General features: G+C 33.9%; 1 protein-coding gene, 1 long non-coding RNA gene and 1 pseudogene across 15 annotated transcripts; 2 read left to right on the forward strand and 1 right to left on the reverse strand.

The window, feature by feature from the left end:
• Positions 1 to 11,235: 11,235 nt before the first annotated feature.
• On the reverse strand, positions 11,236 to 33,666 carry LOC148624665 (uncharacterized). Its single transcript, XR_015919732.1, has 3 exons — positions 33,529 to 33,666; positions 32,962 to 33,047; positions 11,236 to 11,723 (listed from the first exon to the last, which is right to left on the reverse strand). It is a non-coding gene; the product is annotated as an uncharacterized LOC148624665 (long non-coding RNA).
• LOC148624666 (uncharacterized) lies at positions 14,525 to 20,342 on the forward strand (annotated as a pseudogene).
• Positions 23,627 to 45,708, forward strand: LOC148624667 (uncharacterized). 14 transcript variants are annotated; one of them, XM_088567484.1, is made up of 15 exons: positions 23,627 to 23,918; positions 28,862 to 30,505; positions 31,048 to 31,158; positions 31,496 to 31,540; positions 33,585 to 33,710; positions 34,149 to 34,172; positions 35,066 to 35,134; positions 35,391 to 36,029; positions 37,236 to 37,562; positions 38,486 to 38,593; positions 39,076 to 39,120; positions 39,718 to 39,813; positions 39,945 to 39,971; positions 41,540 to 41,605; positions 43,312 to 45,708. In XM_088567484.1, the coding sequence occupies exons 2-15, from the start codon at positions 28,870 to 28,872 to the stop codon at positions 43,950 to 43,952; spliced, it is 3,960 nt and encodes a 1,319-aa protein (XP_088423610.1). In that variant the 5' UTR covers positions 23,627 to 23,918; positions 28,862 to 28,869; the 3' UTR covers positions 43,953 to 45,708. The 14 variants fall into 14 exon arrangements, with proteins under 14 accessions (XP_088423610.1, XP_088423603.1, XP_088423607.1 ...); XM_088567477.1 differs by lacking the exon at positions 23,627 to 23,918 and adding an exon at positions 24,193 to 24,249; XM_088567481.1 differs by lacking the exons at positions 23,627 to 23,918; positions 31,496 to 31,540 and adding an exon at positions 24,193 to 24,249.
• Positions 45,709 to 52,776: the final 7,068 nt, after the last annotated feature.

Raw genomic sequence — 52,776 nt, forward strand, 5'->3', positions numbered from 1 at the left:
AATTTGGTCAATACCCCGGTGTCATTACATTTTGTTGTTGCATGTCGACAATATTAACCGTCTTGAAAATATCATTTATGCTATCAATGAACTGTAATCCCTCCAGAGCCAAATCCCTAAAGGAATTACAATGAACAGAGACCAATACTAAAACACTGTGCTAGGTGTATTTTTTTTTTTTTTGCGTTTCTACAAGAAGTGGTCATGCAAAAAAAACATTTTTTCAATATTGAAGACATTTAAAATTATCTCAGAAATGTGTAGATTATATGGTCTCTGAGTAAGTATAAGAACTAGTATTAAAAGGAATTTTATTTTTGATGGCTGGGAAGTTTCTTTCATAATCAAATCTCAGGAATGCCATTTGGACCCTCAATTAAACAGAGTAAAAATCTGTTACTGCTACCTTCCATGGCCATGATCGGTAAGCAGTCTTACGACTGGTACTTTTATTATTCAGCAATCAATACAACAGCTACATACAGAGAAAGAGTTGGAAGACTCCCTTCTTGAGGGCGAAGCCTCTTGAACGTGAATCTTTATCTGTCTTAGTTGCTCATATTACTGTTATTTTACTCAGTGAAATTTTTAAAAAAATCTGCTATGTAATGAGTGGTCTATTACACGGATTTTTATTTAAATCTAGAGAATTCCTACCCAAATTATACTCTTAATGTCATATATAATTATTCTGTATTGACCCCCTAGGGGTCATACTGTTATCATGTTGGGTAAGCTTTCCATTCTATGATATATAGGGGAATGGGTGTGGATGAGGAGGATGGTGAAATAGTTTTGAAGTACTTCAAAATATTATATAATTTATTTAAACATAGAAAAATGTTTCGTACTTTCTACTAATATCTCATTGATACCTATGTATGATAAATCACACAAAGTTCAGGATTTTACGAATCATTTTTGTTAAATGCGGTTCAAAATATGGATTGTCATCATGTAGCATAAACAGGTCTGCAGAAGTATTGTGGAAGAATTATTATAATATAATTTCAGTGAATGATGTTATAATAAGATAACGGAAAATATCATGATGACTTTGAGTAGGAATTTTTCAATTGGAATGTGAAATTTTCAAAGGGGATTGTATATGACTTGAAGGTGAGGTTTATTCCATGTAAGATCTGCATTTAGACTGTGGCAAGCTTAATTTGCTCTCGATTACATCAAAAGTATACATGCTGCAAGTTTGGGTTTTTTTTGGGGGGGGGCGTAGAAAATGGGCTTTGCAGGGAAACATTCCTTTTGTACATTTTTATGGGAGTTCGATTAGTTTATTGCTACTTAAACGTACCTGGCTAATACTTACTATTTAACACCTAAATATAAAGTATAGCTAGTTTTTAAGTACGAAATAGTTGCAAAAGGGTGGTGCGCTTAGCGTTTGCATTAGTGGCCTATACATTCTTTGTTCTTTGGTTCATTGAACTTAAGTAGTTGAATAACTATACATCCTGTGAAATTAGGCTTTGTGTTTCTTTCTCAATGAAATCAGGTGACCATTAAAAGAAGTCGTAAGACGGGCAATATTTTCCATTTTTACATGCGTCAACAACGATTAAAACAGGTCTAGATCGTGGCAATTCGACTATGCCTGTCCTTTTGTCATGCCCATGGAGGGGTAATACCTTGTGTACTTAGTAACTCAAATTGTATCGAGTCAATATTTATTGCTTTATTATTGGTGCTCCAAGCGTTGTTCTGTCCGCTGATTTTCTGTTTTTTTTTTTGTAACTTTAGTATAACCACCACTTCTTGCAGACAAATATTAAAACACATTAATAAAACTAAACAAAGCGATGCCCCGTACTCCATTTTAACACAACTACCGTATAATGTTTGGTTGTCAAAATTCATTTACGAGAAGATTGTTGTGTCTGAGACACATTTGATGCCCCGCATGTATTTTCTGACATATATAAAAGTTAATTTATACTTACAAGCTTTACTTCTTTAGAATGGCGACAATTTTATGATCAGAGAAAGAAGTTGAAAATGACCCGATTTGATAGCATTGGTCTACAGGAACAAACACTTAATCTAATGTTGATCCACTCTAGTCAGTAGGATCTTCCACTAATTGTTGACAACCTTCGTGATTATTCAACTTTATTTACCACCTATCTTAAATACTGTAGGAGATATCCGAAATAGACATGTACCAGATTCCCTCAAAATGGTGTCAAAATGACTCAAATGCAACTATCCATGAAAATGTCAAATATTGAAAGAAATCAAAACCCTGATAATTTGCATATCTTCAATCCATATAATTATAATCATTCTGCAAAGTACCAACTTCCTAACCAAAATACTGTAGGAGGAGTTATCCGGAATAGACATGTACCCTATTCCCTCAAAATGGTGACGAAATGAGTAAGTGCAACTATCCATGAATATGTCAAATATTAATAGAAATCATAATCCTGAAAATATGCACATCTTCAATCCATATGTAATCATTTTGCTAAGTATCAACTTCGTACCCTAAACACTGTAGGAGGAATTAAGTGGAATAACTATATACTCAGAACGGGAAGGACGGACGGACAAAACAATATAACCCAACTAATCGTTGAGGTGGCATAATAAAATACGGAAAACAAAAACCCAGTAATATCATCACAGAAGATTGCATTGATATATTTCTTTTACAGAAAATGACCTTTGTTGTTAGGATTCTTGTTAGTTCATTCATAATTGAAGTAGAATCTTGTGGAAACCAAATAGTTCTATGTAACCACTCATTGAATCGCCCAGAAATATGTGAAAATACAATTTGTACCTGTGACACTCTTGGACATTTTTGTGCTCCACCACGTATTACATGTACGGGCGTGCTGACAGAAATACCGCTCGATCAACTTTACAAGAAAATATACTACATGTAAGTGAAGGTGTTTTTGTACGACCTCAAATTATATAATGGTACGGTGCTGTCGTCGTCGTCCCTAGACACATGGTCTTCGTGCTCAAACTGGTAAGCTGGTCTTCATAAAATTTACAAGGTTCTCAACTACTAAGAAAGGTTGTATATTTTGATTTTAAGAGTTTGGCCCCGACAGTTTTGGAACTGAGATAAAAAAAAAAGGACCAATAATAAGTATTTCAAAGAATTCCTGTAAAATCATTTGAATTTTCCTATATTGTTCGACACTGTTCTATACCACAAAGGTCAGACGGGTTGCTTTTGTTTTTCTATTTGAATCATAAAGGATTCAGGGCGCTAAAGGGACCCGAAACAAGCATTTTTCAACTGTCATGAAACAACTTGACTATAGGATAGTTTTGAAAGAGTAATCATGGGAACCAAGATTCGGGATAAATACCAGACAGGAAGAACAGACACACATAACAAAGAACAAAAAATAACCAAAATAACAAGTTCAAAGAAACAAGAGCAAATGAGTAACTTGGACTGAAAAAAAAACTTGGAGCATGGGGTAGACTAAAGGAAAACTATGATACGGGAAACGGATCGGTCCTCATGGTGCAGATGGATACCGTTATTAAAATTATAACACAAGACTGAGCTTAATTTTGGGGGTTGAGACTTGATGGGCCTTGATCCTATTCTGAATGAGGGGAAAGGCCTCTATAATAATAACAATAATTCTATTTACGCAACCTAACCTGAAATTCTGGTTCCGCTTTTCAAGAAAGATATTATTTTAAGTCAGTGACCTGTTATTATCTTGATATTGCAACAAATAATTCGGTTACAGTTCACGTTTTAAGTGTTAACATCCTAACACCTTTCTAAAAAGTAAGGATTCGTTTGTGATGTCAAAAGAATTATTTCGACTGCTGAAATGGTAACAATGGGGAAAAAAAATTTTAATCACTTGTAGAGATTTTTACAAGAATAATATCCCAGTTGTTAGAAGTGGAACCTAGTTCACGAACCTTCCTGACTTGTATTACATGTAAGTAAAAACTATAATCCGTACATTGTGTCACTTCAATTTTTGTTTTAAGGGATATTTAAGAAAACATTTTCAAGAAACTAGCTAAAGGCAATAAATATCATCGAAAAAGGGCCATTTGAAAATATAAAAGCCCCTTAAACAGGTAAGAATTCCAAACCCTTCATAACAGTATATAGTAGAAACGTTTAATTACGATATACTGTGCAGGGTCTTATATACAATTTATGAAACGTTTAAATTGATATTGAAAAAAAAGTTCATACCGATAAACACATTTTTGGCAATACAAAAATGTGTTTAGATCCACAGCTGGTCAAGAGCAAAGATGGTAGAAAATCATCCTTTCGTTATAATGCATGAAAATGTCTATTCACTTCGCTTTAATAAACAATGAACAAGGAGTACATGTACATGGGAAACTACATATAAGATATTTAAATCGAACACTGAAGGTTATAAAAATATGTTTGTTTTTGCTTGAAATATGCTTAACTGTACCAAGTTAAGAAGAATGAGCAACTCTGAAAGAACGAATGGTAGGGAATCTTTTTACTTCTTTAAAATTTCTGCACTTACTTTCATTTATATTTCCTCAGTATGTGTATGGGTATATATTTTTGTTATATTTCAGCATCCTTCAAGACAATTGAATAAAGAAAATAAGAAGTGAAACATTTGTTAATCTTCCGTCTTTGAAATATATGCAAGTTCTGTTAATAGCGAACGCAAAGTGAACGCAACAGCAACGAGTGAGTACGGGAAAATAGCATCTTGAGCTGGTCCCAATTGGTAGCTATCACGTTCGATAGTCAACAGAAACAGCCTTCAAATCGCGGTTCTGCAGCAAGAAAATCAGAAATTTTCACTCATCAGGATCAATAAACAAAAATAAATAAGTGTTTACTTATATCATTGAAAATATACATTCGTTTTCAATGCACTTTATAGACAATCTTCCAAATTTGCAGAAAATTCATTAATTTATACTTTTCACCCACTTCCGGTAAAGATTATTAAGGGTGAAATGGCAAATCACTCAATGAAGAGCAAGCGAGAAATTCACACGGCAAATAGTTGTTGATTGATTTTAAGTAGAAAATCGATTTCAAAGGCCAATTAGATAAGTGCTTTCTTTTAAAAAAAAGTTTGTAGATGCATTTTCTTGCTTTATTCATTCCAAATATTATTTTATATATTTTTTACTTTATTGATAAGGAAATGTGTATGATTATGCAGATGACAACACATTATCTTATCTTTCTAATAACTATAATGAACTTGGAAATACTTTAGAATTAGAGAGCAAAATTTTAATAGACCGGTTCCAATTTCGGTTTTAATTGTATGCAAGCATTAAAGTTCCAAGCGATAGCTGTAAGAAGAAAGACCGCCGATGGAGCACCAACTTTCATTGGTGATATTAATATATCCTGTGAAGATACTGTACAACTTTTAGGTGCAGATATTGATTTCATGTTAAATTTATCTGCAAGAAAGCTGTACAACAAATTAATATTTTTAAAAGAATTGGCAGAAACTTATGTAAATTAAGTAGATTAACTACTTTTCACACATTCATATTGTCAAATTTTTAATTTTTGACCTCTTTCTTGGCACTTTGGCTCATTGAACAATACAAAGAAAATAGAAAAAAAATACAAAAAAGAGCTTTACGATATATCTATTTTCTATGATGATCTTTTAGCCATGATTTCAAGCTGGGAGGAAAAAGATGTTCTAGTGTTGCTTGTAGCGACTGTTAGTCCATGCCTGGAGCAGCGACCCCGAAACCATATTTTGGTTGATTTTATTTATTTTGTTTGTTGACTGTCTGTTTTGCTTTTATTTCCATTGCTTAATTTGCTCTTTTGAAAATTGCTATTTATGTTGGTGTGCTTTATGTGTCTGTCTTATTATAACTGTTTGTATTATTGCTTTGTCAATGTATATTACATGACTTTTGTATGCATGCACTCTGTAGCTATTTATGTACCTTATGTCGGTTATAAAAGCTCTCGAACGCTTATGTTGTATTGTTCTAATGAACTTGCCGACTTAAAATAAAACTTATTTGATTTGATTTGAAATCAGATTTTATTTGCTGAATTGTGATACTGTGCTATGTTTCGATTTTTTTTTTAAATCATCTAGTTAATTGGTTCAACAAGTAAGCTATTTCCAATTATTCAATATATAAAAGATTATTTATAATTCAATATATTAAATGCCGGAAACAATGTCCCTAATGGAGCCTCGAACTTCACTGTTGCCATCACTTTTATCCAACGAAATGCGATGCTGTAAGCTCCGTCGGTTACGTTGCCATGATTAAGCATCATACGTGTCACATGATGTCAAAGTGAACTCAAAGTTCTATTCACCAGATGGCGCTAAAACATTTGAATAGTTATCACTAGAAATAAAGAACAATAACTGTGCCAAGAAATATGGAGCGAAGCGAGGAGCCGGGAAAAAGTAATGGTGAAAATTTGTAAAATTATAATTTTAAAATCAGATCGGTTATATTCCGGACATTTCTTCCGCCTAGAGCTTCCGTGGTTTTTCTTTTGTGTAACTGTAGACAGAATGAGGAGTTCCGATTTCACAGCTCCATGCAATGTTCATGGGAAATTTAGAGAAAAGTTGCGTGCACTAACACGTGTACTTACGCATCTCTCTTCGCTATTCCACTTGGTGCTCGAGAACCTACCCCACTTGGAAAAAAATATAGCTCGACCCGAAGCATAGCTTTTCTAAACGTTATGTGTAAAATATTCCCACCAGCCGCGGAGAATTGTTATATTTACGGACTTCTTACAAATACTGAATTAGACCCTCTAAATCTTAAAAGGATAAAAACTAGCTTGAGCTGCTCGTAAGGTTAAAAATGTTGATTCTCCCAATGCTCGCTTCTATGTGCAATATACGTGTGACCGAGCGTTTACATTAAAGCATAATGTTTCTGATTTCTAAATTTCTCGATGGATTCTTTCAGGGATCTTCATTCTTAAGTTAAATTGCCCTTCGGCGTCAGAACAGTAAAACTTATTTTTATTAAACACAATGATTTATCTATTCTATATATTAAAATCAATCTAACTCAATAGGTTTTATCTAAACCCTTGATAGAAATTTCTCACTGAATATGCTCAGTGAGTTACTCAACAGAACATTTATTAAGACTAAATGATTAAAGTATTGTACTAAATTCTATTTTACTAAATCCTTATAAAACACAATTAACTAAATGCTTTCTAGAAAGTGTCTATCGCTTAGCGTGAGTCTCTCGCCAAAAGATTACTAAATACTAAATACTACTTCTCTTTAGATGATGTCGATCGGTATGCTAACCCGGTTTTCGACTTACTACTACATAACACTTTTCGTAGAATACAAGCTAGAACCCGTTTATCGGTATGCGAGACTTTCGTCTAAGCTTTGAGACCACAAGATCAAAAAGAACGAATTAATATGATGATTGGGGTTTTTGAACGACCTTGAATACCAATACAGGTCTCTCATGGTGGATGTAAGTGGGTTATTAGCGGAGCCCAGTCTTCGGGATACATAAAGAACTCAGTCAGAGTATGTCCTACTAGCGACTAGAACAAATTAACGAGTGAGGGAGTTTTAACGTACGTCTTTGACAACCCTGCCGGGTCTCGCACGGACGGTAGAACGAATTGCTGGCTGAGGGTTTTTTAACGTCTTTGACTACCCTGTCGGGTCTCGCATGGACGGCCCAATTTGGTGGGCTTCGATAAATATTATGTTGATTTGAATTGTAGTTTTCACAAAATAAAAAAAATAGTAATAATTAAATAAATTAATTAATAATGACAAATGAAAAAAAATACTTAGTAGAAAATTGAAATTAAAATAAATAATAGACAAGGAAATATAATTAAGTGATTTATTGATAAGTGGATTAATAAATACAAAATGATTGAATAATTTAGAAAAGTAAAAATAACAATAAAATAGGACCTGGAAATGCAGGTAAAGGCCAAAATTGATGGAGAAGAGACAAGGACAGCCAGCCGGATCCAGAGGACGGAAGAACTGTATGATTTATATTGTCAAATAGTGTATACGTTTTAGAGTCAAATGGGTATGGTTTATTAAATATCCAAAGGTTAAGTGCAAATTTAGTGGTTCATTGTGTTAGAAATTTAGTTGCCAAAGATGTATGCTTATTTAGAGTCCAGAAAAGTTTATGCTGAGCCAAGAATGCATGTAAATTTGGACTGTTTCGTCTAGCCGGGCGTAGTTTCTGCATTTTACCGTGCTCGCACACGACGTTAGTACGCAGTTTTACTAACGCCACACGAGACCGTTCCAGTCCATGCCTCTGGTGAATTGTGTTGACCAATGTTTTTTTTTAAGTTTGAAAACTCGCATAAATATGCACATATTAGTATATACGCAACACAGGATTCGGAAACAAGCATAGCTTATAGAAATCCGTCTCCTTCAAGTCAAGACAAAGTTCATGTACAAACATCACGCTGAAGATTACGCAAAAATACTTACGTTGAATTATGCAATATATGGTTTTACAGTAACTGAAAAGGAAGTAGTAAGTAGAAAAAAAACTAATACAATTTTAGAAAAGAAAAAAAACAATTATAACCGGTTTTGAAGTGCATATCAAGTGAACCGTTTGCTATCTATGATGTAGTTGTGTACTTGAAGAAATAGGTATTTGTTTTGCTCGTCAGAAAGATTTCTAGAACCAAACAGCAGAAAAACAACTGGGAATGGAACGGACAGAAAAGTATTGTGTCTCAAATTTATGTATCGGTTACAATGCAATAAGAAATGGATTGTAGTCTCGGTTTGTCCACATGAACAAAGGGGAGAATCGATCATTTTATGAGATCGAGTTTCGGAATTAGACTCTGTACGTTTAGATGAAGAAAAGATACTTGAGACGTCAACCTGTCGAAGAGACTAGACGCACCCGATACAGACGAAATGTCATCATCTGAGACTGGACCCGGATTTAAGTCAATGCCCGATATAATAAGCAAACTTTTTACAACAAATGTAACAAAAACAATGTCGACAACACGATCAGACAAAATACTATTTTGAGCTTTATACCCATATATATCATTTGACAAACCTTTTTTATGTGCATTTGTATGGTGTACAAGATCAGAAAACAACACAAACAATAAAGTGACAACAGATACTGCTCTTTGTTGGTCAATAGAAAAAAAATAGTATATAAATACACGCCAATTCTACAAAGTTAAGGGTCTTTTCACTATGAACAGTATGCTTTATGAAAGAGGCATACTCTCTTTCTATACTTATTTATCCCTACACCCATAATGTCACTCCTGAGTGGTACAGGAGCGATAGAGTGTGGCCTATGCATACATGTAAAAATGTTCTATAAAAATGATTCCTGAATAACATACATGTTTGCGTAACACTTGATCTGATTAATGATCTCATGTTATACGAGCAATGTAAGTAGATTACATAGTGGAAAGATACAAAATATGTAGAAGAAACATGCACTTCAATAAGAGTATAAAATAGAATGTATACACGAATAAATAAATTTAGGAAGGTTAGCAATGAAAAAATATAAATGAAAAAAAATCATTTCAAAAACTGGAATGAGTGAAAAAATCAAAATATAAGGGTCATTCAAGGTCCAAGTACAAACTACTATTATATTTATCATACAGTGGTCAGATTTTAAATGACAGCTGGTAGAATATTTTATACCAAATTATTGGTTATTATTGGTTAGATAAGTTAAATTTTAGAATTTAACAGTTATAAATATTAATACAAAGTTTAGACGTGCACTTAAAAACCAACATTATAACCAAAGAAGCAAAGTAACATAAAAAATAAATTATTTATTGATTTTATGGAAGTTTAGCGTTGAGACTTATTATAAACTGGATATTTTAAGAAGAACGTGTCTGACATTATACTACAACTGGCTGGAGCTATCGGCTCGGTAGATAGATTGAGAAGCATAGTGATAGGAACGTGGCATCTTTCCCAACATGGTGCACCACTATGGTTTGCGGTCAGGTTTTCCGTATTATAGCCTGACAACCCCAGCATGAAACACGTCAGGGTACCCCATTCCACCACCTGTTTGTTTTGCCCGACAGAAGATATGATATGGAAGCAGGTCAAAATATGTTTTAAAGTTGGCATTATTGTTCCTTAGGGTGTTCTGCACAAAATGACCGTTGGGATTGTTGATCCATGGAAAAAACATGGCCGTTGTTACTAAAAATAGAACATAGGGGGTCAGATGGCATTTTTTGCAAATAACTCAAAAACTGTTGCCTTTAGTAAATTTCTGGCATAGGGTATTATTGTTCAGCATCATGAGACGGACCAATGCAAACATTTTCAAAACGATTGGTGAACTGATATAAGAGTTACGGCCCCTGAAACAGTTTTTCTTTTTTTTTTGGGGGGGGGGGCATTTTTCGCATGTGCGACTTTGAAAATCTTCTAAAAATTCATTGCACAGAGTTCAATGAAAGTTGGCATTTATGTTCCCTAAGGTATCCCACACAAAATGACCGTTGGCATTGTTGATTCATGAAAACACATGGCCGCCGTTATTAAAAATAGAACATAGGGGTCAGATGGCAGTTTTTTGCAAAAACTCAAACATCGTTGCCTTTAGCAAATTTCTGGCATAGTGTAATATTATTCAGCATCATGAGACGGACCTTTGCCAAAATTTTCAAAATGATTGGTCAACTAATGTAGGAATTACGGTCCATGGAACAGTTTTTTTTTACACAAATTGACAGTTGGGATTGTTGATTCAAGAAAAAACATGGCCGCCGTTACTAAAAATAGAACATAGGGGTCAGATGGCAGTTTTTTGCAAAGAACTCAAAAACCGTTGCCTTTAGCAAAATTCTGGCATGGGTAAAATTGTTAAGCATCATGAGAAGGACCTATGCCGAAATTTTCAAAACCATTCATTGACTAATGGAGGAGTTACGACCCCTGAAACAGTTTTTTTTTCACATGTACAACTTTGAAAATCTTCTTCTCTAATACCATTTAAGATCATTGAATGAAAATACGCATAATAGTTCTTTAGTGTACTGTGCTCAAAATAACTGTTGTGATTTTTAATCTGTGAATAGATATGGCTGCCTATACTAAAAATGGAACTTAGGGGTCATAAGACAGGTTTTTGAAAAAAAATTAAAAATTGTTGCCTTCAGCAAAATTCTGATTCAGGTCATGAAAATGCTATGAAAAGCATTTCCTGCATTTGACAATTTAGATGATTTTAACTTAGCCTGTCTCATTCCTCAAGTTTTTCAAATAAGCAAATGGTTAACAAGGTGAGCGATTCAGGCTCTCTCGAGCCTCTAGTTTTATTTCATCATCATAATGTCATGTTCATTATGTCATCCCTTTCATGCTCATCGCATGAATATAGCTGAAATAATGCTGCTCGGGCGTTAAACCCCAACACTCAATCTTCTTTTGGTGGGCCAAGACGCTCACCAGATCGTCTCTTTCTTTTTAGATCCAGTAAGGTCAGGCAAAATACGTCACAAGCCTTGGGTCCTCTTCTGGGTAGGAGATCCAATAAGGCTCTCGCCCTTGCCGCTCTGATCGGTTGATTCACGATGTTTTCGCTTATCTCTTCGGATATGTTACCACTTTCTACGAGATACGGTATCGCTTTTTCGGTGGGTGTTTCTTTCACCAGTTTCACGTAGTTTTTATATCAGGCTGAGTCTGTTCTGGAAATTCATTCTACAACGAAAAAAAAACGTAAGTATTGAATCTTACCCACAAAGGCCCCTGGTTGCAAGTAAGCAAGCTTACTTCGAGGTTTGGGTTCAACACAAACAAACACTACAATGAACACAACTGTCGGAGAAAACCAGGCGCCAAGCAAGCAAATGTAACTTCGATGTTACGGTCATTACCTTTTCTCCTCCGGAAGTCCGCAAGAGAATGACGATTTCGAAAATGTCAGGAGTGGGAGAGGAAAGGGTAAGGGATCAGAAGTGTCAAAATGGTCATTGGTCAGTAGTCACTTCCGGTCACCCAAGGCCACTTCCGATCCATGACTATCTGTGTGACGTCATGCTCATGCGCATTGGGGGTGCACCACCCGAAAAATGATATTGTGTTTCTAAAATGACATCTTCATATCGTCAAACAGTATATGTCGGTTTACAATCCCACCTGTAGCACCTGCGCACTGTCTCTTCTTTCGCTGTCGCTTTGAGACAAAACACTCATTTAAAAAACTTTTGAGCGATGATTTAATGGCTTAGAGGTTAACTAATAATATAATGATACTGATAGTGATACTTATTCAATAGATGGTTTAATTGGATATGTGGTTTATTTCTTAATTAATCCAACATCCATACGGGGGAGGTTAAACGGAAAAGCCGTTACTTAGACTACGCCTAGGGAAATTTTTGTCACAAAAATTACTGTATTTGTCATTTTAAAAAGAAGTAATTCCTTTCGGGGGGTAGATTTGTATTTTAACATGGGTTTGGCATTTATATTCTCATGTAAAACACCTCGCTGTCGCCTGGTGTTAAATAATCGAATATAAAGGTCGTACCCATGTTAAAATTAGTACAAATCTACCTCCTCTATGAATTATTTCTAAAATATAACAATACGATCGAGAAATTTCATATATTTTATTTCTTATTGATCGAATATGACGCATTAAATTTACATATTTAGATATGCCTGATGTTTTTAAATGCTTGGAAACTGAAGCAGTCATCATCACTTGCACGTTCAGCTTTGTAAGAAGTGAATTCGTAGAATGGACACATTTCAGGAACAGACGGTTAATCCGAAAATTAAGGACATTGACAAACCTAATGTCTATACCATTCTGTAGCTTAGAAGACATCGGTAATTATGCCTGTGTTAGATCGACAACATATCCGTCTAATCCAACACATCTACTACATTACAAGTGCAAGGTGATTGTACAACCGCTTAAGACAAATTCGCTGATATACAAAAAATATTGAATGTACAAGTGAGGACCCTTAGGGAGATCCCCTGCGTATGCCCACTAAAATTCGAAAAAAAAATATTTTTAACTAGATTGTTCATCAATACCCACTCAGAAAATTAACTTGCTTCGCTTTGTTATTTACGCCCCTTAACTTGGAATATGGGATCTGCTTCTCTTGTATATGCATTAATTAACCATGCATACTACTTGTTAGCAAATTCTGCCTTTCGACTGTCGTAAAAATTATTTCAATGCAACTAGTAGACACACAGATAATATCGAAACAGACAGTTTAAAGTTAAACATTACAAAGTGTATTGCTATATATTAATGCTTAAATTTTAACATAATACTAATTTCTCAAATCTATTCCCGATTCGTTGGCCTATAAAATTTGCGTGTAGAAACTATAAACATAAGTTTCTCAATTTTTTGTAGGAAAACCTGTCGTTGTCAATCAATTTACTTATAAAATCGCATCAGTCTATGTGCTCTCTGTGATATTCATCACTACAAAACACTCTCAGTCTGCAGAATGGTTCCTGGAAGATAACAAACTGGCAAATGACGGCCAGTATACAATTTTATAGAAACAACTATGGTACCAGTTACAGTCACACAGTATGGCCGATAAGTGACAATTGATGGATGGCACACTAACCTAACTATACATAAATATGACTCATTGTCTTGTTTAGCTCTTAAATGCCAAATCTCAAATACTTTTGGATCAGTTGAAGAAATTATATGGTCAAAACCAAGTAAGAAAACTGTTTTAACAAATTTTTGAAAACACCATTCTTTTTTTCGATAACTTGGCGTCCGTCGTCTGTTAACATTATTTCAATCATCTTCTCATTTGAAACTACTGAACATAATCCTCTGAAAATAAGTTTGACTGTTCTCTCAAATTTGGTTAAAAATGTGTTTGCGATCTTTACTTAAAATAGGCAAAAGCTTTTGAGTTTGTTTTGCCCGACAGGAGATATGATATGGAAACAGGTCAAAATATGTTGCTACTTTATCTCTGTTTGATAAAGATACGATGTGAAAGTCTTCATATAGATGTTCATTTTACAATTAAATATTTATCAAATTCTATGGACCAGTTACTTTTCTTGTACAATAAGACGACTATTCTTTATTTTTTCCTTAATAATCTATAAAAGTACCAATTTACCCTTGCTTCATTTAAGTGGTTTTTAAATGTTAACAATCGAACAAACTCCATTAAAACAATCGAAAAGATGAGCGGAATTGCGGAATGTGATCTATCTTATGATTACAATCCAGTACAACATTATTGTCATTCGGTATATTGAAAGCGGACATTTTCTCATGTTATGTTTTCTGCCGTCGTCTTATGTAAGCGCTCCTAATAGAATCACAAATATTTACATAACAGAAATAACTGTCATAATGACATTTTATCCGGCAATTTTGTAATACAAAAAGATATATACTGTTTGCTCAAGAAATATATTTAAGGCTGACTCGATGTTATGGGACTCCGTACAATTTTTTGTAGATAGAAAAACAACACCTGGATCAACGCATGTCTGAAGTACACACTAATGATATTTCATTATAGTTAATATAAATCTACAACGAAATTCCCGATGAGACAAATTGTCAAGAATGGAAATTCAATGTAGTCTAGATGCAGTTGATGCGGTGCCTAAGTTTTGGAAACATTCGAAAGGTGGTAAAACTATTCGAACACTGACAGGGACCCACATCAACAAGACGTACATCTTGATAATACCTTTTTGTAGACTACACTTGTTCCTGGAGCTCGGATGCACAAAGGCTTGATACTATTAACAAAACAACTACACTCAGTGTTAAGGGTTTGTATATTAACATTAGTTTGAGGATTCCATAAACATATCTAATAGTTCATCGATTTGATAACAAAAAAAAAACAATTGACGATATAGGCTAAAAACCACTAATTCCACTTCCCATAGGCTTCTATGCTAATTTCACAATATTCAATGGCTTCTCTGGACTTTACCTTAACTTTAACCTGCAGAGGACTATATATCAGCATGATTCTACATATGTCAGCTCACAATCCTCAGAATGGCATGTGGGGTTAGCAGACTTGCAGTGCAGTACTGGTTACCGGAAGTGAAGTGTCTATAAATAGCATGGGAAATCCCAGTGTTTTCACAAGATAGGGGTATATTTAGAAATCATTATGGAGATTAGGCTTCACATCACAAGAAGAAGCAAAATGCACCTATAAAATGTACAGAAATGTTTTTCCTTTCAGAAACTGTTTAAATTTTTCAAATGAGATGAACACTTTTTTCACAGCACTATGAGGAACAGGGGTAATTTCTGCGTAGGACTATTTTTTGCGTACGTTCCAAATGCTCATTGGTTGAATTGGTGGTCTGTAACCTATAGGATGTTGCAATTTAATTAGGTTTTCAGTGGAATGCATTAAAGTAAACTGAAAACATTTTGAAATAAAAATCAATTTACATTCGTTCAATTTACATTCAATCAATTTAACAATTTATCAATTAACCTCATAAACAACCGAAGCGACTGTGTTTCTGTACAAGCCAAATACAAAAACAACCAAAGCGACTGTGTTTCTGTACAAGACAAATACAAAATTGTATTATACTGATATATGGCTACGTTTACCAATATTAATAAATAGTGACAGTGTCATAATATTAGCAATGTTGTATTATGCCAATTCTGTGAAAATATGCACAGAAAATACTTAAATTTCTACCACACTGAACCTTGCCAAACTTGTTTCTGCAAACATCTTGTACAGAAGCACAATCGCTTCAGTTGTTTTCGTATTTGTCTTCTACAGAAACACAGTCGCTTCAGTTGTTTTTGTAGTTGTCTTGTACATAAACACAGTCGCTTCATTTGTTTTTGCATTTCTCTTGTACAGAAACAAACAGTCGCTTCGGTTGTTTTTGCATTTGTCTTGTACAGAAACACAGTCGCTTTGGTTGTTTTTGTATTTGTCTTGTACAGAAACTCAGTCGCTTCAGTTGTTTTTGCATTTCTCTTGTACAGAAACACAGTCAGACGCTTCGGTTGTTTTTTGCATTTGTCTTGTGCAGAAACACAGTCGCTTCAGCTGTTTTTGTAGTTGTCTTGTACAGATACACAGTCGCTTCGGTTGTTTTTGTAGTTGTCTTGTACAAAAACACAGTCGCTTTGGTTTTTTTTGCAGTTGTCTTGAATGTACAGAAACACAGTCGACTCGGTTGTTTTTGTATTTGTCATCTACAGAAACACAGTCGTGATATCGAATTTTTCGTATATACAATGTTTATTGGCGTAATAAAACGTATTGCTGTTTACACTAAAAAGACTTGTTTTCACCTCAGTCTATGAAAATCAAAAACTTACGTCTTCAAACTTGCTAATCGTCAAATTTTCACTGTCACTGATTTTGGTTTACTTCCAAGATATGAAATGGTACAAATACGAGACGCTCTGAAATTGAGCGAGTTCTGCTAAGAACGCCTGTGGTTGAATCGGAAACTCCGTAATATTACATAAATTCAATGCTAACCGGTGATTTTATCTTTTAATGTTAACTTCCCGTTCTAATACAAGCAAAGGACACGCTTAGACATGCGTATGACATGTTTTAAAAAAGGTACGTTGTAGCGATCTTTGGGTCGCTTATGATATTGACCAGGGAACAAGTTTAGGAACCAGATAAAGCAGCTGACAAAGAATATTTAAAGATATCGGGGCGTGCTAATGTATATGACCTATATAGTTTTGTAACGAGCCTCATTGCCTGAATCGGGAACTGGGTAATGGTCAAAGCTAACTGATCATTTCATGTTCTCGTACAAGCAAGAAACACACGTAGAACACACACGTATGATACTTAAGAGGTACATTTTATTTCGTATTAAGCTAGAACTATAACGCTATTACGGTAAACACGGCGAGGATCTGCAGCATTATATAGCGTATAGCTACATATTCTATGCAAATCATATGCGATTATAAAGTACTGAAATTACTAGTGCAAGAAGTCGCTAACAATATTAAGGACTTAAAAATACTGCAATTTGAAACAGATAAGTTATATCATAGAATATTAATTACCGGAATTTTCAAATTTATCACAAAATTTTAAATCCCTAAAACTTTGAGGCTTCAATCATTGCAAATGATAGAACTTCCCGGAGATGGATTTGGCTTCTTATTTCGGGGGATTTAGAAATGCACTTCTTGTCTGCAATTTATTTGTTTGAAAATTAAAATTAAAAAGTGTAGAACAGTACAGAAAGAAACATATTTCCCTCACTCTAAATATTGTAGGATTTGTTTTTATTTCAGAATCTTTAGACTTCCGGTACATTCTTTCTATATTTGCGACATACGTACAAGTCGTTGCAAGAATTTGCAGTTTATTTCAACGAAACCTCATAATGAAAAGAGAAATATTAAAGTAAACGGATGTAGTATTTTAAAAATATGATTTCAGTCTTTTTTTAACTGTGACCGTTGATGAACTTTGAGCATATTTATTCAATTTGAAATAGCATTTCAGTGATTTCAGAACCATCCTTTCGATTTCTCGGCAAATAAGTTTGTCACCTATCCTTAGTCGGCTATTTTGACTCATGTAACATACAGTAACATACATAAACTCTGTTTAAAACTGAAATCAAGGGAGATCATATTTTAAAATAAATCGAAATGTTTGATTTTTCAGCATTATATCCGAAGCCAAATCAAGATTTTCTGAACGAAGGTAATAATGACTTTAAAGCTAGAAAACACGACTGTTGAATTAATTGGAATTAAAATTCGAAATATGCAAGAAAAAGTAGGTATACTGAGGAGCCAAAATACGGAATATCAGTGGACAATTTACAGTTGGAAACATATGACAGAGGAAGAACAAGTTACACACGATACAAAGGAACTGAAGAAACACACGATGACGCGTTCAAAATAGTTGGTCAACTGAAGTATTCGGAAAAGGTCTTGCCTGATATCTGCCGTGCTGTTTCCAAAGACGAATAAGTAAGACATTTGGAGTCCTTTTTCATATCAAATTGATATCTGGCACTTCATAGAGATCAGTAAGATCGTAGTGACGAATGTTTTAACCCTAGTCATTAATATAATTTAAGGTTTTTTTTTCTTTTTTATTGTACATTTTCATAGTCTTACTATCGCATGTGATTACAAGATCAGAAGATTTCACCATTTTATCGATGATTTCTACTCCCAACCATTTCCAGGGGAATCTAAATGGTATTTGATTCCAAACCAATTGTACATGATCCAGACATGCAACAGACCACTGTTTTCTATCGTGGAAACACACTTACACAGAGTTTACAACCTTCATCGATGGATTCGTCACCAACCTTACTATAAGGACAAGGAAAGAATGTTTGGCGAATATAATGTGCACAATAAAAAAAAGTTTTGGCACAGCAGAAGGATATTTCACCTTAAGCACAGTTATATCTTCATGTACATATTTTACGAATTAACGCTGTGTTCTTTCAAGTACATAGTCGGAATTTGTATCCGATAGTATATAGTTCTTCAATATTAGGAAAGCTAAATAATAATTTCACAAACCAATCATGCATCACCAGATTCCAAAAGTAAAATAAAATCAATTCTGGAACTGCTGTTAAAGTTGATAATGATGGAAAAAACTGATATGCTAAAACGCAACAAATGCGACAGGTTTTAACTTAAATCCACAACTTTAACAAATGTAAACACACCTTACATTTAGCCCTGAAAGGCCCTGACAACAAAATTGATGACTTTATGGCTACGATGATGAAAAGTTCAAAATGATCATAAAAAGTTCTTTGACGTAAATTTTATAATAAAATAATTAAAAAGACTATGATTCTAAAACACATCGAAACTTAATATGTGAAACTGGCAATTTTAAATTACCCCATTTTGCTGATTCATGAGATAGTACAATTTCTATTTAAGAGAAGACGACTAACAGCATTGTGGAGACTTCAAGTAATAACTAGGTTATGTTTGCGGCTATCATTGGTTCCATGGCTTTCTTCGTTCCGGTTGGACTTGCATCGGTAATAACTGTTCTTCTTAAACGAAGGACTATGACTCCACAAGGTAAATGGTTAAAATACGTAATAACACTTACATCGATATTCCTTATAATTTAATTTTAGTATCAAAGTTTAAGGAATAAATCAGCAAAAAGGGTTGATGACGTCACATTCACATTACAAAATTTGGTCTATGAGACGAAGGGCATTTATTTATCCAATCAGAAAGTGTTACATCTGAAATTCAATTGTATTACGTTTTGAACTGATCCTCTCATTAATCTTTCTTTTTCTGATCATGTATGTATATACGAATGTGCCTTAATCTCCTGGATTTGTAGCGAATATATCTTATAAATAAGTAAACTATGTATTATAAAGTAATCTAAAGAAAGATTTGTAATTTGAGATTCTTGCATGTTTGCATGTATCAAGTAGAAAAATTCTTATTTTATTTCAGAAACATACAACCAGTTTCCTGACAGAACGTTTGTATATACTTGACTATTTTTTTATATAGCAACCATTGTTATTTGAAGATTTCATTAGCAAGCCAAATGGAAGAACACTGTCATAAATATAAGAAAGCAAACGTGCATGTCCACCATGCATACTCATCCTGAGAGTCAGAATAATGACTGTGAGCAGAGTAACCAGCCTTTCGGATGGCTACTTTTTCGGTCTAAAGACATAGATAAAAAAAAAGCCGCTTTGTTGGGCGGGGTGGGGGGCGGTACCAAACAGTGTATTTTCGATTGGTCAACGATTGCATGAGACGTATCATTATAGTCAATTAATCATTCATGAGTTGATTCGAAAATAAACCAATCCATAAGAACTGACACAACAGCGATAAGAAAATCGGAATATGACTTTTTAACATACGATATAGCCGATGTTTAGAGAAATATCGACTACGATTAGAATTTGTATGATGTGGTACAATAGTAGTATTCACGAAAATATTCAAGATTAGCCATTATATATTATATTTTTCGACAATGACGTAATGACAAAATTTTATTTGCGGTATTGTGAAAATTCGATTAAAGGTTGTTGATGTGTGCTTTACAGAAAAAAAATGTACTTACTCTCATCTTATCAAAACTTTTCTTCAACACGTTAGTAAGACCTAATTAGTCACAGTTGTAAGAGAAATTTCGTATCTAGTAGAAACTTGTATAAGTTACAGTTGTAACAATTGGTATATATTTTATTTCTTTTTTTAGGAATACTGATAATAATTATGACAGTATTCGCATGTCAGCAATGCCTCCATCCCAACCTGACAATATTCAAGCTTGTTGAATAGGAATACATATAGTGTAACTTTGATAATTGCATATTCAATCATACATTCAGTACAAAAAAAACATATTTATACGGGTATTATTACGTCAAAAGTATGATTCCCAACAAAAAAGAAAGATGATGAAATCATTTGGTATTACTGAATGTGTATTCAAATTGCTAGTGTAGCATAGAGGGGAGACTTATTCTTAACTTCTGTTGTCAATCATCGATGTACGTTTAGTAATGGCCCCGTGCAGGTCCGGGTGTTAAAAGAATAGGCCTGCAGCAGCGCTAAGCTTGTCGTAAAAGGCGACTAAATAGTGCTCAGAAACCTAGCCGGGGGCTAGGCGCTCTGCCCACAGAGCAACTGGGATGTGTGCCCCAGGTGGTGGAATGGGGTACCCCTGGCGTGTTACATGCTGGGGTTGTCAGGCTATAATACGGAAAACCTGACCGCAAACCATAGTGGTGCACCGTGTTGGGAAAGATGCCACGTTCCTCGCACGTTAAAGAACCCTGCTGTGGTATTCGATAGGAGTAGGAACCTTTGCGCTCCGCCACAGGAGGCTAAATTGCCCGACCTTACCCATGCCCCTTTTTCCAGTGGCAATCAAAATTTGTCGACCCTATTATCCTTGTGACCCATCCTTTTTTTTTTCATTTCATGTTCATTTTATCATCCATTTCATGTTCATTGTCTGAATATAGCTGAAATATTGCTGCTCGGACGTTAAACCCCAACAAACAAACAAACAAACGTTTAGTAATGAAAAAAATTATATTACTCAAAACCTGAATTTTCTTTTAATAAAACCTATTGAATTGAAAAGAGATTGTACATTATCGCTATTTTGTTTAAAATCCCTTTGATTTTGCTATATGATAGTTTCAATCTCACGCCAGTCTAGAGAGAATGAAAATTATCGTATAGCTGCACAACATCGCTTTTCCTCGAAAAATAGTCTCGAAAGGAAACTTTGCAGCGCTTACACTTCAGCAAAACAACGATAAACAGATTATTTAACATTTTTTCATCTCGCGGGAGTTTCTCATGCTCAGCTCTTCTCGCGGTGAAGCCGCTCGACGAGATAAGGATGAGAAACTCCCGCGAGATGAAAAAATGTAATAAATAATCCAATAGTAGTGTACGTGTAAACGCTTGGAAAATAACCTCAGGATATTAGTACAAGATCAAGGCGTTTTCTACCCTTACCTGTCTCGAACACCTGGGGTTTAAGTAGACATGCGTCTAAAAGGCTTTCAAATGCTCTATAATTTCAAACCATATGCTTTATTTAAAGTTTACAGTGATACTAATGAAACAAGTTGGTGACTTTCAGATTATCTTTCTCTTTTCACTTAACAAAATGGCACTTTGAAATTCGCTTTTGAAATTTTTTTGTGAAAGAAATCTTCGAAGCTGGCTAGAATTTGAAAATACTTTCTACATGTATATAAATAATAATGACTGACTTACCAACTGAATTGTAAAAACAAAATGAAATAAAGGCTAAGACATGTCTCAAGACAGGAATATATTATGTCCATCTGCATGCTCATCATATGTAGCATAAACAGTTTATTAGATGCATATGGTCGTTTATTCTACTCACAATTTCCTTTAATTTTTTTGTAGAATGGCACTATTTGTATACGCATTTTTTTGCATATATTCCACTACAGGAAAATAACAGAAATATGTTATTTGGACAAGAAACTATTCAAATATTGTATAAGCATTCATATTACATAAATCTTAATAATTCGACAACAGTCGTCATCACATGTAACGTAAACAGTTTAGTGTCGGAATAAACAAGATTTTTTATACGTCCATGTACAAGCACCAGTCCTGTTCTTGTCGTTTCTGAACAAATTCAATGTATACAGTATCTTACTTCCGTAATGTTGCAAGCTCGCACGCAGTAGTATTGTCGGAGACGAGCCGAAAAATGTTGAAAAACTCAAGATCAGTTTAAATAAGACTGGGTTGGTAAACACATACGAGCAAGTTTTTTATTGTCATGACCTCTTGCAGTCATCCTAGCGCAATTCCAATCACTTAGTCATAGTAGTAATCTAACGGTCGTATAAAAACAGGGACGGATTCAGGATTTTAGATTATGGGGATTTAAACAGGGTCAAGGGACGAGCTAAGCAAGTCGGCAGAACTAGTGAAAAATCAAGGTTTCATGCAAGTTAATATATTTTTTCCCAACTTTAGTCGGGCGTACGCCGGGTCCCCACACTTCGGTTCCGCGTCTGAAATATAGGATATACCTTTTTAATACACAAGCACGGGAAATTTTGTAGATAAACTGATTTTGTTAACTTTCCATCTTAACCTGTTTAAATGGACTGATTCAACATGCCACTCCAACGAAAGAAATCAAGATCACAAACCCATCCACGCTCATTCAAATTACATACAATTAAATTATTTCATTACTTCCATTCTTAAGAAAGTTAATATTTGTATTTCTGAACGGTTAAGTGTCGATGAGAGCATTTAATGTACAAAACACTTATATTGTTGAATAGTTTATTCCTATGTAGTATACTACAATACTTCAGAGCGTGGCAAATATACATGTACATGTATACAAATCCATTTTTAATGAACTATCTAGACTAAGTATTTGTTTCTAGCTATTATAGCCTATCACTTTGACAGATTGTTCTTTCAATACGATTTTCATATTCTCGTTTCGTTTGTCTGAAAATAAAGCAATCCAAGACAAAACCTGTATTCTTCAAAAACTAAGATTTAAAATATCCCTATATAGAGCATTCTACGAAAGAGCAACCTGTATATAAAGACCATCTGTATTATGTTGCTATTATCCATTGAAAGGTCTTTATAACATGTTTGATTGAACTCATTATAATTTGAGTATCGAACATGTACTCTTATCTGATGTATAGCTATCTAATTTCTTTTTCTAGAGTAGAAAATGTGTGGAAACTGTGGAGTACAGTAGCCGAGTGTATGTTTTCAGTTTCTGTTTGATAGGCATTTCATTGAATTGCAAAACAACATTTATTTTATCATTATACACGAGTACAATTACATTGATAAAAATATGTTGAAAACAAAATTTTGCATGCGCCAATCTGCTTGGCTTTCCACTGGACAGCCTCATAATATGTGAAATTTTTTTCCTTGAATCATAATGAATATCGTAAGTATACAAATCAGTACAAGTTGCCAGACTCTTGTCAGAATCGGTACTACATGAATTAAAGTTGCACACCATAGGTATTTTGTCATGGTTTAAATCACCTGTTATGCTTACCAAGTATATTCTAAAACGTGTATATCAGAATCGGGATTCCGTCCCATTCAGTAAGGTAGATCCAGATTATATATACAATTGACCCATTATATAAAATCTTATAGTTGGACTCTTTGATAGATTAGTTTAATGTGCAAATATACAAGAGCTCCACTCTTGCGTGGTACACGGTGATTGTACATTTAATATGTACTGATTATACTATCGGAAAGGCATCTGTCATTTGGGAATTAAATTTCAAACACCATGGACAGTTAAAATGTAACCTTGTGGATTTTGAAGTTTATTTTTACAGGTAAGCGAGTAAAATTCTATATTTATCGAGAATAAACGCATTTTAAAAGTAAGCATTGTATGAAATGTTTACAAAGACATTTAACGTTTAACTTTCATATTTATGTCCTTTGATTAGGTACTATGTCCTTAAATATTGGTCCTCTAAGGCTACTTGAGCACCCTATATCGTACTTAACCTGGAGTATTGATTGCATTAGAGGTTATGAATATAGTTCAGATTTAAAATGATAATGTTATTATATTGTTTGTCAACGAAAGGATGCTAGCCCAGACATGCACAAAACATCTTCCGTTTTACTTTGGGACGATTATTGACATACCTTCACACAGTAAGCTTTTGTATTTCAGTAACTTGTTTGCCATAAAAATGACAGACAAAAGACAATATTATTTATCAATCTACCAGGGGCAGCGTACTGAAACAAATACATACATAAAACAGAAAGTGTCTATTAACTAAAGGTTCTCTGTCGTTTCAGTCGATAGAACAACAGCTTTCCATCTGCTTGTCTGTCTCGAAGTCATTTTTATCAGGTTACACGAGGTTCCGTCAAGCGCAGCAATCTAGAACGCGGACATAAGAAAAGGGTTGACATATGCATTCAAACTAAAGTAAAACAACAGTCAAACTTTTTTTTAATCAAAGTTTTATTAAACAAATAAATACTTGAACCGTTGAAAGTTTTAATGGTAAATCGATGAAGCTTCTCGATAAGTCATCCATTTTATTTGCTAATACAATTAACACGAAACTGACAAAACTTAAAATCGTTGAAGTAAATTAATACCTGAAGTCAAACCTCTATATTTTAATCATTTGCTCGAAACTAGGTCTTTTTCCATGTATGAAATAATGACAACATGTATATAAATTCAATTATGCAATAAATTAAAATAGGAAAATTGCAACAAGATGTGCTATTGCATTTTTAACAACATAATCTGAGGCGTAGTTTAAGTACGTTCCCAAAGAGTGGAAAAAAACTCACAAATTTTTCAATTTTAAATGCCTTTGTGACCGTGTGTCGCTCCTGTATTATTTCCTACGTCTTCTTGTGTCCTACAAACCTCTACCATTCATTAGAGGTAAACTGCGATTATTCAAATAAAATTTCGGTATTATTCCTCGATCGAAACGCAAAGTGAATGCTGTGTGAAAACTGCGAACATCAGTTCGTATTTGTCAAGTTGCAGAAAACTCTTAATTGGAGTATATAGTTATGAATGAAGCTTGCATTGTTCACGAAGTACCAAATGAAACTCTCATAAGCCACAAGTCGTTGCTTACTGACTATAGGTATAGTTGAAAAATATCAATTTTTAAATTAATTTTAAATTGCCAGATTAAGATTTGATGCTGACATATTGTTTTGTTTTTGTTTTTGTTTTTGTTTCATTTTTTTTTGTAATCGGCAACGCTATATTTATTCACATGGTATAGTTAAGTTATATGAAAGCAAAATGTGTAACAAATAGTTCAATCCGTCATAATCGGTCAGGTACTACACAGGTATGCGATATATGCACCTATTGTAAGAATGCCAGACATTAAACTGGAACATATACAAGTTAGGTGCGTTCAAGGAGTCACCTTTTTCGATTCGAAAATTTTAATTCTCAATGTAAGAGAAACTGTAGAATTATAATAGAAAAACACTACTAGTCTACGAAGGCTCGCATAACCAATAAATGATTATTCTTCTGTTCTAATAAATCACTGACTTCAAGTTATGTTAACCCTCATCAATTATATACCATTGTCCCATAGTCCATTCAAGGCCTTTATATTCAATACACAATTCTATAATGACAACAATCGCTATTGTATGAAATAATTAGTGCCGTCTTTGTTCAGCATATTCTTCCTTTTGATTCGTGTTACAAAGGCACACAAAAAGATAGCAGTCAGATCTATAACACGGGTTATGTCAATACTAATATACAAGGTACTGACAATGCTACACACTATCAGGGGTTCGGTCATTGGGCTAGGGTATGCCTGGTGACATACAATGTATTTACTTCATAAGGATAGTGGGGATATTCAGACAAGTGGTGCTAGACACTATTGTAGCCAGAGTTAAGGGCGTAACATGTGACAGAGGTTCAAATATTTGGCTTTCAATATACCCGTTGACAGTTTCTCTCATAAGACTCGGGCATAATGTTAGAATGATTCAACCAAAGGGGTATGCATATTTCAGCGATAATGATCCTGGCGTAATAGGCGACAAGGGTTCAACAAAAATTCCATAAGAATACCTCATGACATTATTCAGCAATAGAGCTCGGGGCGTAACATATGTCAGGGGTTGTTGCCGCATTTCAACTACAGGGGTTAAGTCATAACAAATAACAGTGATACATCCATTGGACTCTAGGTTAAGAGAACTAAAGCTCTGTATCAGTACGGTAGTTCTAAAACAGAGGCGAATACATTGAAGTTCTGTCGAGGATTTTCCGGTTAAAGAGTGGGTGTTAACCCGTGGTGTTCTATTATATATTCCTAATAATATACTTCGGTATTAACTAACATATGTTTGCTAGTTGGTCTTACACAACTTTTCGTCAACATCGTGTACTGTCATGAAAGTCGGTTTTATCAAAATATTTTTCTACTTGTTCTCCCCACCAATATGGGTTTCCTCGAAATATGAGTTTGAATCAATCATAAGTAAAATGTCTAGGTGATTTAAACAAAACCTATGAAGTGGAAAACCATAAATTCTGGTGACTGTTGGTGCATGCGAACTGTATGATGCTGTACGTGATTGTTGGGAAGAGTTCGTGTTTCCGTTGGGTTTATTACATAAATTTTATATTAACATGTTGTGGAATAAACTTTAAGCTTCTTAGTCGACTTTCAATTAAGTTTCGTACATCGGAGATCATTCAAAATAAAAAAAAATATTCCAAACCAACCAGTCACAGACTTTGACATCTTGACCCATGGAATATGTAATATGTACATATATGGGATCAGTGGAATCACAATTAACGTCCATTCAATGTGTTAAGGTATTACCAATACCACAACTCGTAAGTAGCTTAGCAAGAGCTCATTGAATGAAAGGATTAAATATGAAAATAACTACTTACAATTTAATGACATTTAAGAATATTAGGTTTGAACAATACAATCAATTAAAGCACAGGCACTTGGGTTCAGGATTTTTTTTATATTTTAATTTTAACCATCCCCCGAAATTGATTAAAATGAGAAAAAAAAATCCCGGACCCAAGTGCCTGTGGTGTATATATGAATTTCGGGGGGGGGGGGGTCAATATTTCGAAAAATTGCCAAATTTTTGTCAGAACTTGCTGATAAATGATGATTTTTTTTATTGAAAAAAATGAAAATAAAAAAAAAAATCCAGGACCCAAGTGCCTGTGAATTAATGTACATGACTATTATACAGGCTTTGGTACAAGAAGGTAATTAATACTGTAAGATGCGCACACAAAAAAAAGTGCAGATTTATATAAGCATATAGATTGGTCGGTTGGATAATTATTGTTTAATATTCCTTGGCAGGTATTTCATGCATTCCATGTCGAAGCATTTTGATTTGAAAATGTTTTGAATGCTCAAAACCCTGATATTTTACAAGCCGCACAACGTATGCCATGTGACGCCCATTAAACTTCGACTATTTTCTTTTCCCTTTTTACTCGTCTCAAGCAAATTCGCCTATTTAAATAATTAAAACAATAAATCCAAGAACAAAAGTTCTAAAAACAGATGGAATCGCATTAGAACTATTCCATTACAAGAGTCATGCACACATGCAAAAGTAAATTCTTCCTTTACACGTCATTTCCATGATAAAATTGGTGCCAATTGCTATATATCATGACATGAAACAAATTTATCTATTAGCTAGTTGACCGACATGAGCCTAAATAACAAAGATACAAGGAACCAATGATGTTTACGAGTTACAACAAAGGTTCAATGAGCGCTTATCCGTTGCTGGGTCTTAAAGCTCATTAATTTTTCGATCATATGCTTTTCGATCAAATTTATGTAAACTGAGATTGCCGAATTCTAGTTTTGTAAATACAGAATGGAATGACTTGCGTAGTATCAAGTTATAATTGCTTTGTATACGTTTTATCAGTTTGTACATATACAGCTGAATGCGTGCCAAATAGTTTTAAATATTTTAAAGACAAGTCATAATCAACAATCAATATTGCACGGTATAGATAAATGTTAATATTTGGTGATATTCATTCAATTTTTGATACATACTGAATAATATCACCAAAAGACTATTTCGCTGTATCTGTGTATAATGTTTTGGGTCCAGCTGCAGCCAACCCTGAGTATTTCATCGTCGTTCATTGAAGACCCATGGGTGACCTTGAGCTGACATTTTACATCCGTTGGTGTTGTTGTCTCTTTGACATATCTACGAGATCCATTCTATTTATATTGTATGCATTATATATGTAAAAGTGAAACATTTGTTAAATTTAGTAAATAAAGTTATGTGATAGTTAGCATAAAAATGTGTTTGGGAGCCATAAATGGTTATTAATTTTTAACAAATGTCATTTTAAACGAGTTTTTCGAAATAATCGGATTTCATTTTCCAGATCCTATCAGTAATGATGGTTGTATCTTCAAAAGCAAAGAGTATGCATCCGCTTATCATACCAGAATATCTGTTGCACACTGCTCTCTGTATAAGTTCTTAAGGTTCTGTGTTTTTTGTTTGTTTGATTGATTGATTGATTGTTTTCTTCTTTAAGTTTCAAGTATCAACATGAATACAGTGAACTCGAAACTTGAGCGGCCGATGCTATAGTTAACAGATTTCATTGCTGGTCGTTCCATCGCGTAAAAAGGTGGGGAATCGAACTCTCATTAAAAAAAAAATAACATTCTCGGTTTACTTTTATTTTATTTATCTTACTAATGTATTTCTCTTACAGATTTCGCTATGAATATAAATCAAAACGCATTTCTCCTTTGTCCCATCTGTGAGAAGGAGTACGATGACAGACGAGGTGCTCCGAGGGTACTGCCATGCCTCCACACCTGTTGTTCAACATGTCTACAAGATCTCTTGAATGACAACGAACTATGCTGCCAAGAGTGTCAAACTAGGTTTGCCAAAACAATTGATGGAATAGAAGCTTTTCCTATGGACACTGCCATTAGAAATTATTATGATTTCATCCGGGTTCAACTTCGGCCACAGGAGGTCCCATGTACCGACTGCCCAGATGAAGCAAATGCACAGACATTTTGTAGAGATTGCTTCCTGTTCATGTGCATAGAATGTACACGTGCTCATAAAAGAACCCATGTGACGAAAAAGCACATTCTTAATTCTATTGAGGATATGCGTGATTCAGATATCCGAGACTTCCATCGAAAAGACACATGTCAAACGAAAGGTCACGAGGACCAGATATTTACATTTTACTGTGATAAACGAGGCTGTGATGTCCCAATCTGTACACTTTGTGCTGTTTCTGGGCACAACCAACAGCAAGGACATATTATCAGAAATCTCAGCGAAGTATACGAGGATAGTAAATCAACCGTCCAAAATGTCCTCAGGGATATCAATAACCGCGGAAATCCGATGTCTGATGCTGTATCTCAAATCGAGTCAGTTGTATATGACCTCACAGAGAAGGAGTCTGAAGTTAACAGTGAAATAGATACGATTTTTGACAGATTTCATAGATTGTTAGAAGATCGCCGAGATAGGTTGCATAGAGAGGTTGAAAACTACTGCCAGTCGAGGAAACGCGACCTTCAAGAGAAAGTTACTGAATTGAAAAACTTTTCTACAAATGTTAAGACAGCTGTGGATTTTGCAAACAGAGTAACTTCTTATACTACAGCATCAGAGTTTCTTTTGTTACGGGATATATTGCTCAAGAGAATATTGGAGCTTCAAAATCACAGAGTATCTATCCCAGCCAAAGATGACATGTATTTAAGATTCTACAGGGGTGCAAGTGACGATTCTTTTGCAGATCTAGTAAATTCCATTGGCAACGTAGTAACCAAGGATGGTTCGAACTCTTCAAGAATGTCTGAAAGTCTCAATTCCAGTTTCCTAAGTGAAAGTTACAAAAACTCAAAACGAAGTAGCTTTAGTGACTTCCAAATAGATCTTCAGAACGGTTTAAATAACTTAAATGGAACAAACGACAACCAGGGTCAAAAATTCAACATAATAGGCGACTTTAGGAATTCCAAAACGGATTATCAATCGCCGAAATCGAGTGCACCTCAGCCATTAAAATCGGTCGAGCTAGAGGGAATTAAACCAAATTTACAAAAATCTTCGTATTTTATACCAAACCAACAACAGTCTGAATACCGTCTACTGGCAGAAAATGAAAGTGGTGTTGTGCAGCAAGAGAACTCTGTGGAAACTATAACACCCAAACAAAACCAGACATCAGAGCACGAATTCGAGACAGCTAGAAACGAACTTAGAGATGCAGCTAAAAGCATGAAAGAATCAAAGTTCATGCCAGTTGTAAATGGTTCCATGGAATCACCATCTCCAATCCAGGATAAGCCGAGCTTTTTCAGCCAACGGTTGTCAAGTCGTAAGTGTTAAAGTGTTTTTTTATACTTAGAACTTTGCTGCTCCTTGAATACTACTTATTTGTGTGGTTCGGTACATACAACACATAAGCATATACTAATTACTAGTAAATCATAGTAGAGTTTACTAAGATTAGTTAAGGAGCGTGTAATGTCTTTGTGTGTTCGTATTTTGGTATATCCTGTACAAATATGCATTATTTCTAATTCACAATATGTATTCGCTTTTTGTGATTTATCATTCACTCAGAGGTTTTCAAACCACAACGCATTCGCTTGATTATTTCAGAAACTTGTTACTACATGTATTTTTTTTTTCAAAATAGAATTATGTATTCGTTTTTCTCTGTTTACGCATGTTTTGATTGTTCATACCATCCATGTGTTTTGTCATGCATGCTTTTCATGTCAGAAAATTTCGATTTTTCTTTATTTCCACCCAATTTTCTACTTTCGTTGTTTTGTCAGTCTAGCATAATCACTTTATGTTTTTAACAAGCATGCTTCATACTAAAACAATTTCGTTTCATGCATTTTACATTAGCTTCCGAAAACTCGCATGACATTTTACCAGAAAGCGCAGAACGAGACTTTTCAGGAGACGACACTCAGCGCGAGACTCTCGTACAGCAGGCGGGATTAAGTGACTGTCTTCGTAAGTATCAGCAATGCCGTGTGCAAGAGAGAAGGAATTAACTAAATATAAGTTGCATGTGTGATTTGTTGACACAGAATAAATATTTCGGCAATTTCGGAGAATATACATTCTAGGCAAGCAAGTTGCAAAACTTTAAACTATATAGATGTACTTTAGGTTTTAGACAACGTAGGCTCACTATATGCATAAATATTTCGAGATCAATCCATCAATTATGGCGCTCTGGGAAACTGCAATTGCATGCACAAATAATCTTTATTTCTTGGTAAGCAACCGCTCTAGTTAACACATTACTATCCATATTTATTTTGAATAATATTTGTGTTCTATTCAGAAAGTCTTGAAAATAGTGGCGAATTACCGAAGTTAATATTTCCGGGTAGGTTCGACAAAAGCATAGTAAGATGCTTTCAAACACTTTGAAGACTGAAGTTGTTACAAAATTGACAAAAAGGTTGTGAGTTTTAAAGTTTTCAGTTGATATGCTCTTTGAAATAGTTCGGACTGGAAAACGGTTAAAGTCAAATTACCAGGATTGTAAGAAGTTTTAAACCGGGTCATGCTTCTATAAACAACTTGTCGTACGTTCTAAGAAGCATAAACTGTCTGAAACTTCGCATGTAGAGATTTATAACATTGTCTCAGCACCTGTTTTTTTTTATTATTATAAACAAATATATATACTTTGTTTTCGTCAAAAAGTGTTTGAAAGCAAAGCACTTAAGGGGGTAGACCTAGAATAAGGGACACAACCCTTAAAAATCATTAGAACGTTTGTACATTTATTCAGCATTTTACATCAATCTCATGTAGCACCAAAGGAACTTGGATTGATTTCATTCTGTTTACATGAAAGCTTGATAGGCTTTGGTGAAATGAATATGTTACAAACACGTCACTGATTTCTTGAGTTGTGTCCCCTACCCTAGGTCTACCTCCTTAATCATAGTGATCGTAATATTAACATTTTGCCAGTAGTTTTTGTGTTAATCATTAATTTCATTCACTGTTTTTAGTTGCGTAGATTTGTTTTCTTGCAGTACATCAAAAATTGAATTGTACAGTAACTCGCATCTCATTTTCTGGCTAGAAAAAAAAACAAATGTTTTTTGCTACTTAAATGAATGGAATTTGTTTTCACAAACATGTAGGTTAAGTTACATAATGTACACTGATGTTTTATCCTGATGCACAGGTACTTTTTTAATAGTTCTAGAATACAACGTAGTAGCTAAAATTCCATGTTATATGTTTTATGTACAGGCAAATAAATTGTATTATTTATTTTAGAATTATTTTTACCAAAATATAAACAATATTTTGTATAATAAGTTGCTATATGTATTTACTTTTATGACTTCTTGTAATATTTAAATGCAAAAATCAAATTTAGCAATTAAGTAGAACATAACAATCTGACAACAAAAATTTTCTTGATTTCAAATACGTCAGTATTTTGTACCTTATTTAGAAGTCAATGAGCAATATTATTTCAAACTTAAGTACGAATTTGATAAATTATTTTTTTTCTGAACAAATCTTTTATGTTAATCACAGAAATTGAAAATGAAACACTTGAAGCCCTTAGAAGAAGGAGACGTTGTCGAGACAAAAGATCAAATTCTTGCCCTATACCTCCAAGCTCGAGTAGAAATATCTTAACTATGCTTAAAACGTGGAAACAATACCTTAAATTCAAGACGGGTATGATGTTTGAAACCCGTGTTAAAAGAGTCTCCTAGAAGCTTGTAACAGTCTTGAGTGGATTAAATAAACAGGAGCTTCGTGTCATTTTCTTACCTTTCCTTTCCAAACAAAACCTCAGTTTCCTCCATTTCCTATACAGTACAGCAAGTTCGTTCTACTTTTGCTTTGCATGTTGAAATCTGTTTATATTTAAGTGAAAGTAGAATGGAATTGATATGTCATTAAAGCATCGATGATAACCTTTTACAACTACTCAATATTTTTAACTATTTCCTGCCTCTTTGACCCGATTTCTTCTATTATATGCTTAAACGGAATTTAGACCATGATTTCACTCTAAGCATTATTTTATGAAATGTCGTTTAATACAGATTTGTACAAAAATGAACTTAATGATAACTTAAACATATGATATTATATAACCAAATTGTATATCCTACAATTAATTTTGTATTGCGTGTTGAATTTCCTTACTCCTATTTTGCCTGTCTTTTAATTGCCTAACATATTGCATGCTTCTATGATCTATATATTTACCAACCCTACAGAACATTGTAAAAAAATTATAATCATCAAAACGTTCAAACTTTCTCTTATAATATTAAGTTAAACAATTCAAGAATAAACTGCGAAAAAATATATTGTAAAAATAAATCATACCTTAAAACAATCGTATGTAGTAGGATTTTCTGTTTATTGATTACTTTGTTGTACAGAACGAAGCCAGAATGCTAGACTTAAATCAGAGCCTTCTCCAGCTGTAGAAGAGAGATCCCCTTCTCCAGAACCAGAGACAGCATTTATGCCTGTTGTATCTCCACGTGCCAATGTACCAGCTTCTCGTATGTTTTATTATAATAACCAAATGTTGCTATGTATTGATGAGTTTCACCATGTCTAATTGATGGAATTGTAGTTAAGTCAACCACTAAAATTTTCTGTTCTTCTGTAAAAGGAGTATATTCATTTCTTCTTTTGTACTAACAACACAATAAGGATGCAAATAATTTGTTTTAGTGAAAAGTGGGGATCATTACAGAGGATTTCCTATGTGCAGGGTTCACATGTGAAAAATGTCCAATTCCTATTTGCATGAAAGTTTTTATTTGATCCCTATAAGCTGTGTTCACACGATTTTTTAATGAAAACGCCAGTGCGAATATGCATGATAAAATGTCATTGCGAATTCAATTTTGAGGGCAATATATTACAGATTTGACATTTTATGAATGTATGAACGAGGCTATTTACCTCAAAACGATATATCTTACTTTTTATAGAGGACACATTTGAGGAAAGTGAAGGTATTTATTGCACGTAAATCCATATCTAGCACACTGCATTGCTCTCTGTATTTATTATGTGTGTAATACCACAACACTCGAAGTCCATGCAAGGTCTCCTACCGTTTTGTTGGAACTCCTAGTGTTGATTCGTCAATTTCTAATGATATTTTGAATTAAAAGACAGTTTTCGTGTCTTTTTTTTTGTGTATATATAAAGTAGCCAGTTGTTTTGACCAAAAATTCAAACTTTTTAATCTAGAACACCTATCAGGAGAAATATTTGTTTTTAAGGCCGCTTTGAAAACGGTGTTCGTGGCAATTTGTTTTTAAATTTACAAAAATGCCTTCTGTATAAAATTTCAAAGCCCCTGTTTTCATATTATTTTGCGGAAGTGTGAAATTATTACTTTCTTACCGTTAACCTTGTTATGATTTTGCTATTGTTATATATATAGTATGTGTGCTTCCATATCCACCTTTCCTATAACTATCCTTAGATTCAGCTTAATCAGTCTGATATAATTGAAAAAAAAATAGTAAAAAAAACTCGTCATCTTGATTATCATTTTATATATATTTCATATAGTTTTTAATTCACTTTAGAAATTCAAACACTGAAAAGCCGGTATTAACATTTTACTAATGAAAGATACCGCTAGAATAAGAAAAATATTTTTGTTTTGATGTAAATATGCTTTATTAGTGTGTAGTGCTACTCCAAATTTTCATCTCTAACTTCCAACGTTTATTTGTAATTATATATTCGAAAACATTTTATTTGACATCAGAAAGACAAAATTTGTTTAGAACTATGACTATGTCAAACATGAAAAAGAATAAGGGGAAATGTTAATTTTCCTTTTTTCTCTTTTTTTAATTGAAAAATGTAACTGTATAGTGATTTATTTCAGTACTTCGAAGGAATGGACAGGTTAACGGCGAGCCAAGAACTGGTCCTGCAATTTTTAATGATGTAACATGTAAGTCGAAAGGATAAAATGCACAATGATTATATTATTACCTGGTTAAATATATTACTAATTGTATATGATATTCTTAAATTCTTTTTAAATGTTGTTGCATTTGAAAACTAGTACTATGTATATGTGACATATTCTCAATATGTTATAATCGGAGTACTCACGGGGTAAAATTATCAGGATGTATAACCATATAAATAAGCATGTTCTCGATATGATTTTGATTTACATTAAGCTGTTTTGTGTCTTACAATAGGTCCAGACTTTTCATTCGATGTCCTTACCGTTCACGACGAGAGGGAAGTTTCTATTGATGGCAAAATTCTAAGAAACAGAAAAACTGGAAATCCAAATAGCAGCTCAGTATCAAGCCCAAAACAGTTGAAACAGTACAAGGGTATCATAGGGAACTATTCCTTCCAACAAGAAGGTAAATTCTACTATGAAGTTGATGTTACGTTCAATATCATCCAGCCCCTCGAGCAGACCTGGTTAGTGTTTGAGCTCGGCCTTTGTAGAAAGGATGAGATAGACAAGCACCACACCGTGGAGCGACATGAATTTGCGAGGTCATTTTACGTTGCCAGATACCCAGAAGATGGCAAGCTTGCTCAGGAGTTTTGGCATAATCGGGACCTTAAAGCCCTGGTTCCTTTATGCGACAACAGCCCTGGTCTAACTGTGGATGTGACGTATGGGGTCTACATCAATACAAGCACAAGAAAAGTAACCGTTGCCGACGTCAAACGAGAGAAAAAGCTTCATACATTTACTGATGTTGACTTTTCTAAACCAATGTGGCCGGTATTTGGAACATATAACTCTGATCTGGTCAATGTCATTCTTAGGCTTAGAACTGGAGCTTCTCTTGCACAGTTTCCACCATTCCTGAAAGGTATTATATTTTGCCAGTCTACCCCTTATAACTATTGTGAAGGAAAAAACACAAATAAAAGAACACTGATGATTTGCATGGTGATCTATGAAAAAAACTGCTGTCTAAGTTTCACTTTCGAGAAACATTGGAATGAATTTTAAAAAGTGATTATCTGCGTTTTTTACTTCAGGTTCTTGAATTACCAAATATATTTACCATACTTCATTGAATTAATAGTTCGATATCGTTTCATTATCAAAACACGCTTACAATTGCAGAAAGATGTCACAAAAGTACATTTGTATCAATTATCATTTAAGTACTAATACATATACAATTCAGACACTGCCAGTGGAAGAGCTAATTCAAGGTACAGAAAAAAACCACCGAACAATGTTTTTTTTTCTTCTACATGATGATACGTATGGGCAGAAAAAGGATCAATAGTCGGTTTAATTGATGACCACACCAGTCTAAGATATAAAACTAGCTTCGATGATTAAATACAGAATAAGGGTCATCAAATGGTCAACACATGGCACCCGAATGTTTACAAAATTGACGTAAAAACCTTATCAATACTTGAAAATTCGACTCAGAGACATTTCGGACCATGACAACCCACTCTTCCTTACCAAAGCTGGACATTTCGGCCCATACATATTTCAGACCATGACAATAGGAGAATGCATGAGGACAATACAAAATCATATATCAAGTCAATTTTACCAATTTGGATGATACTAATTACAGGGCTGAGAAAAATTATAAAAGGACTTCGGTGCTTGAATTCATGATTCCTCGAGATCGTTTATGAGTAATCAAGGGAACCAAGGTTATAGCGGTAACCAAAATAATGTAATCCAGAGACAAAGACCAGACATGGAAAACAGACATACACAACAAAGAACATAAAGGAACTAAAATCATACATACAAATTAACAAAAGCAAATGATTAACTCGGACTCCACTATAAACTGGGAGCATGGACCAGGTGCACCGGTAGGGTAAGCGTCCTCTGTTTTTTTTAGAAACACCCGCCGAGTTGCTCATAAAAAGTCAAGTCCGGGGTAGACAAACGAGGAAAGGAAAACCGTGACCCGTTGAATAAATCAGTTTTCATGTCGCAGATGGATACACCATAACGATCCACGAGTTTTAAGGTTTTAAGGTTTCGCCTTCTTCATATTTGTCATTTTATATGATTTTTTCTTATCTATAAGGACATGAAGCATTCACAACTCCAGGAAAACAGGACATGCTTGAACCTGACAAGAGACTACAAGCAGAGAATGAAAGAGGCATGATTCAACGTCAGATAAGTATGCCAACACGAATGCCTGGTGGTCAACCAAATCTGCTTTCACTTTCTCCAAGACAAAACTTGTCTAGAAGTTCAGAAAATATCAACGAAACTCCATTCGACAGTGCAAAGAGTGGTCTAAGAAATACAACGGTTAAACCATCCAAGTCTAAGTTTGTTCATGTAACCAATGGTAACTGCTCACCCCGAGATAGACCAAAAGCCAATTTTAACAGAGCGAGAAGTCGTAAGTATTTTTTAATGTTATCTACTAGAAACTTATTTTTTTTACAAAAAAGAACGGTCGCTTCAAATTATTAGTGATATTCATTCCTTTTTCGTAGAGTCATTCAGTTCATATAGTACGCTTTTGCATTTTACTATAATTCAAAAGAATCCATCCTGCTCAATCAGTAAATACGCTTATATGTTTTCACTTCAAATACATTACAATTGTTTACTTGTATCGTTGACTTGTGAGATGGACAACTGCTTAACAACTTTAATATTTCTTAATAATGTAGTTTATTTTAGCATTAATTTTGATTTGGTGATGGTGTATAACTTCGCAACATTTTTTTTCTCATAAGTATCCAGATAACAATAACATAATGCTCCAAAAAGGAGGTCATGCTGCAAATGGGCGTATACAAAAAAAAAGTGCATGTTTATTTCTGTTTTTTTTTTTTTTTTTGGTTTTTTTTTTGACAAAACAAAACGTTATCGTTCTTTGTCAAATTGAAAACGCACATTTGTATTAAGATATGCAGTTCTTTTATGACATAGATTACGCAATTTCAAATTGTAAAAATGGTGCAATATTTATTTCCTCCCTCTAAAAGACAAAATTGTATGAACAATACACTAGCAATAATTATGCGTAAACACTCGAAATTGGAAATTTGTAGAAGTGATTATCATATAACTTTTGTTAGGTTAAAGCAAGAACAGTATTCAGAAAGGAATATATTTTAATAAATACACATGCAGCTTCTTTATAAAGTTTTGTATTATTCAAACGAAATCAAAATGTATTTACATTATTTTGAGGGGAAAAGACTCCACACCGTTTGTATATGTATTCGCCACGAAACTTCTGTCCTAAAGCATGACTTACCTTTCTATCTAACCATATACTAATACTTCATAACCAAGTACCATTTACCATAGCACCAGTTACCAAGACTCAACCTGTACCTGGGAAACTCCGAGCCTCAGCGTCTACCTCGCAGTTAGATACCCTCTCCTCTCGACCAATGGGATTGGGAGATTTTATGAGTAAGTTGTACTAGTTGTGTGACTAATTGCATGCCAGCATGACACGTACGATCTGAAAGTTAACATTTTTCATGACAAATTTCATGATCAAAAATCGAGTTGAACTTTAATTTTTATTTGTCAGAGATATAAATGTTTATTTTTATTTGTTTTATAATCTCGGTATGGAAAGATCCCTAATTGTTAATAAAATCTTTTGGGTTGTATACATAAATAAAGAGCCCTTTCAGTTTGATTGAATTCCGAAAGACTTTTTTAAGTGACTAGCATATTACGTCATTAGAATTCAAAACTAATTGAAGAATTTTATGAGCATGGAAAATAAGATACGCATGACATATCTTACTGAGTGTATCATTACTGATAAATCATGTATGTAGACGTTGAATAGTTCCCATGGAAATTACAAATGATTGAAATTTTTCATACGTTGATTACACACGTGTGAATTTTATCTTTTGATTTTTTTTTAAATAATTCAGAAGAGCTAGAAAAGAAAGGACAACTACCAAACGTTGTACAGCCTGGTATGGCAGATGTTTCCACAAAGCACTCTTTTATAATCACTCATGTAGCATTGCCATTATACAAATTATATAATCATGCATATATGTGTGTATCCTCAACCAGTGATCGACCATTTGAAATTTGATTTGGGTGAATAATCTTTCTGCTATCTTTTTCAAAGATGACTTTATTTTGTATATATTAGGTCGTTAGGAAGTCTGAATTTGAATTTACAAATGTAATTACAACACCACCTTCAAATTAGAATGGTCGTGTCACTCAGGAATCATGTACAGAATGTATAAAAATATATATCTTTTGAAATATGAGTCAAAAGTGTATAGTTAGCGTTCCTTATGACCCGCTACTGGTGTTCTTCATCATTTATGTTTCAACAAGATAATTTGAGGTTTAATTTGTATATTTTGTATATATATTTCACCGGCATGAATTCTAATGCAAGAATGGTAATGTTTTAGACTTCTTTTTTAGTATCTAACCAGATTTTAGTTAGACGTTAAACATTAGATTTTTCTGAAATTTTTAGCAGTAGATGTATATATATATTCGAGTAGGGTTTTACCCACGCTTAAAATTGCACATTATATTATTCACAGAGAGAAGTTTGAGTCAGACTGGAGAAAAATCCTTTCAACCAACGTCAGAACGTTCCTTTAAACCCATAACCTCTCCTCTCAACCAACGAAATTCTTGTAAGTACTTAAAAAAAAGAAGCAAATCATTTCAGTACATTTCGTCTTTAGATTTAAGAGTTATTTCTCTTTGCACTATACAATATTATTAAAGCCTTCTTTTTTCATGGCCATCACTTTACTTTTTTTAGACGACGCCGACGATGATGACGACGAAGGTAAATGTAGGCCAATATGTGGTCGTTGATGCATTCATTCATACACCATGTTTAATTAACATAAGCATGCAATAATTTATTTATGGTCTCAATTGTAACTTAATGTTTATCTCCTACCGTTTATCCTTAAATAGCTTTTCACTGTTATCTCATCTCTCTCTTTTGACATACACAATTACTGTACTTAATTCGTTTATCTTAACTTAGTCTTTTTACTCGATATCTGATCCAAGGATTTCACATACATTGTTGTATGTATATGTTTAACTAACAATATTTAAGCATCACAATATTGAACATTGAATTTAATGTTATCATTTCTCAGAATATTTCCTAACCCGATTCAAGTCGTTCACTTATTTATATCCCTTAAATGTTGGAATGATCTTTCTTTCACTTGATTTAATCATTTTTCAAAATATTGCACCATCTTTTCAATTTCAATGCATTTTGCTTTTGCTGTAAAAGCATACCATTTTGTTAGATTCTAGGGATGACGCTTTGCTTGCGGCTAAACTAGATACATTGCCTGTATATAAATAGAAAGTTCTTACATACATCTCTTATTACATCAAATTATTGTATTTATTTTTTCACAAATATTAACATTATTTGCTTTTCAACGAACAAGGTAAGTTTTACACCCCCATTTTACATACACGATAAGATTATATAGCTATTCAACACATTTTACATAGAGAAAACTTAAGCGATTTGTTTAACCATGTTATGTCTTTTACAGCCATATTGTTCATATCCTATACTTATTTTCTATTGCCATTTTAGATATTTGTTGTGTGTTCGAAACTATTTTTTTTCTCTTTCCGAATCCGTGTGCAGTGTAACAGTTTTGTATGTTTTGTTTTATGTCCCGTCAGCAGGATAGGAGATTGTAGGCCTGGCTTTTAAAATGTCTGGTTTCGATATGTTTTTAAGCTTTTACTCCCATTGTAGAATGTTTCACGGCATATTTGTGCTTATCCGTTTAATATAAAATCAGAGAAATAACACACATTTACTCAGGCCTTAGATACATGTATTCTTCTACAATAAATAATGGCGGTTATTTTACTAATCTGATCAGAAAGTGTCGCGTATTTAAGGCCTCATATTCTTCGTTTTAACACTTTTTTGGTATTTTATACGTATTTAGTTCCTTTTTACCTTCTTAATGTGACTTCGTTTTACTTATTTATTATTCATGATAAAGAAATGTTCCCTATAATTCAGTTGTAAAATTTCTGAAGGAATCCATCAAAAATTGAGATTGGCCTTATTTTGGACGATATACGAAGGTGCATTTTTGGAGTTTCACCATATCTGTTCACGTTTCTATCTTTTTCAAAACGTCAATAAGATTTAGATTTTTGAAATCAGTTTACATGACGTCACAACACTTAACTAGGGGATATAAAATTATCCTAATTTGCCAAAGAGAACCCGCAATAAGAAGACTTGTACAAATCAAATTAAATCATGCAGAAAATGTCAAGTCGACGCTTTTGCAAAAGACATGCTTTCAAAACAAACACATCTCATATTATTTCCCCTTTTTATCTATTTGTTAGTATTTATGAAGAGTACAAGCTCTGAGGAGAGTAAACCAAGACCACCACCTCAAGGTGAAATACAATGTAAGTATTTAATATCTGTTATTTGTGTGTAGAAATGGGAGTGTTAATTTGAATAAAATGAACCACAACATACACTTTATGATTGTTAGTATATTTTTAAATGAGATCGTTTACCTTTTCACTTTGGTACAAGTTTATAAAATAAAGATATTTTAACCAAAGATTTAAATGAGCACTTAAAATAAGCTGAGATTGTCACCATGACCTGATCTTCGGTTGTGGAGTATCCGTTTACAATGTGACGAACGACAACCATCTTTATCGATGTCATTCCACTTTCACAGGACCGACCACCTTCTTTCTCGATGTCTTTCCTCTTTCACCGGTCCGATCACCAGCTTTATAGATGTATCATTTCTTTCATCAAACCAACAACTACCCTAATATATGTCTTTCCTTGTTCATCGAATCGAACGACCACTTCTTTTATTGATGTCTTTCCTCTTTCCCTGAACCGCCCACCACCTTAAGAGTTGTCATTTCTTTCACCGAACCGACCACCACCTTTAAAGATATCTTTCCTCTTCCATTGAACCGACCACCACCTTTATAGATGTCATTCCTCTTTCACCGATCAGACCACTGCCATTTTACATGTCTTTCTTTTTTTCACCGAACTGACTGCTACCTTTACAGATGTCTTTCGTCTTTCACCGAACCGACCACTGCCATTTTAGATTTCTTTTCTCTTTCACTGCATCGACCACCACCTTGCACAGATGTCATTTCTTACACCGAACTTACCACCACATTTATTGATGTCTTTCCTCTTTCATTGAACCGACCATCACTTTTGTAGATATCTTTCGTCTTTCACTGCACTGACCACCGCCTTTATAGATATCTTTACTCTTTCACTGCACCGACCACTGCCATTTTAGATTTCTTTCCACTTTCACTGCATCGACCATCACCTTGTATAGATGTCATTTCTTTCACCGAACTTACCACCACTTCCTTTATAGATAACTTTCGTCTTTCCCCGGGCCTGACATCTCCGACAAATCGGATTGGTGTGTTGCAAACTGTAGGAATTGCTCACCATCAAATGCGCATTTAGTGGGACTCGAGCTGTTCGTTTTGATTTTTGTGTGTGAATTTCTGGTATACGATGTGTTTTCGTCTGTTATTTTTTTTTACTTTGAATTCCAACGTTGCTTCGTCCTTTGGTTTTCCTTTATTTTATACCGTTGATTTCTCTCTGTAATGAGGAAAGAGGTGATGACAGAGAACATGGTAGGAAGTCACAAATGACAACACATTGTACATACCATTTGTATGTAAAATTTACATTAGATGACAAACTGTAGCTAAAGTATCGTAGGTGGTCTATTTCTAACATCTTTAGTACATATTGAGGCTTATTTGAACTGTGTCATTCAGTGAAAGAAATGTACTGTAGTGGTTTTGAGACAATCTAAATTTACAATGTACTTTGTAATGTGGTGTTTTTTTCAGACTTGTTATTGTGATTTGTGGTGGAGTCGATCAGCAAAATTATGTAGTATTTTAAAATACCAGCCAAGAAAAAAACAAATAATCACTTTGTTTTCGAAATTGCAAAAAACTGGGACTATTATCTCTTTACTCTGAACATCTATATTTAATGTACTAGAACTTGAAAAAGCTGTCCAACATGCCTCGCTGTCGTTTTGAGTTTTCTTAACTTTACCTAGGCAAAAAGAAAACAATTTTTCTCTTCGCAGGTCCTGACTTTTTATTTGATGTCGATACATGTCATGAAGACAGAGAGGTGTCGTCTGATGGTAAAATGCTGAAAAATCGAAAGACCGGGAAACCGTCTTCAAAGAACCCAAAGAAGCAACTAAAACAATACAAGGGCATACTCGGCGGACTTTCCTTCAAAGATGGTGGTAAATACTACTACGAAGTTGTTGTAACCTTCAACATTATTCAACCTCTAGAGCAGACGTGGTTGATATTCGAAATTGGCCTTTGCAGACGAGAGGATGTTGATAAGCATCACACTGTAGAGCGCCATGAGCATGCGCGGTCTTTTTATGTAGCTAGGTACCCGGAAGATGGCAAGTTAGCCCAGGAATTTTGGCACAATCGCGATCTTTTGGCCTACGTGCCTCTGAGCGAGAACAAAGCTGGTCTTACTGTTGAGGTCACTTACGGTTTTGTAGTAGATACAAAAAGAAAGAAATGGGTAATAGCGGATGTAAAGAAACAGAAGAAACTTCACACATTTTCTGGTGTCGATTTCTCAAAACCAATGTTGCCTGTATTTGGTACATACAACCCTGACCTAATAAATGTTGAAATGAAACTAAAAACTGGGAAACAAATTGCGTCTTTCCCATCATTTCTCAAAGGACTATAAGCGAAAGTCGTTCTTCACGGAAGGCTTGCCAAACATAGTGCCATTATTTTTCTAGTTTACATATAACAAATTTATCATAGTATTTTATGACTGTCATTATTTGTATTTGCTTTATGAATGATTTTGAAAGATTAAGAAGAATAATAGTATTTTCTCTGTTGTGAGAAAATACATTTGCACTTGTGTGTCTAAATTGTGAGGTTCATCTTAGCGCTATGATACAGATGATACTGCTCTGATTAATTATTATTGTAGATCAGCAGTAAGAAATAGGAAAAGGAAACACCTCTACTAAGGTTTCAGAAGTATTTATATTTTATACTGAATAAAATAGAGGACATTTATATGTGTATTTACCCTTGTAGATGCATTTGTTCTAAATTGTGCTTGTTAATTTGCATTTAGTTATTTTTTTTAATTATATATTTACTGTATACAACTTTTATGTATTTTTCTTATTTACTTTATCCGTCCAATTAATTAATTGTTTTGTTATTGGAATATTGTACGTTTTTCTAAAGTTGATTTTTGTGCTTTAAAATTTTTTATTCGTTTATAGTATTTCCAGCCTATTTTTCGTCGCTAGTTTGATATATGAATTATGCAAGTAAAAAGCATTATGTTGTAACTTCTTTATTTCTTAGACATTTATTTATAACATAGATAATAATGTTTTCAAAGATCAAATAGTTAATACACTCCAGTTGCATAAATATTGCGAAACAGCAAATGTATTAGGGGTAAAATGTATCTCTTATGCACTTGATCTGCTGTGATTGAAATATCACATAACTTTTGAATTATCTGCTATAGCTTCTAATTTTTTTGACATTTTCCATTCTGACTTAGTATCTACTCTACAATCACTGACAAATAAAATATATTTGTCGGTTTCTAAGATGAGATCTTTCTCTGATTGATTTAATTAGTTCTGGCGTGATTTTAGAGGTTCTTGAAGTATGATGGTTACTTAAGAATCAAAGGCGCTGTTGGTATGAATAGTTGCTTCTACCATTCTTATTTTCTCCACAAATAGTAATTTTCTTCAATCATGACTGTCTTATTTATGTTCACTCTGTGTGCGAAAAATACTATTGCGATAGGTGTTTTCGGTATTCATTTAAACAAGTTCACTTTAAATTTAATTTTTGATTTCTCAATTTTACCGCTGTGTACTTTTTTGGTCGCGAAAATCAACAGTGTCTTCTGTTTCTGTGTCAATGACACTGATGGTCCTATTATTGATTTTCAATACGTAAAGTGGGAGGTTCTATACCTATATTTTTTTTAGCATACCTGATTACGAATGTAGCCATGTAAAAGAATTACTGTGACAAAAAGTTTTTTTTTAGATTATATTGATTTGAAAAATAATTTTGAGAAAAAGCAGAGGACGCTTACCCTACCGGTGCACCTGGTCCATGCTTCCAGATTTTAGTGGAGTCCGAGTTGCTCATTTACTTTTGTTACTTTGTATGTATGATTTTAGTTACTTTATGTTCTTTGTTGTGTATGTCTGTTTTCCATGTCTGGTCTTTGTCCCTGAATTACATTCTTTTGATTACCGCTATAATCTTGATTCCCTTGATTACTCTTTGAAATCTGTGATATAATACTAAATTGTGATAGCTAATTATAAACAAGTATTATTCATTTAAGATTTTTTAGTTATTTAATGAATTTGTAGTGTTTATTTTATCTATTTGTTAGTGTGTTATATTTATTAATTTTTATAATAAATTTTTTTGAGTTTCAATTATGATTCAATTTGAATTTTACAATATATAACATGTCCTTGGTTTCCGAAAACAACGTAGAGGTGAGATATTTAGATAAAGATTTGAATCAATTTTACAACTGCTGAAAATGTGAAACGAATGTCAGATTCCTTGCCATCTCTTCGTAAAACCAAAAATAGTAAAACTAACATTGGCAATAGGCTATATTTTACACACAATTTAAGATCAAATTTTGCTTAAACATCCACCACATAAAGAAAACATCATAATTTTAAGAAATACAGCATCTCAAGTCGAATTCGTGCGATAATAGCGACATAAACCATTTTTCTCCCCAAGGAATACACCATGTTTCTTATAGGGAATCCAAATACGAATTCAAAATAAACTGGTTGGACAAAATTACAGTAATAAAAGTTCAGGACGAGCAAATTAGATCACTATCAAATCACATAAGGTTGAAGTTTAAAATTAAATATAAGATATACGGATATAACCTCGAATTTTCTCCTTTGATAGATATCGAATAGTAGTTGCCTAAATATCACTTAAATAAATCAGGTTTTCCTTCCATCCATTGACACTCCCACAATATCACAAAAGAAAAGTAACAATTTGATGATAAAAGTTTTGTCACCATTTTTAAGACCACTGCAGCAGGTGATTTCAATTTAAAAACCCAACAATCAATTTGTTTATTTATTTCCATTTCCACACCCCTTTGTCTGCAAACAAAGATTTAATACTTTTTTATTTTTCGCGAAAACAGCAATAAAGTGGAGATTGGGTGAAATTTCACACACAATAAAATATTTTGGGAGTAAATTGGACGTTTTATACCTCTATAATCACAGGATTTGTTTAGAAAGCTGAGATTTGATTACACCCTATCGAGGACAACAGACGGTCTTAAAGGGAGCAAATTAGGACCTAGTGTTAAAAGTCTTATACAAGATCACTTTTGAGAATTTAATCGCACTAGGGTTTTAATGATATTGCCGAATTATTCAGGAATTGTACCTTCTCTATGTCTAGATATTTGATGGTTCTCTGAAACATTAAACACCATTTTTCACCAATAGACCTGTGTTCACTTATGAGAATTTAATCGCACCTGGGTTTAACGACAATGTCTAATCATCTCAACTCGATGTTTAGTTCTGTGGAATTCGGTTTATAGTATGTGTTGGTAGCTTGACTTTTTTTCCTTTTCACTTCGATCTTTAAATTTCTCGTTCAGGAGTCTATGGTATACATTGAATCGTATTAAGACGTCATTGCCACTTCAACACCATGACATTTGGTTCTGTGTCATTTATAATAAGACCCATAACTCCAATAAAACAATAAAACCCAAATGATTCATAAAGTTTCACGCTGTTTCTTGCATGTAAAATCTTAATTAATTGTAAATTCAAGTTAAATATCCTGATCAGTGACAAAATATTAGAAAGCTAAATACAAATGCACATCATTTACCAAAGACAAAAAATGGCACATATTTTTGTTACTATATGAACATGAAAAAAATATGTGAAAGACTTTTAGGGTATTAACTGCTGTTAAACAATAGGTTGAATATCATTCTTTTTCTGACAATAAAGTGCTCTTTATTCGAGGGTATGCGAGTACATACACATGCAAAGTCCAATTTACGACGTAATAGCGAACTCCCGCTTCGTATATTCCACTGTAGCGGTACTCTGTCTTAAACAAGTTGTTTTTGGTCGTCCCCACCAGACAAGATTTACTATTTTCCCCTTAAATCCACTTGACATTGTTAAGAAAGGGGACACGATTACATAACAAATACATAAATCAATCTTGAAATTTTGCATAATCTATACCTACTTAAATCAAACATTTTTCTATCCATGTCCGCTCCCGTCACTAGCACACCCTATAGTTCTGGATACATGAAGTCGTCCGATACACCTTACAAATCTTGATAGTCTCCGGTAGTGCGGGCTAATTATTGGCATGATTCAGCAGGGTTCGAGAAGGCGAAAAGCCACAGCTTAAAAAGATATCAAAACATGGGTTTAAGTCATTTGAAGTTGATAAACTTGTGTAACCAAGATTGATTTTTCTCTTGATCCTTTGTAACTGGTTACATGTAAATCAAAGGACATGGAAATTTACACAAACTACTCGAGAGTTTCCCCAGTAACTACATTGTTTTAGAATATGCAATCTAGAAATTTAAAGCATATTCATAGCTCTTTTGTACCTGATTTAAGAGGATAAGTTTCCCCACCTGCAGAGATGAACAGTGTTTGTTAACAGGGAGGCCTTCTCTGAAGTTGCAAATTTTGTTTGACTTCACAGCTTTCTCTGACAAAATGTGCAACAATTAATTGTATGTCAACAAGGACCTTCAGAGGGAATTGGAGTCCAGGATAAGTAATTCGAATATTGCAATTCTTTTGTATACATTCATAAAGATTACTACATAATGTACATAGTTTTTTGCTACAGGATGAGGAATCTCTTCCAAATACGAAGGGACAAATATGTGTAACATTATCACTGAATGTGCACTGAAATACATATTTATTTATAAAAAAAAGTTATTTTGGCTATTACTTCAACCTTTTTTTCAATATTGATTTTTATAATTCCTTTAAAAAGTTTTAACAAGGAGTCATAGAAGACAATAAAGCGTACAACCCAATTGGAGCCCCAGGCATTAGTAACTTTGATTAAAAACTATTAATAAATACATGAGTTATATGAATGACGACGTTTCTCCGAGTAACAGCAACTTTACAAGATGCAATATATGCTTTTCTTTGTATATGAGGCCGCTTAACCATCAGATTTTATCTAAAATAACATTGTTAAAGCCCGTCGTTAATCCGAGTAACAATATAAACGATTCGTTATGGCAAAGGATTTTGTGTAAAACTGTAATCTTCGACCCGAATTTTGCCAAAAATATTTCGCCGAGAATGTCAGGCTAGTCTTGTTTTGTCTGTGTTGTTGTACGTAAGTACGTAGTTAACATATCATCTGATCAAAGTTGATGTCAAAGTACATTTACATATCCATATCTAGTATTGTACTTTAATTTAAGGCGGTGCATTTTTTTATTATTATAAACGATTATTAGAGCGCACTTTCGGTTAAAACCTGTAATAGACCTAGCAAAAAAAAATACGGGTTGCGCAATAGTTAACCTTCTCTCAGACTGGTTACATTCTTCATGCACATTCTCTGTTGATTTGAATCGGGTCCCAGTTAATTCACCTGATTTTATTATTATTCTGTGTGAAATTCAATATTAACCTAAGGGCATTCTTTTTTCATCCTACATGTATTAGCTTTAATAATTGCAGAAACAAATTTGTCTTTTGTAGTTTGTTTTGTTTAGTTGTGTTTTACCGTAATGGTTGTTGTTGATGTCTTGATTTCGTGTGTGTGTGTGTGTGTGTGTGTGTGTGTGTGTGTGTGTGTAGGTGTGTGAGTGTGTAGGTGTTGTTTTAGGTTTTTTTATTGTTATTTTCATTATCAATTCGATTGTTTGTTGGTTTTTTTTATTTGGTTTGTTTGTTGTTTGTTTTTGTTGTTTTGTGTTTGTCATGTTTTTTTATGTCTTTATTATGTTTTTGTTTGTTTTGTTTTTATTTCATTGGGAGAGGTTTCTGCTTTTGCTCTTTTTGAGGTCTTTTTTTATTGTCTGTTCACTTTAAAAATCTGATGCAAGCCACTTAAGTTTGCTTCACTGTATTGATAATTACAAGGCCCTTTTATATATTTATAACGTAGCATTAAAAAAAGTGCTAATTATTTTAACAATCGAGAAGAGGACTTATCGCAACAAATCATTTCCACCCTTCGCACTTATCAAAAGATGCTTCATCTAATATGGTGCATTGAACGGAACGCACGAATAAGGGGCAACATCGTCAGGTCATTGAACTCGGGTCTTCAGTGAGTTTCGCCATTATATATGAAATTACAAACGAGATATATTGTTAATTTGATCCTCTATCCTACATGAGCTATCCTGTACTACCATACATCGTGTATTAAGTTACAGCCCTAGATTAATTCTAGCGAAAGCTATATTTTTATATAAACTAGCTGGTCGAGTGGTCAATGGCGCAGGACTTCGTGCAGGCAGTGTTGCCATAGATGTCACAGCGGTATAAGTTCGAGTCCCGTGGAGGGAACGACAAAAAGATTGCTTCGCAAATTTGACGGTTCTAACATCTTTGGAAATTTTTCAGACCCTTCTACGGTTAAGTTATCATCCTGTGTAAATTTGTTCCGATGGTGCATTGTAGTGAATATAGTCGTCACATTCTGAGACGTTTATATATATTTTCAATGAACTATATTTAAAAAAAAAATGTATTATATTAATGAAATACACAAATTTGTATTCACATAGCTTCCCGTGGTTTTTGATGCATGATACTCTCCTTTCATTTCGTTTCTAACATTGCATACATTATGCAAAGCTCATTTCTCATTATAATGAAGGCGTCTCATACCGTTTGTGGGTAAACTAAAAAGGGCATGCCTTATTGGACTATTATTAACATCAAATCATTGTTCTACATAACTATATCTGGACGTTTGTAATATGCGCAATATTTATTTTCTACTTAGCATGAATAAGATATCGTGTTAATATCAATTGTCGCGCAACTACGAAGTCGTATCTTGTAGAACTACCTTGAATGATTAAATTTATATTCTAAAAATCTATAATCTGAGAACATACATCCCTCCAAGGCGTATTTTCTTAAACTCATGAATTTTTTTTTTATTGCATTAACTTCGATTAGAACCTGTTTTTAATTTTGGTACATTAAGTCCATAGCAGTAAATACCCCAACCAATCGTGTAAAATAGTAAAGAATTCAAATGAATCAGTAATTTCAGTATTCCTGGCGACAAGCGAAACATAGGTACGTACCTTCTGTCTTTTATCATTTTAAGTTTTTAACACGTTGAATGTCTACGTAAGAAGTTGGCATTGGTTGTGTCGCTTTCGAAAAAATGGGTAAAATCTAAGCGGTACCCATGGAAGTCACCCCCTCCCCATTACGTAACATTTAAAAACTTATAAAGCATGAAGGTGCACAAAACAAATCAATTTTTATGGAAATATTCTTCCAGTTTACGAATTCCTCGTAGTAAGGGATTTTGACCAACATTAAAATACTTTTTTTACCTCGTTTCCCTACACCAATCCACGAACTAGTAATTGTACTATTTCGACAAACATCTAACACATGACTGTATTTTTCGATCGTAAAAAAAAAGCTGCGCCTAAGCTAATGGGGATTTTGGGGAAACCAGCGGTGGGAACTCATTTTTTTGTTGAATAATTTGTACAATAACAGAAGGTGGCTCCTCCCATTAAGAGAGAAATTGTACCAGATTTTTCCTTCTGTCAAAATGTAGACGGACTGACAGTCATAAGATGGGCATATAAAACTGCCTGTTTCTTAGGTACATCCATACTTTACAGGTGCTAAATATATGTAGCTAAGAAGCGCCTTCAGTCCTTTGATTACCACCCTAACTAGATATCTTGTGCATATTTTAATCACGATTGTATCAATTTGTTAATATTTATCACCCAATAAACTTAAAATATCAACTACAAATGCCAGCAAATGCAGGTAATCGGACTGTAATGTCTTACTTCCAGCTGGGCCTGACTTATCGCTAATGCACACACGCTAAGATTCTGTCAATGGGCTGTAAAAATGCCATTTTGTAAAGCGATTCTTTGTAATATTTAGGCTTGCTGCATTCTTTCAACTTTTCAAAAGTCATAGATTAGCACATATACTGCTTGCCACTGTCGGCTTCGTATCTTGAACTTTTCTTAGAAACTGACGCGAAAAGAAGTTCACTAGCGATACTGTTTGACATTCGCTTCTGAAAATCCCAAATATATACTTACATTTTTGTATGTGTACACTTAAACACGAAACAGGGCGAACTTTGTGCAACTTCCCATCACAGCTCGTAGTTAAAAAATATACATAGTAATTATTGCTATTTCGTTTTTCAGTCGCTAAAACGAATCTGGAATGGGTGTTCAATTTCCCAACTTTACTGAAGGACTGCTGACTTTTTGTTCTCTCACCGAAGTTAGTTTACTTTTCTTTTGTACCTTTTATTCGATATCTTAATGAGCGAGATTATCTTTTGTTTTCCATTTCGAGATAGATTTACGTGTTTTATGCTGAGTTAAATGTAGTCAGGCTTAAGGTTTTCGTCTTTATGTTTGCAGTCTTCATCTGAAGTTTTCGGTTTAACCTCTTTTTCCAAGAGGACTTGTGTTCCTTTAGTACGATAAGTACATAATACAGCTAAGTATGACCTTCACAGTAGAGATAATTCGAAGGTCACGTTGTACGTGACCTCCAGTGTCATCAAACGAATATTTACAGTCACAGGAATTCAACGAGCTTTGAACCCGATATTTTGTCATTTTAACAACCAAGATATTGTTTGTAAATGATCAACATTTTCTCGAATCAGAATAATCCTTTTCAGTATAAAGGGCTTTTTTTATAATCTTTAGCGTTAGTCGACCTGTGTTAGTACGGTACATTGATGGGTCGCGACGTAGTCGATGCCTATACATATATACCGGTTTCAGTTAATGATATTATATCTCAACGAGTCGAGTTCTGGGATTTGAGAATGCGACTTTCTTAGTAGGTTCTTCACATGCTCGTGAATGAAACAAAACCGATTCTTATTATTATCGATTTATCAACTTCAGAAATATGCAGTATCGATTTGGGTGGTCGTGGCATGCGTTGGCCCCATCTCGTGTCAATAAAATAATCTTACAGTTGTCACCTTCGGTTTCATTGATGACTATTTTCTGCATGATTATTTTATGTTTTTTAAATAAATATTTTAAATACATTTTAATTGGTGTATTATCAGGTTGTATTTGCGATAACACCTGCAGTGAAAGCTAAAATTATTGTAATATTAGATCTTGAAATAACAAATATGATGAGAAATGATAAAACGAGCGCAATGCTTAACAGTCTTAAACCTTAATATGCAATGATTTTGAGATGATCATAATTATTCTGATG

Source organism: Perna viridis, chromosome 2 (genome assembly GCF_037379345.1).
Source record: "Perna viridis isolate PV_CMFRI_1.1 ecotype Kerala chromosome 2, ASM3737934v1, whole genome shotgun sequence".
NCBI classification, from domain to species: Eukaryota; Metazoa; Mollusca; class Bivalvia; order Mytilida; family Mytilidae; genus Perna; species Perna viridis.

Bases quoted from the DNA above. Each gene is read 5' to 3' on its own strand.
- LOC148624667 (XM_088567484.1), top strand. From the start codon at position 28,870: ATGAATATAAATCAAAACGCATTTCTCCTTTGTCCCATCTGTGAGAAG. The intron at 39,121-39,717 runs GTATGGCAGATG...TATTATTCACAG, and splicing joins ACCAAACGTTGTACAGCCTG to AGAGAAGTTTGAGTCAGACT. The intron at 39,972-41,539 runs GTAAATGTAGGC...TCTATTTGTTAG, and splicing joins CGACGATGATGACGACGAAG to TATTTATGAAGAGTACAAGC.